Here is a 72089-nt window from a genome sequence, read left to right on the forward strand (position 1 = left end):
GCTACTGAGAGGTGGCATAGTATAAGCTCTAATGCAAGTGATCAAGAAATATTAATGAGTAAATTACTTGATATTCACAATGCATTAAAGCCATGATTACAAATTGAACAGGCATTTTCAAGTAAAAATAAAACTAAGGTTGTGAATCCAAGCACCTGTTGAATACTTTAGGTTAAAAGGGACACCTCGAAACACAACTTGCACCATGTCAAAGCCGTCTTTTCGCAAGAAATGAATAAAAGGTCCTAAAACTTTTTATTAGAGGTAACATAGACAATCACATACATTAACTCACATTGAATAAACCAGTGCACGTAAATACAATGCAGGTACAATTTATAAAACGAGGTTTTCAATCTCGACAGCCGGATATTTCCTTGGCTTGCGACAAAAGTATTCCATCGAAATGTTCTATTTTAGGCAAGAAAGTGACTAGCATGGCTGCGAGCACAACCAAAATAGGCCTATGTTCTACGAGTTTCTCTGAATGGAAACCAAATTTGGGGCAATTTGAAGTAACAGCGACCCGTTAAAAATAACATAAATGTAGTAGTAAAACGCAAAGGTACTCGAAATTAAAAGGTTTACACGTTTTTCAGGAGAACTAAATTGCGCTAAAATAACAAACATACACAAACAAACGCTCTACAGCGGAGTAAATCAACAAGTGTGTAGCACTTTGCACCCATAATATATACTGTCGAGCGTCTTAGAGCACAAGATAATCATCAAACTTCGCGAAAATGTGAGTCGCACACTTAGGAAATAATTCACTCATTGAAACAATTCGCATATAATCGTTAGATATATCCTAGCCTCTGGGGAACATGCACAAGATTATTTCACCGGTTAACGTATTGCTTATAACAGTCTTGAACGTCTGTTCAGGGTTCTATCCTTAACACATTGTTCTGTTGAGTGTTCTGATGAAGTGTTGAGTTGTGGTTGTCCTGATCAGGTTCTCAGAATAGCACCTCTCTTTCAACCTTCACAACGTCAACGTCGTCACTTCTGAATATATTGATTAGTAGATTTCAACCGGGATGCTGATAAGGGTTCTAACAACGCACATGTTAAGCGGCGGATGAGCTACAAAGGTGCAAATAGCCAGACAACGTGATATTTTGATGTTTTAGAGGAAGCAGGAGCCGGTCATTTTTGAGCTAATAGCAGTGTCACATATTATATCAATGGGTATAGCTGATGTGCACTCAGCCGTGCTAGAGTAAACATTCGAATTACTGTGTGTTTGTCCGTTTTGACACCACAAATGTCTCGACCTGTACAGCCTACGCTGAAACGAAAGATGACACTGGATATATACGCTATGCTTGTGACGTGCGATAACAGAATGGCGAAAGAATTAACGTTCTCTGAAATCACTATAACGGGTGACATAACTGCACTATTATGGTGCGAAAATAAAATGGCAAGTGCTCACAAATAACACACTAAAATAGATTTTTAACAGCAGAGTTTATACCCTACATGCCCAGTCCACACTAAATACATACTCCGAATATCGGTGTACAAGACATAATTACCTCAGAAGGCCTTTATGCACATTGACACAAAATTAAAGGCTCGTCTGAACCATCTCCACGTCGGAATCATATTAGTAAGCGTCGTCGCTCAGGATTTTTGTAAGCACGTGGCCAAACTGTAATCACGCGTTGACAAATTGTTTTCAATCTCTAATAAGTCAAGAACACACAAACAATAAGTGCAACATTGCTTAAAGTAAGCACTGAAGCGACATTGACAGGACATCAATGTCTGAACAGTTATCACAGAGTAGACGGCAGTGCCTTCACTGATCTACGACGAGTCTACGGGGACTTGTAGGAGACAAAACGTTCGGGGCACAAGACAATGACGATGGTGCAAAGTCGTATAAGACCTATTTATCGAAACAGCTTTTAGAACGGTGATCGATTCAGCTTGTTCGCATAATTTTGTTGATAATATTTATATTCAACGTCAAGCGTATCTGGAAACATGGTCGTGCACTAAATATTGCACATAACGAAACCAAACTTTTTCCGCTACACAAAATTGATATTCAACATTTTCGCTGCACGATGCAGGAGTATAAACTTTGGCATCATGATGTGAGAACCGTCGCGGTTCCAAATATTACCAGCCATGAACGGGAGTAGCAACACTAGGCACTACGCTCAAACATACCGAAAGCAAAAACAGCCCGAAACACTCCATCACATTATCTTCCAGTGTGAGGAGTATTCGGACGCGCGCAGATCACTATTCGACGCTTACAGCAAACTGGGACTCTGCACCAGCACTGTTGATGTGATTCTTTTTCCCCGTGCGCACGCATGCCTGGTGAAGCGCGCGCAAGCTGCCCTCATCACCTTCCTGGGGACTTCTGCGCTATTTGAGCGCTTGTGAGCTGAAAGAACATTAGTGCCTCCCCATCGATGTCCACTGGACTCGTATTAGTGAGTGCTATGGTTTTCCGTACAGTGTTTTCCGTACAGAGATTACGCGCTTCGGCGAGTGCTTCACGCGCTTTGTACGACGCGCCAATCAAACCGTTGTCCTCCTCTCGATGACGATACCTCTCCGGCCCTTGGGAGCCTTCCTAGTCAGCTGTGCATGGCACGTGAGGGCTTGTGAGTCCGTTGCGAAAGCAGAACGAATGACCCTCGCCTTTCTTTTTTTTCTCTCTTTTCCAATCTTTCCCTCCCTATATCTTTTATTCCCCATATCCCATTCCTGTGCTGACCTGTTGAGGTGTCCTTGTAAGGAGAGACAGTTACGGGTCGGCACCTTTCTTTTCTTTTCTTCTGTTATAACCACTTATATATAAATCTAGCAAAAGTACCCGAGACGTAAAGTAGTAACCCATAGTTCATGCTAAAATAATACAGGTAGAAAATTTGCTGAGACAAAGCATCAAACAACGAAATCAAGAATATTCAAGTACCTGTACACTCACTCGCAAATGTAGACAGAAAAACCATGTCGTGCTTTACAGGCTGAAACACGATTTTCCGCTCCGAAAACCCACATTTTCTATATGTAGATCAACAGGCACAAGTTTGTGATCCTTGGGTTTTGGCACATCAATAGCTGCCATATAATACCTTATACATACAGAACTTCAACGCACGAACAATACCAATATGTAAATGCAATATTGTTGCCTATCATAAACGGTGTTCTTTTAAGCTTCGCGACACGGAGAAACATGGAACGTGAAATTTACCATGATTTCTATCAAATTTCGCGCTCTGCAACAACAACATCGTTACTCCCAGTCGACTAGCTGAGACACACTTTTTCTTCAGTGAGAGTGTTCTCAAGCCATCAGCGAAGTCAAATCCATCACTTGGTAACCGGTGAGCGTGGGAAGGTCACACAACTGGAGTTGAGAATCTCTCGTTGTCCACGTTCGCTTTTTGCGGAACCTGTCTGTAAGATTTACGACTAGCCAAACTAAAGCGTTGAGAAACATGAGGCCACTCATGATGCGGTATAAGTTGTCATAGGATCCCTGCATGTCCCTGAAGAAACCTGCAAGAGAAAAAAAAAAGAAGATGCATCTATAGTCGAATACCCATGAAGTCCTCTAGTAAAGTGCTACAGAACGACAAAATAAATTACAATGTTAATGAAAACTCTAGGGTAAGTGTGGAACAGCCACTTTAAGGGCTAATGGTGGCGCTGATTGTTGTTAGAGTGCACTCACATACAGTACAAAGTGGACGAAGGAATGACAACTGTTGTATCTCAATGGTGCACAGTATTCGACGAAGGTCAGAGGTTCCGTCCCTGCTCGTGGCAAGTTATCTTTTTGTACACTTTTATTTTTCAACAATTACTTGTATACAGTTACTTCTAATATCATCCCATATAGCTACTTTCACATCGTTTTCTCTATGTTCTCTTTCTAATTGTGTTTAACGTTGAAAACAAGCCCATAAATTTACAGGCATTTTAATAACGTAAATGGCAGTTATGAAACCATCATAACAATATTGGAGGAGTCATAAAATGTGGGAATTCACCAGATAAGTGAGCAAAAAAGAGGACATCGCAAGAAAACTATTACGCAGTACCATTTAGCAGTTGACCTAATATATATATACATGTGAGAAGCAATGAAAATGTGTTGAAATGGACAATACACGAAGAACGTGAACAACCCTGACTAGAAGTAGCATTGAATTGGACAAATAAAATTCATGTACCACTAGCGGCGTCGTTAGAAGAAAATGCCGTCCAGTCAATTCATTCAGGCATGAAAATGCTGTTACACAGAAACATCTTGAGAACATTTCAAATCTGCGCCCCATGACTGAATCAATTAGATGATTCCAATTGTGGAACCTATGTTTCTATAAGTGTGAGTAAGTTAAAACGCTGAAAAGGGTAAATCATATCAGCTCACCCTAGGTAGTTTAGAATAAATCAATGTCACTACAATCTGAGTAAAATTTATGTACTAGTGACGCCAACAGGCTGCTGGCCCTGCTAAATGTTGTGCAAGTTACACTTTAGAATATTCGTTTAGGAATGGTAGAAAAATTCGATGGGACGCTATGAAGAGACACGCACCAACCCAATACGCCCAAAAGGAGAACTACATTACAGCACCGCTGTCGATATGCGTAATTAAAGCGAGATTTCGATGGAAACCCGTTCAGTCGGGATGTAACTAGGGTTGCTAAAGGATGGATTGATGGAAAACCATTTATCCGAACCTCCACGCGGTAAGTTATCTTTTCACCCACTTTTCTTCCTTCTAATTTACAATAAAATTTGCCTAATAACTTCCCCTATACCTTCTTTGGCATTATTGTCTGTTATATCTCATTATTATTGTGTAAAAACACGAAAAACGAGCCCTTAAGTATACACTTCTTTCCTTTTTTCATTAACGAGGGTCTCGTGCTGGCAGACTTGGTGCCTTTATGTTGTATACGGGGGACTATTGGTCAGCTGCCAGTTATTAAGTTCACGTGCTACGTGACGCCAAACAGGCTCATAAAGAGCGTGCCACACTTACCGCGATGGCTACTATTGGCGCTGACTGACACTCCCACGTTTAAATTGACATAGATACCCAATAAAGTGGCTGGGGGATAGCTGTCGCAGTAGCTTAGTGGTAGAGCATTGAACGCGTTATTCGAAAGTCGCAGGTTCGAATCCTGCCCACTGCAACTTATCTTTTCACCCAATTTTCTTTCTTCTCACTTACATCACAATTGGCCTAATAACTTCCCCTATACCTTTCTTGGCATTATTGTTTGTTTGATCTCATTAATATTGTGTAGAAACACAAAAAAACGAGCCCTTAAGTATACACTTGTTTCCCTAAATATATATATATTGTAACGACGAGAAATAAGAGACAACGCCTTTTCTGCAGGCCGGCTGTTCTTATTCTAACTTCGTCTTCCTCTCTCGCCAGCGAGTCTGTGCCAGAGAGAGTTCCAGTTTCGGTTTTCGTCATTACACTCGGCCATGACTGCTAGCATTGTCGTTGGGCCAAACGACAATGTTCTGGTAGGTAAGGCTAGCTGCAGCAGTTTACAGTGCTTCAGGTGGGCGAGGTTGGCTACATCGTCGTGGTCGGTCTCGACCATGGTGCAACGTTTCCTGACAACTCGTAGAATGCAGTTCAGGTGGACGGCCCTGACTGTTCCGGCAAGGTCGCAGAGTAACCTGGAAACGCTGGTGCTTGTCCCACCGTCGCTGGTGGACTGAACTGCAGCGGGATGCTCTGCGAGGCAGCCATGATGACGTTTGGGCCATTTCTTGAAATGAGATGGGACGCAGCTCATGGTTGGGCATAAATACCACAGCAGAACTCCCAGACGTAGTCGAGCCGGTGGCTTCTGGCGAACTGTCATGTGCGAACATCGTATACTGGGAGGAAACAGCAGGAGGGCTGGTCCTCGGCAAGTTCTCGATGGCAGTGGCCTCAGCGTAGCTAGGTATCTGGGCTTTCTCGAAGGAAACGTTCCTTGGTAGCCGAGTGTCTGCGTGGCTGAGCATGATCGTGGTCTGGTAGGGTTCAGTTGTGTCTAATACAATAGGATTGAGTGCCTCGATGTCCTCAGACGACGAGCGCGAGGGCCGTATCTCCGGACGAAGGTCTGGTGGCGGTATTTTCAGGTCGAATACCGATACAGAGTCCGGGACCTGTAGTGTAGGATTCCAGCCACTTCGGTCAGGGTTAGCAGCAGGGAACTCCTGGCAGCATTCCGTTGACGAGCTGCAACGAACGATTGCAGCCTCGAGGCGGGGCGCTGCCTGGGCTCCATCCTCGGCCTCGGGGAAGATCGAGCTGGACTTGCTGGAGTCACAGGAAATCCGTCCGAAAGCGGCAATCAGGGCTGCACTCCATTCTGCCCAGGACTGCTGCCCGACGCCTTCGTACCTGTGCCATGCTGCGGCAGCATCCCGCAGGCGATCTATGGCCATGTCCCACTTCTGCTCTTCAGTCGTTCCGAGAGCGTTGACGGTTGCCACCCATTCCTCGGCGTCGTCCTGGAAGCCGCGAAATTCCGGTAGCGCGAAGGAAATCGGCGATGGCGGGACGGCGGGCAGAACTCCGAAATGTGCCCCCGCCAAGCAGTTCACTTGCTCTGATACCTCCGCGAGAGAACGCCGGAGATTGCGACGGTTCTCGGGCGAGCTTACCTCGAAGTTTTGCGCGGCGGCCGCAGCCAACATGGCATTGAGTGCGCACAATGTTGGCAAGATGGCAGGACATAGCTTGGAGCTCGACGCTATGAGGGCGTTGGTCGTGACGCGGAGTTGCGCGATGGTATGCTGCAGCTCCGCTGCGCTGTCGTGTGATCCGCACGAAGAGCCAAGGCCCGCCTCTGCGGAGGATACAGTGACTGCGGTACTCGAGGTGGTACAATTCCTGACCAAGGACGCGTGGACGGCGTCCCTTGGAAATCCAGCTGTGGTCGGATTCGTGGACATGGGTTCCAGGGCGCTGGAAGCGTCAACGACGTTCCCAGACAAGCGGAACCCGTGTGATGAGTTGTGACCTGGTACTGTGGCGTAGATGAAGCGGTGTTGCGCCGCCGGGTAGGCCTCGACGCCGTACACGGTGGGTGCTTGAAGCGCCGACAGGTTGCCAGGTATGGAGGAGGCATGCACGCCATCCCTAGGTGAGAGAGGCCCGTGCGCATGGTTGCCGTGACGTGTCGCGCCCCTGGGCAAGTTCTCCGAAACCACAACGGAGGCCTGGACGCCATCCGTCGGTGCTGGGATCGATGCTGGCCGCGACGGACGCCTTGCGGGTTCCATCAGCGAAGAAGCGTGACGGCGTTCCTTATCGTGAACTGGTACCGGGAACGGGTGCTGGAGCCGCCGAGGAGGCCTTGACGCCGTCCTCAAGCGACGCTTACCGCGGCTACACGTCGGCGGGTATCCTGGGTGACGAAGCCGGGACGTAAGACGTCTTCATCCTGTCGGCTGCGCCATTGTAACGACGAGAAATAAGAGACAACGCCTTTTCTGCAGGCCGGCTGTTCTTATTCTAACTTCGTCTTCCTCTCTCGCCAGCGAGTCTGTGCCAGAGAGAGTTCCAGTTTCGGTTTTCGTCATTACAATATATATATATATATATATATATATCATACTATTTCCGCATAAATCGACACGTAATATTTGAAGGCGTCTTCACTCACATTGATTAATTGCGACGCATGTAACAGCGATGAACAATAACCATTACGAGCACCTATAACAAGCATATTGTTCTGGTTGGATGGCCAAAAATTAATGTAGGGGGTCTGGCGCAGGAGTTAGAACAGAACACTACCAGAAGTAAAAAAGTGTGTACAGCAGCCAGAGTTTTTTCTGGAGATGAGCCAGTTGTGAACGCTTACTTTCCCCACAGTGCGTCAACTGAAAGAGTGAAACGAACGTGATATCAAGAAAAACAGAGACTGACGATGTCAATTTGCCCTCTATGAGTTTAGACTTTGATATTTTTCAACACATTATACAACAAAGATGTTATACAGAGAAGGATAGCTCTATCACATGAAAGCATCGGATTCATATTATTGCCAGCACTTCACCTAAATCTTCATATTTTGGAGATGCAACAGTTGGGTGGTCCAGCATCAGCATAATTGCGTACAAAGCAGTCCATTTATTCGTATTAGTAGACTGCCTGCTCTTACGAATAGCAAACTGAATAATGACGAGCAGTATTCATACAGTAAGTGTAACTTTGCTGTGAATATAGTATTATGCTTTAGTGCAACTTTTTCTTACGATTGCTCCATTGTCACTCTTACGCATAATGTTTTTCGAAATTATGCTAACGTTTTTTGCACTTTTTTGTGATTCTATACTACATTTGTTAATTTATCTGCGTTGAAATTCGCTATCTGGGCAATAAACAAGTTGATATCATTAGTCTTTCGACTCTTCAATATACCCAAGTTGTTTAGCAAATCATTCTCTGTACACACCATAGCAAAAATCTATCATCATCATCATAAACTAGCATGCGCCACGAAAATTCTGTAAAATTCAGAAAACACTGAACACCACTGGTCCACTCAAAATGAAGGAGGCTACACTTAAACCAGCAAACAAGTATGTGCCGTATAGACCCTTTTCATGAAGCCCCGCCACGGTGGTCTAGTGGCTAATGTATTCGGCTGCTGACCCGCAGGTCACGGGATCAAATCCCGGCTGTGGCGGCTGCATTTCCGATGGAGGCGGAAATGTTGTAGGCCCGTGTACTCAGATTTCGGTGCACGTTAAATAACCCCAGGTGGTCAAAATTTCCGGAGCCCTCCACTACGGCGTCTCTCATAATCGAATAGTGGTTTTGGGACGTTAAATCCCACAAATCAATCGTACTTTTCATGAATACGCCACCTGACGGTAAGTTTTTCGTCAGTTTCGCTTCGCAAAGGAGCCTGGAATAGCTAGCGCCATCATGAGGGCATAGAAAACAAGCCGTCAAATGCGTTAGTGCTGTGGTGTTTGTGTTGGCGGCTAGTTCTCCGTATCATCCGCTGCAATCGCACCACTTTCTAGCTTGAACGAGCTCCTGGTACTCTCCTATAAGCTTTCTGAGCTGCTTCCGCTGCTCAATGAGCAATATTTTTACCCTTCACCTGGTTTGACGAGAAGTTTGGCTTGTTATGACTGGCAATGCATGGATCCGGCCTGCAAGAGATTCTTATCGGCGTGCCCTCCCGACGCGGTTCGCGTCCTGCAGGAACGCAAGAGGTGTCTGAGTGCGCTGCAAGAAACGCGCATCAGCGTCGCTGGGACACACAGCCTGCGTCGTATGTTGCGGTGCCCTCACAAAGGCGGCAGATTGTAGTTCACGTCCGCGGCGCTCGTGGCACCCTTTTGGATGCGGAGCATCTAATACTCGAGGCTTGTAGTGCGGCGCCGTCCGCAAGCTTCCTCCTCCTTCTTCCACCATCTGTGCATCCCTTCCTCCTCTACACACCGCGCGCGCTTCACTCCTCCACCATCTGTGCACCCTTCCTCCTATACACACCGCGTGCGCTTCTCCTCTTCACGAACATTCGCTAGCTGTATAATGTAGCGCGCATGCGCCGTCACGCTTCGAGAACATCGGCAGCTGACGCGCGCGCATGCGCCGTCGCGCTTCGAGAACATTGGCAGCTGACGCGCGCGCATGCGTCGTTGCGCTTCTCCCCCTTCTCGAACATTCGACAGCTGACAGTGCATGCGCCGTCGCGCTGTATATATACTCAAGGTCGGCGCTCGCTCGCTCAGTTGCCGCTCGTCGGTTGGTTTGTACGGCGTGTCGACGTCCAAGGTCGCGGTGAAATGAATTCCAACGAATCCACAAACACAATGATCGACGTCCCTTCGACCAGCGCCGCCCTTTCGCATACGTGTGTACGTGTTCACTCATTTAACACCCCCTCCTACAACCACGTTAACCAATTTAGCCATCGACCCAAGTAAGTCGCAATTTAACACCCCATTTCACAACCACGTTAACCAATTTAGCCATCGACCCAAGTAAGTCGCACTTTAACACCCCGTTAACCAATTATATGCTCCGCATCCTCCTCAGTGTTCCCCCGAGGGAAGCTGCGGGCAATGTTTTCGAAAAGGGTCAATATACGGCTTGGTGGCGTTAGCCAGCGCCCGATCTAACGGGTACAGCCATATCCATCCATCCATCCGTCCGTCTATGTATTGCGGCCTTCGGAAAACAACATGACTGGCTTTCAGTCGGAGCTTCGACTCAGGACGCCATGATGCTGATCAAGCGCCAGGTCATTGAATTCGTCTTTGCACCGACACCAAGGTGATTCTCGGCTTAGAATTGGAAAGGGCTTTTGAGAACGCATCACATGCATTTATTCTGAAGAGCTTGCTTGAGTTGCACGTCGGCAAGCGGGCGTACAGTTCTGTGCGCTCCTTCTTTTTTTTGGAGTCAGCAAGACCAGAGATTGGCAAGTTTTCGACTAAAAAATTGTTCTTAGGTGAAAAGGGACACCTCAGGTACTGACGATTTTCCCGATGCTCTTAAATATTTGTATGATTAACTTGTCAATGCCTTCGCACAAGGTACACAATCCTAATCACGCGATCTCTGAGGACGGTAGTCTCTTCTGGTGCTTCATGGAATGTGAAGGTCATGTAGAGAGCGCTACGCAATAAGCCATCAATGTGCCTGAGTGCTATCTCTACCTACCAGATTACCGTGCTCGCTCGCTAAGTCCGAGCTCTTACTCTTTAATAAGAGGCGCAAAGATGGCTTTCCCCATTCCTGAAAGCAAGCAACGGACATGCGCGTTAGCTTATTCGCCAGTAAAAGCTCCACAGTTCCGGGCGCGGACACTATCAAAGTCTTCGGAAGGTTCATCAAGGCCAACGAATTCAATGGAGCCGTGATGAAACGCATTTCTTCCAAAATAGACAGCGTTCTCGGGCTGATTCGAAGAATCGTTAACAGTCACGGTGGAATCAGGCAAGACAATCTGATTCGCGTTATCCATGCATTTGTTATGTGCCCCTTGACTTATACGGTGGCTATGCATAACTGGCTCGTGTCGGAGCGCAACAAGATCAAAGCCTTAATCAGAAGATATTTCAAGTCAGCCCTTCACATTATAGTTGTAACACACATGAAAAACCTCCTCAAACGGTGAATCCACAACCCATTCGAAGAAATAGTCGAGGCACAAGAGTTTTCACAGTTTCTTAGAATGTGCGGCACACCAGCGGGTAGAGCTAAACTCAGCATGCCGGGACGCTACTCCGCGGTCGAATGTCCTGATGCCGTGAAGCTGTCGAACAAATTAAGGTCCAAACTTTTCGTAAAGCAGATGCCGCACAGTGTGCATCCAACCTACAATGAAGCATGAAGGCGAGACAGGGGTAAAGCTCGCCAGTGCCCACTTGGAGAAGGAACGAGCCTGCTTAGTAGATGCTGCTTCACATGCTAAAAAAAAACCTTGTATTCAGTGGTCATTGACTGTGATTCTAATGATATCAGCTGCGCTATCATCCGCACTTTCAGCTCCGGTGTGTCTGAGCCGGTTGTGATTGTTCCAGGATTGACGGATATTGTGTACGACGCAATTTATTCAGACTCCAAAGCTGTTATCAAGGTACTTCTAATACGTATAATGGTTCCCCAGGATCTACAGGTCCTTAACAAAGCCAAATACCTCAAACCTCACTCATTGGTCTGGTTTTCTAAACATTTTTGAACCATAGAGGAAGCCTTGACCAATTCAAACGCAGAGGTGCACTCGGCTGCACAAACTTTCACTGACCGTGTGCCAGGTGATTCGACATCTCCTGGGTGAACCGAGACTCTCCACACGTGCAATGAGATATGCAAGCACCACTAGTTTTCAAGAGCAGAGCTGACCCTGCCACATTCTTTGCTGTGCAGGGCCTAAGCTGTCGCTCACAGATGGCACTGCATACAATGTACCTCAGACGGTCCTCAAGCCCGGATTGCCCTTTGTGTGGTGGTTAAGCGGACTTCGAGCATGTGCTGTGGCACTGTGCCTTTGCTGGTCTCCTTTCCACCAAGAAGAAATGAACAAGCTTGCTTAAGGCCCAGGACCTCACTTCTCTAATCCTGGCCGTCCAGAGGGCCCACGTGAGAGCTGTCAGGTTTAACCTGACCGTCCCCGAGTGGGCCTAGCCAGCTGACGTCGGGTCAAATCGCGCCTGTTGTGGAAAAAATAATGTGGACTCACTCACTGTCCGAAAGACTGTCGGAAAGCTTTCGTCATTTAAAACTAGCAGGTGGCACAGAAATTGGGCAAACCAACTTTCACTGAAAAACAAAGGCAACTGTGAGCCCAACCAATGGCTACAAAGCCAAGCCGGGAGCCGAAAGGTTGGAATATGTGCAATGAGAACACTAGAAAATGACAAAGGCAACGACTGCTGCAAAACCCAAAGCGACGAAAGGCTTAAGCCGAATAGAACGTTCTCATGTCGTGTCTGTGTTTGTATGTAGTCCCGCACCTCTCTCCGCTTACAGTCAACGTTGAAACAACATTGTATCACCTAGAATTGCCTAGCAACAATCTAGAAGCAACCAGATTAGTCTTCACAATCCCTCAATTATCTCGTTCTTGAGGTTGATGTTTGCGGGGCTAGCTCGCTGCAAGTTTCGCCTATATCAGTTTCTGTTTCCGTCGGGAGGTATTGCGTGGGTGCATTGCATATGCCTTTTAAATTCTTCTTTAGTGCACTGCATTATAATCCCGTAGCATGTAACGACATGGGAAGCAAGTCGTCTTTGTATGTCGACAGCATTCCCCCGTCCATGCTTTTGACATAGTTTCATGTCGGTCGTAGTCCTTACATTTCAGAGCACACCGTTTGAACCATTTGCGATGCTCTCGGCCTTCCATAACACTACAGCAAATGCTATAGTCTACAAAAAAATATTATATGTCTCAGTAAGATCACTTATCATGAGTCGTTGATCAAATAGTCATTCTCGGTTCGCGTTATTGAATGACATAAGCGCTATTAAATATGGGCTTAGCTCTCCGCCTATCATGGTGCATATACGCGCTGTCATTGCAGAAATACAGACGCCACTTTAAGGGCTTTCTTAGACACATTTATGTAAATCCAGTAACCAACTACGAGCTTGATGAACTTGGGCAGCAGACGACTTGCGCATGATATGTAGTCACAGTGCAATCATAGCTAACAATATTCGCGGATTCGATCTACTGCTGTGGTTTTGATATGGGAGTCGCGGGTCCACGACGTCATTTTGGGTACGTGAATACCGTCTTCGAAATAATAGCATCATGCTTTCACCGCTAGATCGAAGCACTCAGTGCGATAGCAACAAATATTATTTTCATACAAAGTAACGCTGAGAGTTATCTCTTCTAAATCTTGTCTCGCTCCACTCCTGAAAAAAAAACGCCGCGGTTGGAGTTTAACGTCGCACCGGGGAGTGAAATGGTTATTGCACCATCTCTGCTAACTCACAGCGCAGCGTAGAAAGGTATACGAGCCGTCTGCTGATGCCTACTGAGATAGCGCACACGCCATTGATCGCGACGGTGCCCTTACAATTAAATTTCCCAGTTTGTGCTCGAGCGACACATCCTCCCCCTGCTCAACGCTTCTTCGCGCGCTTCTTTCAAGGCGGGCTGGTCGTTTCGTCTTCGCTTTAGCATAAATTAACAGGAGGCCTCGCACGCGAGATGATGTTATTGCATGCGCCTTCCGTGCGAAGGAGATGGGTGTTTCACCTCCGCTTCGGCCACTTTCATCGCCCCTGCTTGCTTGTATTTAGTCGCGGGTTCAACAAGCCATGCACGGGGGGGGGGGGTGTTATTAATTTAGAATTTTTACGAAACATGACGGCGAAGGCAAAAATCAGTCGAGGGGTTCAAGTATTCCCTATCAAAATAAGTGTTTTTCGGAGGTACAAAATATATCATAACAGTGGCCCCTTTTGAAAATTGGTGAACTTTACTGCTTAATAGTTTTGCTTTGCGGTGTAGCGGGCTTATCCTTTCTCTGTATCGAAATGGTTGTAAACATAATGGTGAGAATAGTGAATTTCAGCACCGAATCTAATACGAATCGTATAGTACTGACACCGACTTAAATATCAATACGCATAAAAATTATTCGTATAGTTTTTTACTAGTAAAGTAGCCATTTTCAAAGCAGTGCTGGATCGATAATGTGGCAATTTAAAGAGGAGCCCAAGAATCGCACAGCTATTTATTTGAAAACAGAATACTGAAAAGCTCCAACAAAGGAACATTACGACTAATTTAATAGAAATAAAGTACTACAATTACTTAAACTGAACAGGAACTAGAACATTCGAAATGTTTTTTTTTTTAACAGCAGGCTGCAATATGATAGTGACTACGGTACTCGAGGCAGTATACTTTGTCAACAGCTTCTAAATAACATCATCATCATCATCAGCCTGTTTACGTCCACTGCAGGACAAAGGCCTCTCCCATGTTCCGCCAGTTAACCCGGTCCTATGCTTGCTGTTGCCAATTTATACCCGCAAACTTCTTAATCTCATCTGCCCACCTAACCTTCTGTCTCCCCCTACCCCGCTTCCCTTCTCTGGGAATCCAGTTGGTGACCCTTAATGACCAGCGGTTATCCTGTCTACGTGCTACATGCCCGGCCCATGTCCATTTCCTCTTCTTTATTGCAGCTATGATATCCTTAACTCCCGTTTGTCCCCTAATCCACTCTGCTCTCTTCTTGTCTCTTAAGGTTACACCTACCATTTTTCTTTCCATTGCTCGCTGCGTCGTCCTCAATTTAAGTTGAACCCTCTTTATGAGTCTCCAGGTTTCTGCTCCGTAACTAAGTACCGGCAAGATACAGCTGTTATATACCTTCCTCTTGAGGGACAGTGGCAATCTACTTGTCATAATTTGAGAGTGCCTGCAGAATGTGCTCCACCCCATTCTTATTCTTCTAGTTACTTCAATCTCGTGGTTAGGCTCTGCGGTTATTACCTGCCCTAAGTAGACATAGTCTTTTACAACTTCAAGTGCACTATTACCTATCACAAAGCGCTGCTACTTTCCAAGGTTGTTGTACATTACTTTCGTTTTCTGCAGATTAATTTTAAGACCCACCTTTCTGCTCTCCTTGTCTAACTCCGTAATCATGAGTTGCAATTCATCCCCTTTAATCAATTCATCCCCCTAATCTAAATAACACTGACACTTAAATACTGAATTACTAATGTGAGAGCATATTCCTGAATGTCATAGTGAAGACAGCTGATTTCTTCACCCTGCGGCTTTGGTGGCACTGATCTTTTAAGCAGATGAATATGACATCGATAGCACGATAATCATATAAGCTGCATACACGCGGGTAAATTGACGATGAAAACGGGAAAAGTTACCCTGGTTGTTTACATGTCTTATTCTTTCGAACATTTTTCGCCGTTGCAGTTTATATGGATATTACTCAGAAGATATACCGTATTTTGAATATTTCCGATTATTTACTATTCCATTTGAGTACTGAATCGAGTACAGCGTTATTCGGCTCGTTAATCTAATGTTTCCCATATTTACACACCCCTTCTGTAAATCTTTTATTGGTGTTTTTCTGTCACATGTACACGCGAGTGTACGTTCTCTAGGCTTGCCTATTTGACGAGCAAACCTAGAAACAGGTTGAATGTGGCTGTACAACACACCATTACTTCAGACTGAATCGCCGAGGCACTTTAGTTTGAACCTTCCTTCCAGAGAGGAATAAGAGGCAACTAGTTTGCGCGATATGTTGCGACAATTTATAACTTGCACCACCTTTTTTTTTTTCTAGCTGCAAGGTGTCCGTCACTATACGTCCGTGAGTCGACATGGGGTCCCCGAAGCAACCATGGCTCAATACCAGTGGAGTGGCAACTGATAGATTCCAAGACTAACCGCAATCTCTTAAGAGATAACTAGTGCGTATCTTTGCATGTTTACAACCTTGTGTATACACAAGAATAGTTATATATATTGTAATGGTTGTTCCTATCTCAATGTGTTGGTATTATCTCCTAGTGGGTATAGCAGGGGCCTCTAACACGAGGCCTGCGTACTTGTCAATAGCATAAAGGGACCCGTACATGACTGTTTCTGGTTTATATATTTTTGCATAAAATTATAATTGTGAGATAGACTTGCATGACTTGTCTCAAGTATTTCTTTTTCATGGGGCATCATATGTTGCCCCGAAATTTTAAAAGATAACTGGTCAACAAAATCGCTATGCTTCACAATCGGCGCCCAAATATTTGTCATTATGGATACCAGTACTGAATCGACCGACTGTCTCAATATCTATACAAATTCTATTTAGAAATTACACATGTAAGCATTACGGAAAAATCCGCTCTTTTTGTGGCAATTTTAGATGAAATTTTGTACGAACAAAAGCCCTCCTTCTTCCACCTTCTTCACTGTCAAGGGGTACATGAAGGGCAAAAATGTCGGAACTTCATGCGGCCCGCTTGCTGAGGCGAGTTTGTGACCTCTGGCGTATATAGGAAAAGGGTAACAAAGCGAGACTCACCAAAAAGAAGAGGCTTCGTCAAGAAGGACACTGTGGCGATGCAGGTCACTATCCTGTTGCTCGTGTCTAGTTGCCCTGCACCAACGACATCGCACATCAGGGAGTTGTGCATGGCGATTGCGTGGCCACTGAAGGCACCAAAGCCAAGACAAGTGGCCAGCATCGCAGGATACGTTCGAATGAAGGAGATCAAAATGAATCCCACGCCGATGAAAAAATAGTCCACCATCACAAGCGTCGATCTCTTCACGTGACCCTTCTCAGTAACTAAGGGCATTAAGACACGACCAACACAATCCAACACGGACACCGAAGGTGCGATGGTGATTGCAAGAATGACGGGAATGCCTTTGCTTAGAATGGTGTCAACAGATATGCTTGCAAAGAGATTTATGACGTAGAAAAAGATGAGGTGCGTCAGTGCAGTGACGTAAAATAAGGGCTTGGTAAACATCGACTCAGGTACATGTGCTCCGACGTTTTCGGAGTGGCTCAGCTTGCCGGTTCCCTGCTCGACGCTGAATATTTTCTGCACCGTTGCATTCGGGAGGACGTTGTTGTTTTCTTCTGGGTCAAGTCTGGGCCTGAAATCAATAAAGGCAATGGGATAGAAATTAGTCATTGAAGTCGTATGCAAATAATCATGAACAGGAGTATAAAACGCCGTTTACGCAGTTTGTTGAGTGCTCAGGCAACGTTGTTTATTCGTTCTCTGTATACCTAAGTCAGTTTGCAAAGCATGAAACGTTTTCCCAACATTTCAGTGTTCCAAGAGTTTATTAGTCCATTTTTCATTTACTCGCGCATGGTACGGCTTGTCGATCAATCGAAGGCATTTCGCACCCGACAATAAAACTGTGCCAGTAAGCGCCCCAGAAAAGCAATGATGTTGACGGGAGGATGTCGTGCCTTCGAAGACCGAGACATAGGCCAGTGGGACGGGGAGCGCCTGGGCTGCCTGCGCATGTTCACGGCTTAAGCCACGAGCCTCTATCCCCCGTATTGCTGAAACGCATGGTGACAGTGTATGCATCATCAGAGGCGTTGGTCACCCTAGTACTTAGGAGCGCAGGTGAAGCCTTTTCTCTTCTCGTTTGACAACCGGCTTTTAAGAAGTGCGTATCAAGTACCAGTGAATATTATGTGCTTTTTGATGTTGTCTTCATTCGCAATACACTGTGTCCAGGTTAGCTTAAAAAGTTTTTACACAACGGTTAAATCATGATCATGGGTGGTAGTCATTGTGAAACTAAGCATTGACGTGCGCGCATCCACTTTGAACAATGCTATAGCTGCCATACACCTACAAACGTTGCACGAGCTCCCATATTCACCACACAATAAGCACTTCTTCTATGAAGGCAGTTTTCCCTTTCTTGTTATAGCGATTCCTGCGTTATAGGAATTAGTCATGCTTTCTTTTTGTTTTCGACGTTCTTATGAAATATGATGAACTGGTCGCATGACCAGATCGCTTGCTCAAAAGACAGGCTGATTTCAGAAGTATAGCGGAAGGCAACACGTGAACAACAGATGTGGGAGGAGGAAGGAGGCTCAAGGTGATAAAAGGAGACAATAAAGACGACTCAAGTATGGTTTGAATGAATGGGCAAGCATTGTATAAAGGGTTATGCCATGATTTATGTTTAAAAAATATATCAATACACTGGAATTGCTATTTTGGAGCACGTACATTGAGTAAATCTACAAACCTGAAAAGCACACACTGAACAGGCACGTTGAGCATCACTCCCGAAAGAAAGAGCATCATCCAGGAAAAGCCGAATTCCTGCGCAAGGTAGAGCAGTATGCGAGGGAAGAAGGAGCCCGCAGCACAGAATGCGACCATATTCAGCTGCATCAGCAGACGGCGCTTCGTGACCGGGAATGTACGCTCGATAAACGTGCCAGTCAGCACGAACACCATGCCTGCACCAATTCCTGCGCATTTACAAGTATACATCTACAGTCAGCAGGTGTTTCGCTGTTGCAAACTAGAGCCAGCAAATGTACTCAAGTAATGCAATGAGGTGTTGTCGCATACACTTGTCCTGGGCATTTACAGACTCTCTAGTAAAACGTACCGTCAACAAGAGACATTAGATAAGGCAGCGTGAATTCGATGTTAGTACTGACGTTTATGGATAGAAAACTGTGCTACAAAAGGTCACGATACACTGACGATGAAGAAGACGTGAGGAGAAGTGCCTGTCTTTATCTTCTTTATTGTCAGTGGGTAAGGGCCATTCATTTCGCCATTTCATAACCATGAAATCTTAACAACTCGCCAAGTATCAGTGCCACCGACGTTCTTCCCGTAATCCATGTCGGGTGCATGCCATCAGTCACATTCCTTTAGTTTTCAAGAACATAACGGTAACTATATACAAGTGCTTCTATAGGATACTGTGATACTGCGGGAGGGATCCCCATAACTTGTCACCCCTTCGTGCTACTGCGAGTTAATGAGTGGCCTACACTGAAATGGCAGGCCCCAAATTCTTGCACTATAACACTTGACATTCGCAATATTTGCAATATTGTAACGTTTATACATTCTTGCTGTGTAATGATATAAAACGCAATTTAAAGGCAAACAGAAACGAAAAACTATCCAGAAAGTTTTGTTTTTCGTTGCGAGAACTGCCGTTTTTTTGCGCTATCATGAGGATTCCGAAGGCTGGTGTGAAATCGGCGGGAAAGCAGGCCCATCTGACGTCGGAGATTCCTAATAATGGCTTCCAAGGTATTACATGATGCAACTTTATAGCGCCAAGGGCTGACTGGCAACCTAGAAGTTCTCTTTTTAGCGGCATATCACATGCAATTACTTTTACGCGTTCTTGAGACTTGCTTGTTTTGAAAGCAGTTACTCCATATCTCTACGCTATCTGCGTTCGGTAGAACCCAAGTAATCATGTGAACTGAGATTTCTGACGTTCACTTCGTGCTTTTATGAGCGTCACAAAGAATAGTGCCCCAAGTACCTTCAAATTGTGAAGGCACATAAGACACTAAGTGCGCTGTGTTCTTATCTGCATTTTTCGAGAGACCAAGCCATAGGGCGCAGAAGTACGAACAGCGCGATACTCTACACCTGGAGACAAAAAAAAGACAGAAACAAGGCTGGTTAGCAATTGAATTTTTGTCTAACGCATACCACACACACACACACACACACACACACACACATATATATATATATATATATATATATATATATACTGGCAAACATACAAAAAATATAAAAATGCATGCCAACTTTTTTGACAAACAATTATTACACGTGCTGTTATCAAAAATACTTTCGTCTTTCAACAGACAGATGATATGCTGATGCAAATTGTACATTGTCGTGCAATATGGCACTTCGATAATTTCGTGAGTGCGCTAGTCCTGATGTCTGCCGATGATTGTTGTTTCTTGAAACAAGGGGGCGCAGATCCTCTGTTAAATAACACTCGGTTTCTGGTCCCCGCTTGTCTGTGTCTCTTCTTTTCTGTCCCCATGTAAAACCATGACAGTTTATACTTAAATTAATACCCTTCACGTTTTGCGCACGCCATGTGCTCGTGATCATAATCACGTGATGGTGCGCATCTGAGCTAAATGCCCACTACTGTTTAGATGTGAAGCAGCTTACGGTGTAGTTCAAGCCGGCATGCATGTGGCTTGACCACCTTCCTGCGATTGCGCGAACTATTCTCTCTCGCGTGAGCGCGAGAAGCTGGGAGGACCCCATCCCTGCGGCGCGAGGAGGTGGGGTGCAAGCCGTAGCGTAAACACTGCTTCTACTCCACTCATCGCACGGCTTGCGTCTTTTTCTTTCCTCAATCTCACCCTCACATCTCTCACGGCAGCGTCAGCGGGAAACCGCTACAAATGAAACGCGGGCTAAACATGCCCAAACGCAACGGCACCGTCGGCAACCCCCCCCCCCCCCCCCCCGTATGCAACGGCGAAGTCGAAGCCAAGCATCAGCGTTGAGCCAGTGAGTCGGCTGCGGAGAGACGATGCGTATTTAACGCCCATGGAGAACGCCTCGCTAAACTCTTTCAACGCCCAGGCTTGGACGGTGTAAACAGCAGTAAAGTTACACCATTTCCAGCTAAAGAGGACTATGTGGTGATGCGAAGCTCATTGGGTTGTGGGTCATTCCCTGCTCCATATGTATATAGCCAAGTCTAGTTAATGATTTGCTCAATACATGGCGTTGTGTGCGTGTGTCTTTTAGAGCTACTCTACACTCTAAGGCAAAATTACCCGAAAAAGGAGTAACGGAGCCCAATAGGCACACGCGATGAACAGATAGACTATTGAGGAGCAACCACAAAGGGGAGCGTGCCGCGCGAACCCACTTAGTCTCCAAACACACTCCGAAGGGATGAACCACCCGGGGATAGCAAGCAGCGCGAAAAGCGTATCCAAGGTGACCAGCCCTCATTCTCCTCTTCTGCTGACTCAATCTTTCCCTGTAGCCGGCGACGGTTCGCGTTGCGTCGCGCTCGGAGTGCTTGATCACGGCCGCCTGGATTCGGGGATCTAAGAATTACGACGTGGCGCTTGTGTATACGCTTGGATGAGCGTGGGCTGCTGCTTTTGCGTTGATTGATGATTGATTGATATGTGGGGTTTAACGTCCCAAAACCACAATATGATTATGAGAGACGCCGTAGTGGAGGGCTCCGGAAATTTAGACCACCTGGGGTTCTTTAACGTGCACCCAAATCTGAGTACACGGGCCTACAACGTTTCCGCCTCCATCGGAAATGCAGCCGCCGCAGCCGGGATTCGAACCCGCGCCCTGCGGGTCAGCAGCCGAGTACCTTAGCCACTAGACCACCGCGGCGGGGCTGCTGCTTTTGCGTTTCGCTGCACCCATGAAGTCTGAAGCAAGTCTCGACACGTCACCACGCCGCTCTGTATATCTCTGGCTTCAAGATAGTCACGACTAACACATGACAGCAACAGTTGGGAAAGCAAATATGGCGGCCGATAAGACAACAGGCCTATCGGATATATACTTCAGACCGACTCAAGGCAGAAAACAGCGCTGGATTTTAGGGCAAGTAGGTTATCATTCTTCATTGTACTCTACTTGTCGCGTGTGCGATACGAATCGCACTTACCGGCAACGGGCTCGGTCGTGTTATATATCGAACGCACGAAATGCATCGCGAAGGTCAGATTCGGCGTCTGCAGTTCACCTGTGCTTTGCGACCGCCTGGAAATTGGCCGCCATTGCCGTCGGCCTCCCGTACGCTCACTCATCGAGCGCTCGCCTATCTTCGCCGCCACGATGAGCTCCGGGCTGACGACAATGGGCTCAGGCCTCGTCGCTGTATTGGGAGTCATCGAAAACATGTTGCGGGTTCTCATGAAGAGCTGGGTTGAAGTATGTCGCACGCTGTAAGTGCACCAGCACGGGCTGGCGGGGCTTTTGCTAGCCTCGGAACTCACTGAAAATTGGTCGCCAATACAGTTGGCTTTCCCGTCAGTCCATCGCAAGCAGCTCGGCGCCGTCCGCTGGCCGCGGCAGCGGACTCGCGTTTGCGCGCTGCACTCGCTCGAGTTTGTGGGAAAGGGCTGCATCACCTTCGATTCTTCGGCGCTAGCTCAAAACCAGATCGGCGCTATTCGTGGCGGCGTCCAAGCGTACGCTCGCCCTTTTGTTCGAAGTTCGCTGGCGGCAGACACTCCGCGTGCAGCGCCGTGTTTGGTCTCGCGTTCGCTTGCTCGAGCTGAACGACATCGCTCACTTAGGAGTCGCCGATTGTTAGCGGCACGGTGGCTCGCGGAGTTATGGCTGCGGCCGCCGCTCCTAAGCTGTTGCGCTACGGGGTCAAAATGAGTCTTTGACGATGTGTGACATCACCATGAAATTATTAGTATGTCATATCTCACGAATGTTTTCAGTTCACCTTGCACGTATTTCTCATATGCATTTGTATTCATCCTCTGTCACGCGTGACTCACTATTTTACATACTTTTTGTGCAGCCGTGGGCAAACACCGTGCTGAAGACTGTTTGTGCTGGCGTTTGCGATGCCTGTCATCCATCTCTTTCGTCAGAGCAGCTTCAGAAGGACTGTGCGAGATGTGAAAGTAAAGTTATTTCTGTGTCATATTTCAACGCTTGTTTTTATATTAACGTGCACGTACTTGTATTATGCGTGCATCTTCATCTTCTGTCACATGTGTCTAACTATTACTATATTATTGTAAGTGCAGCCGTGGGAACACGACAGGAAGAAGGCTGCGTGCACTGGCGTCTGCAATGCCTGTCATCTATCGCTTCCGTCGGAGAAGCTCCCCAACGAGTGAACAAGATTTGACAACGAGACTGGACTTGTGCACTTCACCATGAATTCCCTTAAAAGAATGGAGAAACTTCCTGTGCATGTAGAAAAATAAAAGATTTCAATGTCTCACTTTTGTCGTTCGTTGTTGCCGTGACTGCGAAAGCAGTTACACATAGGTGGCTATCTACTTTTTCACGTGTTCTTTTCTGCGCAATTAGTTGCTCGCTGCGCAGAAAAACAGGCGCAAAACGTATTAGGCCTGGCTGAAAATAATAAAAAAACAATGTTTGAACTGGGGACAAAAAGTTCATCCGATTGGAGTATTTGAGGGGATGAGCCGTTCGCCTGGCAAAGTGCAACTGTGAGGACTAACAGTTGCCCAGTAAAGTGTAAATGTGGGGATTAACAGTTGCTCTATAAGGTGTAAATGTGAGGACTAAATGTTAGTCTCTTGAGCTAGTCTGTGGGGACTAACTGTCAGACCCAGTGCCGTTAGTCCTTAAAGGGATTAATGGTCGTGGCAGCCCCATGAGACCCCAAAAGGATGAACCAAACACCTTTTAACGCCCTTTTGTTTTAGAGTGTATATGCTATGTTTTGCTGCCTGAAGGTAGCATATACAATAACTCTAATGTCCTTGGGAATAATATAACTAGAAGGCGTAAGTAGCTTTTCCAACATATCCACGGAGCGAATGATGCTGAGAGGGGCAAAGCGTCTGTGCTGCGGCCACCCATCCGTTCATCTTTATGTGATTCTATCCATCCGCCCGTGCGTCGGTGATTCTATTCGTTCGTCCTTGCGGCCATTCATCTGGGTGCGCACGCGTGCATCCGTGCTTCCATCCTTCCGTCCATGTGTCCGTCCGTCCATTTGTCTATATGTTCATCCATCCGTGCGTACGAATGACGGATCCACTGAGACACGGTCACACGAATGGAAGGACAGATGTAAGTAAATACGAACAGACGGAAGCACGTACGCACGCACGCATGGATGAACGTAAGCACAGACGGACAGATGTGCGGATGGATGGCTGGATAGAAGGACTTACGCATGGACGGATGGACGAAAGCACAGACGGATAGACGCACAGAACGACAGACGGACGTACACATGGATGGACGGATAGATGGATGGATGGGCAAACGGCCGGATGGACGTACGGATGGCTGGATGGACTCCTCACGCCACTGATCATCATTCACTCCATGAATATGCTGAAAACCTCTAACGCCATCTTGTTATTTATTTCTATTTATTTATTCATTTTATTTACAGTATGCTGAGGCTAATAGACCAAGCAGAGGGGCATAATAAAAAATGTATTTTGCAGTTTACTTTAAACCAAGAAAGTTTCAAGCAACAAAAACGTGGTAAAACAGCTGAACACAGAACAAAAAATAAATGAATTAGGAAGACAGCAAGACAAATATAAATCGAAACTATAGGATGTAAATGAAGTGCATTGTGAAACAGTTGAGAGCTTGTGTTGTTCCACTCAATGATAGTCCAAAGAAAAAAAGAATCAATGAAAATATTAGTACGTGTGAAGTAAGGCTCAAGGGTGTAAGCACGTGTTTGCCTAGTTTCTCTTGAAATTCTATTTTTTGTATTGGTTTCCGTACGAATAAGAAATTTACAAAAATAAAGCGAGTGTAGGAATTTCAGCCGGGCAACTGCCCTTCGGTGTTGTAATGTAGACATGTTATTAACGGCCATGATTGTTTTTGGTGAGTCATTTCTGTGGTAAGCAATAAAGTTAAAGCAAACTGCTTTACGCTGCACCACCTCAAGTTTCCTAATATCTTTTTTTAGAAGTGGGTGCCAACAATGCTACCATCGTCCAACTTTCGTTTTTTTAAAGCATTGTAGGCCTGTAGGCCTGTAGGCCTATTCTGAAGGTGCTGTTGTTACTTTATGCCTCAGAAAACCAAGCTTTCTAGAAACAGATGAGCATGTTTTAATAATGTGACTTGACCATGTTAAGCGGTTTGTAATTGTGACACCTAAGTATTTATATTCTACTAGCTCAGTCAAGGGACAGTTGTTAAGTTGATACATATATTCAAAACGATGCTTATTATTTTTTATGTGCACGACGACTGACTTATTACAATTTATTTCATTGACCATTCTTCACACCACTTATAAATGACACACAGGTGGGATTCCAGGCATTTTTGGTCATCTTGAGTAGTAATTGTTCAAAAAGTAGGCAGTCATCTGCAAAAAGCTACATGTGTATATGCGATGTGTCTACTGATTTAACAATATCGTTTCTGTACACTAAAAAGAGAACAGGTCCCAAAACGCTGCCTGGAGGGACACCAGACGATTATGGTAGAATAGCAGACATGCAGTCATTTACTTTAACGTAATGCTTGCAATTATGATTGCAAAAACGGATTCAATCAATGAGGTTCACGTAGGCCTAGATAATGCTATTTAAAATGCGTGACAAGATCATATGCTTTACTGAAATCTAAAAAAATAGCATCAATTTGATTTCCCATATCAAGTGACGACGTGAACTCATGAATTATTGTGACAAGTTGCATTGTGGTGGACATTTTTTTACATATCCACGCTGTGATGGTAACAGAAAGCTATTTTTCTCAAGAAATGTGGTAATGTATTGTGTGACTGTGTTTCGATAGCTTACATGACGTACACGTTAAGAAAATAGGCCTGTAGTTTGCTACGTTGAGACGATCCCTTTTCCGTAAGACCAAGACTACACGTGCGTCACCAATGTTCGGGAACGAGGGAATTTTCAACAGAGAGGCAAAAAACATTTGTTGAAATGTGCGCAACAGTTTTGGCATACCTACGCAAGAATACGTTAGGAATATTATCTGGACCAGCTGCGATTTGGTTTTTAAGTACAGCAACAAAGAAAACGTGCCCTCATAAGTTATGAAGTAAAAAGACATTACCTAAGAACGTTTTCATGTGATGATTCATGCTGCGGAGTAATACGGAGCATAAGTTTCTGTTAAAGTGATGAGCGACAATTGACACATCATTTGCGATGGAACCACCAATGGTCATTTGACTGAGTGCAGCATTCGTTTGTTCTAAATATCGCCTGAATATTTCAGGACTTCCTGTCAAGAATTCAGGAAATGAATGAGTGAAATACCTAAAGTTGGCGTCGGATAATTTGGAAACAAGGCTGACTTTTAATTGATATATTAAACTAACGGGTTCTTTATGTTCTTGGCTCGTTTTAGTCTACGGTGTAGAATAATGATTTCTTTTGTCATCCATGGGCTCTTTTTGTTAGTGCGAACATAATTGGAAGGGGCAAACCTTTCAATGCAATAATAAATAGCGTTTTTCAGAGCATCTCAGAAGGTCAAAGCACTGCCTGCCATGTTATCACACAGTTCCCCCAATCGGTCAAATATAGCATGGTGATCAGCTTCCCTGAAATTCTTGATTAATTTTTTTGTTGTTTTTGTGCTGCTTTGTGTCACCAAGCGGAAAGAAAAGGGACACCGCCATATGGTTCGAAACACCATCATTTACATCTACAGAGTATGTGAAACTGTCATTTGTAATAAAAATTAAATCTATTACTGAGTGGGCACTTCCTGCTTCTCTGGTGTGGACGGTAACCCTTTGGTTTAGATCATACATGATCATGTTATGAATAAAACGGTATATTTGTATACCTATATAGGAAACAGGGTTACGCCAATCAATGCAAAGAATTTCAATATCACCGGTGAATGTCACCCTATTCCCATACAAATAGTGTCATGAATTTTCAACCTATCATGTACAAGAGATATGTGCTTCTTATTGGCTCAATCATCTCTGGAGCTATCCTAAAGAAGCTTACGCACGCACAGTGTTTCATTACTGTAATTGTTTTGATTATGGATGTTAGTTCCTTTCAGTTTTTTCATATTGCGATTGACAGCCTGCTTTTCATAGTAATTTTTGAAAATAGGCTATTAGTGGGCGTTGGCCGGTACGGCGGCCAAGGCGATGAATACGGGTTATAGATTCGCATCTGACTCCGAGTTTTTTTAGGAAATATTGGCAACAACATCTTTTTTTGAAGAAGCCTCATTTTCCCTACTGTTTTCTATAATAACATAAACTATTACGTTTGATCTTCGACTGCAGTCTTCAAGGTGAACAAGTTTTTTGCTTTGCAAGGCAACTGAATTATAAATGGACAACGACGACAATTGAAGCGATGTAATTAAAGGAGAACTTTGCTTTGGTCCCTTCATAAGTTGCTCCAGTGGTTTTAAATGTAAGTCAAGGTCACGAATAAGCTGTACATACTCGCTAAACTTGTTTTTTATCTCCGTAAGGTGAGCGTAAATATCACCATTATTCAGAAGGACATATACACACCACGGCATCAATTGAGCGAGTCATAAACTACAGATTCGCCCCTAAAAGTCTAACACCCAATGACGATTGCTGCTCAATTATCTAGACATTTCAGTCCCCAAATAGGCGCCAAAGCGCAGGAATTCAGCTATATGCACCGACGTATGCGGGGTGCTGCATTAAACTTCTGAGAAAAGGCCCTTCATTTTATTCAGTCAGCGAAATCTAGAATACACCTGACTACCCGAAACACCGAGTGTACCACGCAGAGAAAAATACCAAAACGTTTCATTTTACAGAGTAGGGAACAATTGACGAGTTTGCAAGCTACGCGCATGACCGATGCGGCAACTACAACTACTGATCTCGCATGGATTGTATCCCAGCTTCGCCTAAACTACTTCACGGGGCGGCGACAGGTGGCGACACAGTAATACGGTGGGTTTTGGCAGCATTTATCGTAATTGGCCATAGTTTTTACGTCCCTAACTACGATATGGTAATGAGGGGTTCGGTAGTATACAGTGCTCCTGAAAGTGTTATTTTGCGGTGTCTTTAACGTGCACTAACATCTTACAGTACATGGACCTCTACTGATTCGCCTCCATCAAAATACGACTTGGCGCGGCCGAGAGTGAGCCCACGACCTTCGGTTCAGCAGCCGAACACCATAGTTACTGTTGCATCGAGGCGGACTCATCGTAGTAGGGGCACGTTTTCTGATCACGACGGCACACTGTCTCATTCCTATGCACCATAGTATTATGTGTCTGCATGTATCTCGACTCAAGGGGTGTTTTTCAATACTCACCATAGACCGTTAAATACAGAGCTAATTGGATAGCAGCCATCTTAAGTTGGATTCCAATTTCCTAAATAGACAGCTCCCAGAAGACGGCATCGAAAATCATAGAGGAAGGAAATACATGTCATAGACAAATACGTTGCAGGCTACTTTGCTGTCCAAACAAGATGATGGCTCATCGAAGTGCTAGGACTCAAGCAGACACTTCTCCAGACGATCAATTTGAGTAATGTTTCTTTTTTCTCTGGCTTTAACTCGAAATAAGTTAAAGAAGTAACGGTGATGTTTGTTTAGCTTGTCTTCTTTTCTCGACCCGAGGTGGTGCCTCCTCGCGTAAAAGGCATCTAGGCGTGTTCCATTTATTTATTATTATTTATTTATTTAAGACATACTGCAGTCCGAAGACCAAGCAGGTGGGCAGGGATTAGAAAGCACAATTTTGAAAACAGTCCAACAAGTGTGAAGAAAGAAAAAAAGAAAAAAAAGATAGCAGTACACAAAAAACATAGCGGTACAGTAAATGTTTAAAATATTGCAGAACGTACACGCTTTTCAAAATCCGACACATCACGCGCCGAAAACACATCAACCGGCAATCTATTCCACTGCTCGATTGTGCGGGGAAAGAAGGAGTGCTTAAAAAGATTAGTGCGTGCAAAAATTGGAGTTAGATTGTGCTCATGGGTACTTCGAGTTGAACGAGATAAGCGGGGCTGAATATAAAGTCCTGGATTAATATTGAATTGTTGGGAATTAAGCAAAAACAGAAATCTTAGACGCGCAACCTGCCTCCTGTGTTCCACGGTCATTATATTGTTGTTTTCCATGAGAAGCGATGGAGAAGCTCGGCTATGATAGCTGTTAAAGATGAACCGGACTGCCTTCCTTTGCACCATTTCTAATTTGTGAATGTCTTTTTTAAGGAATGGGTCCCATGCTGCGCTTGCGTACTCAAGTTGCGGCCTAACAACGGAATTATAAGCTAGCAATTTAACATGTGGAGGAGCGGCTTTTAGTTTGTGTCTGAGGAACCCTAGTTTTCTGGAGGCCGATGTGCAAATTTTGTTAATGTGACTGGACCAAGTTAGTTGGCTTGTTATAGTAACTCCTAAATATTTATATTCGTCTACTTGTTTCAGCGTGTGGTTATTGAGCCTGTAGGAGGACGTGAATGCATTTTTTTTGTTAGTTACCTGGAGCAATACAGATTTGTCACAGTTCAGTTCCATGGACCATTTTTCACACCATTCAGAGACAGCATCAAGGTTACATTGCAGGTTACTTTGGTCACTTGAGGATGAAATTCGTTTAAAGAGTACACAGTCGTCCGCAAACAACTTTAAACCAATCGACGATGCGTCGATAACGTCAGACATATCATTGATATAAATTAAAAAGAGTACGGGTCCCAGCACGCTGCCCTGAGGAACACCAGAAGTTACAGGGAGAGTATCGGAAAAACAGCTACTGATTTTAACAAACTGCTTGCGGTTAGACAGATAGCACTGGATCCATTTTATGAGTGTTATTGGTAAGCCAATTTTTTGAAGCTTTAGGATTAGTTTACTGTGAGGAACGCGGTCGAATGCTTTGCTGAAATCTAAAAAAATGACGTCGATTTGTTCAGCCTTATCGAGTGAAGACGCAAGTTCATGAATAGTGGTTACTAACTGGGTAAGCGTAGATAAGCGTCTTCTGAGCCCGTGCTGACAAGGCGTTAGAATATTGTTGGCATCTAAAAACGAGACAATAAAATCTGATACTACATGTTCGAAGAGTTTACAGATGCTAGAAGTCAGGGAGATAGGGCGGTAATTGATTGCAAAGAGGCGGTCCCCTTTTTTGAAGATTGGTACGACACAGGCCATGCGCCAGTCGTCAGGAATTTCGGTACAGTCAAATGATAACCTAAAAAGGTGAGTAAGAATATGCCCTAGCGGCTCAGCGTATCGGTGCAAGAAGGCATTGGGTATGTTGTCGGGGCCAACGGAAGATCTAATATTTAGGTTGAGTAACATGTTAATAACACCCTCAACGATTTCTCAGACGACCCGGGCTCGATGCTCTCCTCTAAGCTGTATGCGTATACTGTCTACGATGCTGTCTTCGAAATGAAACGCAGCCAAAGGAAGGCGTAGAGACCAGACGCGTGTTTGAGATGGCCGGGCTCTACGCGAACGATACAAATCCAAGCCAAATTCACATATGCCAGGATTCCTGTGCATCCCACAAATCAGAGCGTCAAGTTTCCCTGTGTAAGTGTAGAATCTCTAAGGCGTGGAGAAAGAGAATAACCGAGAAGAAGGCTGTCGACCTCCCCATGTACTCGGGGCTTGGCACCATTAGAGCGAAGATGCTGTATTTTTTTCAAATTACTAATAATTCTTCTGCTTAGGCAATCGCACAAAACTTACCAACTCAATCGCCAGGTATGCACAATTTGTGCATTTGTAATTTCAATTTTCTTGGGTTTTTTTTAAAGAGTGATTACCTACAACCCTCTGTTTTCCCAGAGATAGATGTAACTACTGCGAAGTCAGTTTTATTGTTCATGTTCATCCCGGGATTTCACACAGCTTCGTATTGGACGAAGAAAATAGAATAGGCGAAATTAAAAGATGGAAATAAAAAAAAACTCCAGGCCTTCGCGGAACGCGCAGCACAGTCACAGCTAGAAGTCAAAGCACAGTCAAAGCTAGAAAAGCGGCCTTTCAAGGCGTTTTTTAAACGCTTTTGGCGAGGTACCTACTACGCCCAAAATATTCATAATTTTTCGTGGTAGGCCAGCGTTCGCTACTGCGTCATTTTAAGGGCGAAGCTCCTAATAGCGGTACCTGTTCATGCCTCGTAGCCGTTGTATTAGTGTGTAACAAGTATAACATTTTGACTTCCAAGGTGGTGCCGGTGAGAGATTTCTTCTTTGTGTTGTTGAACAATAAAAGATAGTGCTAAATTCACATGCCAGTGGCTGCTAAGGGGGAATAAGAGACAGGAGAATTTGGCTTTTAGTTAACACGCACGATGCGAATATTTTATTGTTCAACAACGCACAGAAGACAAGAAAGGGTTGCTACGTTATACTCGCTGGGCGTAACCTCCTAGGTTTTAGAAAGGTTGGGCGAGCGTTGGGCCGCAGTGCCATGAATACAGTGAACTAGTATATACCATGAACTCGAGGTGGTTAAAGGTGGGAAGTAGACACGAAGCGCAAGCCGTAAAAAAGTGTGCGTGTGCCTTCTCTCGTTCAGTCCTTGGAATGTCCGCGGGATGGCGGTGCTTCTATATGAGGAATATATGATGAAAAGATGCGAGATGGTGGTACTTGGAGTGTTGAGGTGGACGAACGGACACATTGACAGATCCATGGGCGAAAGCACGGATCGCTGCACGGACGGATGGACGCATGGACGGACGCAGGAGCGGATGCATGGACGAAAGGAGGGACGGACGCACAGATGAACGTGCGGACGCACGGACGGCCGGATGGACGCACGAGTGGCCACAAAGACGCACGCATGGATGGACGGAAGCAAAAACGAATGAACGGATGAATGCTTCGCCCCACTATCCATCATTCACTTTGTGGATATGCTGCCATTTTTTTAATAACCGTGGTATCCGCTGCATGCTAGCTAGGAATTTTGTGCACTGTTCTATGCAGTGACTGACGACAATGAGGAATTATGCCTCAAGTGAGTATGCACCACAGATGATAGGTGATCAAGAACGAGTTTTCTAATCGCTTGAAGCATTGGACGACCCACTTGTTGCGCAATTGACATAGTGTGACACCTGGGTGCTCCTGATTGATTGATTGATTAATTCATTTGTGGGGTTTAACGTCCCAAAACCACCATATGATTATGAGAGACGCCGTAGTGGAGGGCTCCGGAAATTTTGACCACCTGGGGTTCTTTAACGTGCACCCAAATCTGAGTACACGGGCCTACAACATTTCCGCCTCCATCGGAAATGCAGCCGCCGCAGCCGGGAATCGAACCCGCGACCTGCGGGTCAGCAGCCGAGTACCTTAGCCACTAGACCACCGCGGCGGGGCCACCTGGGTGCTCCTTAGAAGTTCTAAAATGCTTTATTAGTTGTAATAACACGATTCCTTTTCCGACATCAAGACTGCCTGAGGTCAGTTTATCGCTGATTTTCAAGCACCGGTGTGGCTCAGTGGTATAATACTGGGCTGGCGCGCAGCGTTCAAATCCCATTGTCTCCGTCGTATTTCTTGCGATAGTGGTTACGAACACCGGCGGCGGCGATGGCGGAAAACTACGACGCCACGCGTGATCCGTGTTTTCATCTGCTGTTACGGGTACGAGTGACGATTGACACCGGGTCGTTTTCGTGGCACGCAAGTGTTCTACCACACAACAACGCGTCTGCTTTGGAATGCAGTGACAATAAGTTCATTCGCTTGGAAATGCAGCAAAAATAACTTTCATCCTTTGCAAACACAAGCATCCTACATGCATCCATCACAATACAACAGCTAATATCACAGTAATACTGCTTGGTACAAGCATAGATTGCCCTCAGGTATTAGAACTTGTTATTATCATAACGACTTCATTGTCTACAGTCGGCGACCCACTCCAAAAGGCACGGACGTTATAGCAACTATTCCTTTCAGCTACGTAGTGGCTGCATTTCAAGTTCGAAAAAAAAATTAACGTGCAAAATTGCCTTTAATTTAAAGCATGCTACCCTTTACACGGAATGCAGCCACATGCGCAAGCTTCACTGGCACAAGCCACTTTCACACCCTTATATATTACATTGTAGTAATCCATAACTTGAACTTCTCGAGTAACATCATACAATAAAAAGTATGCACTTAGTGCCTAAAGCACCAATTAGGAACACGATATCACTATCGCGTTCAACTCTCAAAGGCAAATCTCAAGGATTCCCCAATTGAGCGCAATTAACGAAACAAAATCACGCTCATTTCATACAGTACGCTGCTTGGCAATAAACCTGGCATTCAAATCACGCTAGCTCTTAATAAGAGGGCTCATTTTACATTAGGCAGTTTTACAACAACGTTTGCGTTGCTCGGATGGGTGCACCACGTGCACCCAAGGTGTCAGCGTATCAGGCATGTTTAGTGGCAACCATCGCTCCCACACGGATCTGCGGACCCTATTTTAAAACTGTCACTTGCGAATTGGCAGCTGCAACAGCATTCTGGTGTAGTAAATCCCGCGCAAACAGTGTCCATAAACTCACCGTGTAACAAGCCGAAGGTCAATGCCAGAATGGTGACATTTGTGGCACAGTACGCGCCGAACATTCCCGCCACTTGGCACGCAGAGCCGACCACTATCAATGGCCAAGGTGCTGACCACCGCAGCAGGAATTTGCACAGAACACCTGAATACAGACAAAAAGAATAAATAGGTACCGAAAAAAAGTTCCTTCTTCATTGCACTCTGTGAAAGAAGGACACTGTCAGGCATGTTTATTTTTGTTTTAATTACATACACGGATACACAAGGACGCAGAGGAAAGAGGGAGAGAGCAAACTGGCAACTGCGACCAGGCATTACCACCGCAAATAAAGCAATGCAAGTACCACAGCTTCTCATATACTTCTAATTGGTTTGGAATAACCGAACATAGGCTGTTGGTCACTACGCCTGGCTGCAATGTTTTACGCCAGGGGTCGGGAACCTGCGGCCCCCGGCACGGCTTCAGAATGTTTCCCCAACTTTTCTCACTACCCACTTGGAGGCCAATATGGCGCATGCCACGGCTGCTTTGGATGGTTTCTATGCACATACGCGTGTTTGCTGCGCCGGGGCATGTGACGCGCCACCTCGTTCAGAGATGAGTCACCGTTTTACGTAGGATTGGTGGCTAGGCTGCTGTCCGGAAGGTCGTGGCTTGGATCCCAGCCGAAGCGGTCGAATTTTGATGGAGGTGGAATGGATAGAGGCCCGTGTACTATGTGGTGTCAGCGCGCGTTAAAGAACACAGACGCTCGACATTTCCAACGCCGTCCACTACCGTGTTCCACATAACATAAATATGTTGTTTTGTGGCGTGAAACCCCAAATATTATTACTGTTAGGAGATAGCATTTTAGTATTCCAAGTTATTAGTAATATTAGAGGCGTCAACACGTATATGGCCTTTTCATCGGCTGTCATTTCAGCGCAATCTGGAAGCTTACTATCGCTTTGATTCTCTAGCAATAATGATGCCCGTTTTTCTTGACTATGATAACTTTTAAGTGAGCCCAACGCCGTTCAATGGTAAAAATAAACAGTGTAACAGCTCAGTTGTACTCAGATGCTAACATATCCGAGAAGATGCTGAATTGTACAAATATGCGAATTGCAATACGGCAAATACTAGCCGTGCAAACGCAGGATAACATATATCTTATGCAGAGAATATTACAAAGACCATGCTGGTAGGTCATAATTATGCTCCAACAGTGCGATATGCAAGAGCACGTGTTCCTTTTCGCCTGTTCGTACTTCTTACGCTATTTGTACAATTATTAAGACATAGTCACTATAGATATAATAGACATGAACTTTTATTTGTGTTATAGATCTTCATGCTCATAGGAATAATTGACAAACTGAATACAAGAAAAAGAACAGTAAGCAGGGAATGCTTGGCACCTACTTGAAAATTCTAGAGGACAGCGTTGCGTAGAGGTAGCCCAGAAGGCATCCACGAGCGTAGCGCAGTGATGAACTATTCTGCTAAAGTGTTGTTGCGAAACTGCTGGTATTATAAATAACTATCGCATAAGGTAAGAACTTGCACAATAAACAAATGTATGCTTCTGATACCGGCTGCAGTATACGCTGCGGCAAAGCAGCAGGAACATGACAGATTAGATTGATTGTTCTAATAAACCATCCTTATAAGTGAACGTAGCTAACAACCAGTAAGCAGCAAAAAAAGACGATGGGGGGGGCAAGAGAGAAAAGAAGGAAGTGTTGCAAACGCGCTGCTCTTGCTTACACCAATTTAACAGATATTTTAAAAAAAAGCAGTCTTGCACGACTTGTAAATACATTAGTTTCAAAGGTGAAGTACAGTGGAACGCCATTTACGGTGCAGAAAATTCTAGTTATAATGCTATCGCCTCTATTACCCAGAAAATATGTTATAATCCTACATCGGTTGACAGCAATGAAGTGCTTTTAGCTGGTACATATAGTTCTTTATGTTATTGGGTTACCGGATACCGAAGGGAAAGTGCGCTTCGTGGGCCTTTATGGAACGTAAACTCTCAAATCTCCAAATCTACTTTCATTCGCTTGTGTTGCTGTCACGAAACAGATGGAGTGTCCGCAAACGATACTAGTTTTGGGGACACTCCTGTGGACGTGTCAAAATGAAGAGCACCATTTATCACCACATTCTTCCAATGGGACTATTAATGCAAGAGTGACCTCTAATAGCAAAGCCGTGAACGTGAGAGACCTATGACCTCTGGACGGCTCGATAAATTGCGCCATCTAGTGAAGTTCATCTGGACGAGGCAAGCACAACGTGTTATTGTGGTAATATCAAGTGCCCTACTTCTGGTGTAAACGTCTTCCTGTGACAGAATCATGAGCGATATGTGTGTTTATGCAAGGACTATGAAGCGGCCAAAGAGCGACAGTACTTGATATTGAATGGGAGGAATGGGGATGTTAACTGGCTCTATAGGGGCCTGAAATTACTCGCGCATAATGGCAGGTAAAACATCTTAGTGTGGGATGCCGGGCCGACGAAGTACGGATCTCAACATGAAGATATAGCTGTCTATTCAATATATTGGAAAAGCATAGGATTGAGCATACTGACGCTACGCTCGTCCGAGGTATCCGAGTAAGGTTGAAACCAAAGTCAATCTGAATAGGTCAAGAAAGTGGGAACGAAAAGTTGCCCGATACCTTTTTCCCAACACATCTACGACAACGTGACCATTGAAGCGTGACTAGGTGAGTAAGCGAGAATTACACCAAAAAATTTCTTAAACATTTATTTTCAATAGCTATTATTAGTTACAAAAACTAGAAGCTTACTTTAATAAAGCTTTATTTTTTGTATGTGGTTGAGTGAAAAAATTTTTTCGTTTGGTTTTAAAAACAGCGGGCACATTCAGGCAGTCTGTTAACATGCACCAATGGTTTTGGGGGCGTATCAACAATTTGTTAGCAGAGCTTGTGTTTAGTTCGACGCGTTCTTCGGTTTGGCGCTTTGTCACGTAAACAGGGCATCACTCACCTTTTCGTGGTGGTTTCGCGCGTACGTACCTTCAGCAGTTTATTTATTTTTTATGTGCTAATTGCTGGTGGGATATTTCGGAGCTGAACTAGCTCAAAGATTGTGTAGATAGCCGCTCCTGTGATTACCGACTGCTTTCGCTAGCGCACGGCCAGCGTGCCCTCGCCATTCGTGACTGTGAACGTGACAGGCAAAGCAACGAGACACGGTACTCTATGGCTGCCAAAGCTATATTTTGAAAGCTGCCGTCTCGCTACGGTGGTTTTCGACGGTGGGGCAACGCGAGTTTACGAAATAATGTGCTATTGTGCTCGTGAGCAATGGTCTTACAATTGCCTCTGCGAAGTTTTTTGTGCATATTGCAAGTACGTCATTCGGCTAATCCAACAAGTTTTCTATCTCTTGCTTTCTGTGTCTTTTCTTTACCGCATGCAATTAGCGAGACACAAGGCGCTGCGAAATTCCGTAATAATAAAGGCGCGTAACAAGTCAGCAATTAAAAAATTTCAATTTCGAGCCATGTAGGGCAAATGCGCGACGTAAGGTTGAATTCGGGTGGCACATAACTGCTGCCTTGAAATGCCGGTGGAAACGCTCGATAATTCCGTTGGCAATGCGGAGGTAACAGGTGGCCCTCAAGTGTTCAAAACCGATTGTTAGTATGATGGGCCTGAATTGGCGCGACTCGTACTGTCGTCCTTAGTCGGTGGTTACACGGAGGGGGGCGCCGAAACGAGCAATTAAGCCACTGAAGAAGGGTGACGTGACGTCTTCCCCGGTGATTCTTTTCGATGGGCCATGCCTCGGGCCATCAAGTGTACCGGTAAAAGGCAGTTGTGGTAGGGCCCAGCCGAGGTAAACAGTCATATGATGTCGAAGTGGAAGTGCTCGAACTGACCAGAGGGCAGAGGAAATGTTTCCGATGGGGCGTGACGTGCCTGGTTACTTGAGCGCGTTGTCGTTTAATGCAAGAGCACGCCCCCGTGCGACAATCCCGCCTCATGGAGGGCCAGACTTAGCGGTCAGCCACGAAGCTTGTAGAGACGCGTATACCGGGATGGCTGAGGTTGTGGAGCAGGTTGAAAAGACCATGGCGATGGGACAGGGACACAGAGGGCCTGCTTCGTCCTGTCGACGTATCGCAACAGATTGTGGTTGCCGACCTTGGAATGGGGAGTTCATGTAGCTGTAGTAAGGACATATACTTGATAAGTTTCTGCCATTCGGTGTCTACGGTCTGAGCCTCGGTGAGAACGTCCGCTGTTATCTGCAAGGAGCTGATGGTGGCTACACGTGAACGCGCATCGGCAACCACGTTCTTTCCCGCTGGCATGCTGGATGTCGATGAACTGTGTATTGAACGAGAGTTGGTTCAGCTGAAAAGGTGGGAGATTTTCGCAACGTTGATGGAAGTTGCAGGTAAGAGGCTTGTGATAGGTGTATATGGTGCAGTTCTGTGCTTCGAGAATATGGTGAAAGTGTTGCACTGTTTCGTGTATCACCAGAAGTTACCTGCAGTAAACTGGCGAATTCGTAGCGACAGCGGTTGTGCTTTTGGCGGTCGACTTAGCCTTTGAAGGGGTCGCCTTACGAGCTGAGAGTTTCCTGGAGAAGAATACCAAGGGTTGCCAGGTGTTCTCCACGTGTCATCAGGGCGGTACTGACGGCGAAGCTAGAGGCGTCCGAAAAGAGTCCCAAAGCAGTTTCAGGCACGTCAAGCACGGGATGGGGGATTAGCGTGGTGGTGCAGAGCCTTGCGTTCCTCAAAACTTTGCACCAAAATAAGTGTCAACGTGACGGGCTAGTTTCCTCGAGGACCAAAAAAAGGCCTCATGAAGAGGCACCTGGTAGTCGGAGGCGTGTGCTAAGAAACGTCTGTAAACGTTTCCCATGCCGAAGAAACTGCAAAGGTCATTAGCGGTGGAGGGTTGAGGGTACTTTTGCAAGTCAGCGATGAGTTCAGAAGAAAGTCAAGTTCCCTTTGACGAAACTTCGTTGCCGTGTAAATGAACGGTGGAAGCACCGAGCGTGTTCTTCTGGGGGTTGACGAGCAGACCGTGGTCAAGGCGTTGAAGAATTCTTTGTTTGGAGGTAAGGAAAACACAAATCCTCGGCCCGCATCATAAGCATGTAACAGGCAAAGGCGTTGGAGCAACAGACGAACTTGCCCGTGGTGTTGTTCCTCGGCGTTACGTGAAAAGACCAATATGTCGTCAAGATAGACGAAGCATAAGTTGTGACCGAGGACGACTTCGATGATGAAGCACTGAAATCTGTGCCCGCTGTTTCTTAGGCCGAATCTCACCAAGGAAAACTCTAACAAGTCAAACGGGTGATTATTGGTATTTTCGGGTCGTCCTCCTAATTAAGGGGTCCCTCAAGCATGTAAGCCTTCACAAAGTCCATCACGGAGAAGGCAGGGCAGTCTTGAATGCGATGGACGAAGTCGCGTATGTGGTGAACGGGGTATCTGTCCTACATGGTGCGCGCGTTGAGGGCGCGGTAGCCCCTCTATGCTCGCCAACCATCGGTCTTCTTCGGGACGGCGTCAGGTGGCGAGGCTCATCGGCTGTCGGGGCAATGGGCGATACCTTCTTGGATCATAGCTTTGAACTATGCCTTGGCTATGCCCATGTGGTGAGCGGCAAGGCGACGAGGGCGGCAAAAACCGGGGAGCCTGGATTGGTCCGGATGTAGTGAACGGTGATGTGCTACACTTTGCGTTGCAGCCCCCTGGGACGCGTTAAACCTGGAAGTTCGGTGAGAAGGGCACGGTACAGCGAATTATTGTCATCACTGAGCACTTTGCTGTTTATTAGGAGGGTGGTCCTTCACTAGCGTGGTGAAAAATGTCTCGTTGACGCATCGACGAGACAATCCTGGCTGCAAATGGGAAGGAGGTTATAATGTGCCAAAAACTTCGAGTCGATTATTAGTTCCATGACGTCGGCGGCGGCAAAAGTCCAATGAAGGTCGCAGCATAGCCTCCCGAAATGGATGTGCAAGCGCAGCGAGTCGTACGTCTTGTGGAGCCGTTCTTCGCACCGTCCTCGAAAGATTCCGACGGGCGAGAGCCTTAAAGATTGGCTCGTGGGTAGCAGCGAATGTCGCCACCGCTGTCGACCAGGAAACGCTGTTCAGTGATTCGATTGGTGACGAAGGTGCGACGGCCTCTAGGTTGGCAGCTTGCGGCTGTTTTCACCAGCTGCCGTTGATATTTCTCGTTGGAGGAGCCGGGTTGTCGACATTGTCGGGCTCTGTCACCGAAACTTTGATGGTTGTAACACAGGCTGTTTTTAGCAGGCTGCCACGATCACATAGTGTTACGGCCATAGCTTTTCAACTGTTATGTTTGGCGTGTTGCTTAATGCAGCTGAATTGTCGATTGATATCGTCCATATGGCGTGTGAGCTCCGCGTTGTTTAGCGTAAAAGCGACCGCCTGGATGGTGGGCGATTTATGCTGCAGAAATACGATGATGCGATCAGCGATCTCGGCAAGTTCATCGAGAGGCATACTAAGTTGAGTCTGCACAATTAGCTGAAGGTGTGGTAAAAGTCGAAGCCAGGGTTCTCGCACGACAGAATCCTGGGGTTCCATGCTGCACGTGAGAGCGTGCGTGTGAAGAAGGAGCTGCGAAAGTTTGCGCTTAGCAAGCTCTGCGGTCACAAGTATTCACACGTTTTCTTCATCCGAAGATGACAGGCGACGTATGTGTTTCGTCTTCAGGCAGTCGTAAAGATTAGCCACTTGTGGGTTGATGAGGACATCCCAGGCCTCATTGACGTAACGGTGTGCAGGTTGGCAACGACGTATTCGTAGCGGGTACAATCGTGAGTGATGCCTCTTAAGAAGAATTTGGCATTAACTTGGGTGAACCATACCACGGCTCAGTTCGGCTGAAACAGCAAAAACTTGACAGGGGCACGCCAAGCGTCGTGTAGAGCAACTTGTGACCTGTCATCTGCAAGGACTCTGACGCCTTCGTTGGAGTTGTCGCGCACCTAGTGCCTACTTTGTGCAGGTGTGCCGCTATATGCTGCTATCGCTGGCTCTGCAGTTGCTTTTGAAGTTGATGCACTTACTGGCTAAGAGTGGCATCGGCTTCGGGGTTGGTCATGGCAGTGCAGTTTGCTTGCTTTCCGGGTCACCAGATGTGGAATGCCGGTACGACAAAGGACGAATTCAAACATGAAAACATAACTGCTTATTCTATTTATATAAAAAGCATCAGATCGAGCATATTGACGCAGCGCTCGTCAGATGTATTGATTGATATGTGGGGTTTCCCGAAACCACTATATGATTATGAGAGATGCAGTAGAAGAGGGATCCGAAAATTTCGACCACCTGGGGTTCTTTACCGTGCACCCAGATCTGAGCACACGGGCCTGCAGCATTTCCGCCTCCATCAGAAATGCAGCCGCCACAGTCGGGATTCGATCCCGCGGCCGAGTACCATAGCCACTAGACCACCATGGCGGGGCGCTCGTGAGAGATAATGAAGCAATGATGAAATATAGCTTCACAGCTTTGGTTTTATAGCCGCCAGTGGTGACGTGAGCCTCCGGTGAAACTGCTTTGGCGTCGTATCTTACCGGAAGCGTGTGGCAGCAAGTGGCCGTGTCACGCTGGCCTAACCAGTGACAAGGTGACGCTGCGCAGGTTCGTACGCAGTGGTTGCCACTTTAGTACTAAAAACATGAGAATAACGTGGTGTCTGTGAATTGGAGATTATTAATGACAATTGATTGACAGATATGTGACGTTTAACGTACCTAATCTATATAATAATGAGAGACGCTGTAGTCGAGGGCTCCATTAATTTTGACCACGTGGTATTTTTCAACATGCACCGAAATCTGAGCACACGGGCCTACAGCAACTTCGCCTCCAATGTATATGCAGCCACCCCAGCCGGGATTCGAAATCGCGATCTGCGAGTCAGCAGCCGAGCACCTTAGCCATTATACCAACGCGTCGGGGCAAGATTAATAACAAGTGGCTGCGCTAATACAATTATAGAGCGACGGCAAGAGCACGGATGTCTCGTGAACATTCTCTCAGAATTATAATTGAGTTGCGTTTGTGATCAGATTGTAGGGAAAACAGTTGTTGGGGCTTCACTTCTTAAAATCACGATGATATTATGAGAGACACCGTAGTGGAGGGCTTCGGAAATTTCGACCCCGTAGGGTTCTTAAACGTGCCCCTAATTTTAAGCACGCTGTTGTCAGACATTTCCGCCTCTATAGAAAATGCCGATTCCACGGGCGGGATGCGATCCTAGGGCCTGCTGGTCAGAAGCCGAGTGCCTTATCCACTATACCACCCCGGCGGGTTTGTGATAATAATATCAAGGGTATACAAACCCTCACGTGGTTGAAGACCTACTTCAATCTTGTGGTACTCGAAACAACTTTACGACTTCTTGGCATTCTGAGACTACCAGACTTACCGAACGCTGAAACCGCACACTAACGGACATGCTTCCCATGTACTTTTCTTACGACCACACCGATTGGGACACCACCCTCCTGTTCATCACCTTCACCTACAACTCGTCGCATTATGTAACTGAGGGCTACTCACTATTTGATGTTCTTTATAGCCGTGATACTTTACTATATTTTGACACCGTTCTTCCGACTGACCTTCCACCCAGCATTTCATACGGTCAAATTGCCGTCACCCATGCTCTCATGGCACGTACAATAATTAGCCCGTACTCGGTTCTCATCGTCACCGACCACACAAAGGGCACTTTATAAAAGCCGATACAAGATGCCGATTTTCCTCTGGGCTATTTTGTGCTTCAATGGCTCTTGCTCAGTCGTGTTGGTTTCTGCGAGAAGCTTTTATAGTGATACGTTAGGCCCTACTGAGTTGTGCGGCAGATGACACATGTCACCTATGAGATTCCCCAACAATGAACTGATCGATGGTTGTCAATGTGAAAACTGACATTGCGAATTTTTGTCGGCTGAAGCCCTACAACAAAAACACGCCCTTCTAACCATAATGGACGCTGGGGTGATGCTCTCTGACAAGGGTAACGTCAATAATATTGAAAGATACCTCTGGCATGAGCACTGAAAGGACACTGAATGAATGAAGACGACGACGTCGCTGTGGGGTGGAGTTCAAGCTGGCCTGCTGTGCTGCATTCGTGTGCGCTGTGTGTAGTGTTAACCCAACCAGTGTAAGATTACGAAATACTTCCCGTACCAATGTTTCCATCACTACATGACAACAAACGTGTCCATGAACACAGTAGCACGAAGTGTCATAGGATGATAATCTTCTTGCCTGGTAACTCGATATTCCCTCATCCCTTGGCGTACACCGGGATAATGCACACTCTGAAAACCTCTCTTATGCCTTTAACGCAGCGGTGATTAAATCTCACGTATAGGGAGCTAATACTTTGCTACACGCGTTCCGTCAGTACGAGAAAGTTAAAGATTAGACGTAGAAAATAAAAACCTCCACTAAAGCAGTGGGGCCACCATTTTTGTGGCTTGCGCGTTCTTCGCTGCAAGCGTTTCTTGTAGCTACAGGAACTATGATGCACGCACCAAGATTCAATTATTTTGGTTGAATAAATTGTTGTCGCCTTTAATGAAGACAGTTTTCGGTTTTGACTTCTTGGTGCCGAACTGGGCTGTGACGTAGATCTATGCTTGGTCAGCTGACCACACATGGTTGTGACGCACCTCGTGCTGATTGTCATCTGCCCTGGCTGGCGTTCTCACACACACGTGCCGCACATGCACTTGCATAACAAACGGTAGCAGCCGCGATGCTTTGCTGGACCAGGTACATACGCGGTGGATGTCTCAAAATGTCACCCACATCACTACAATAGGCGTGCGCTCAGAAGGGGGGTAAGGGGCCAATTACTTCCTTAGGCACCTACGAGGGTGGGAGGCAGACACAGCCCGAGGGTGGGAGGTAGACACAGCCCGATACATTGACATAATAGGGAGGGGGCGCTGTGATGTAGTGAGAAGGCGCGAAGTTAGACAAATGCATTGATATAATAAGAAGGGGATACGCTGCGACGAACCTTTGTTGTCCGTGGAGGGGAAACCTGCACACGCCTGCGCATACTACAGATCTCGCGTCACGTAACTGCAACTTTCATCGCCATTCCTACAGAAATACGACAGTTCTGGGCGTGCTTGCGATGGGCTTCAGTCGGAAGAATGACCACTAAGGTACACTTCGGAGGTGAATCAAAATATGTTCTCAACAAGAGCTTAATTTGGTTGAGTTGCATGTAACGTCTATACTTCAGTATGCTTGTGTTATCTTAGACCCGACTCGAAAGTATCTTGCAGAAGCAATAGCAAAAATTCAAAAACCAGGCACCCCGCTGAGTCGGCAAAAATTAAGACCCATTTGCTAGTATATCAGATATAAAGGTCACATTGGGCTGGGAAATTCTACAATCTAGAAGATGGGAACTTCTACTAAAACTTCTGCATAGTATATACTATATAACCTAAAAGCAATTGAGAAGTCAGTATACACACCAGCACCAACATATCGTTATACAAGAGGTCAACACACACATAAAATACGAGAATACGCATTCAAAAGTACAACTTTCGCCAACACATTTTTTTTAAAAACAATTAGAGACTAGAATGAACTTCCCCAAGGTATCGTAAACTTGAGTGACAACAGTGCTTTGTTTTTTCATCGTTGTGACATTGTGACATGCCTATTCACTTTAATACCTGTTTGACATGTGTCATATTGTATAAAATGTTTTTTGATGGCCTGCTGTAATTATTGTATGTTGTTTTATTTTCCAGAATGTTTAAAGCATAACTAACACAAAAATGTTAGTAAACATATTTACCTTTGTATACCGCTCTGCAGTAATGCTACTATGGCGCTGCAGGAGCTCTGTAAACAAATTAAAAAATGCACAAGTTGGAACACAACTACCTTCTAAACGCTTGCTGTGCCCGACTGTTCGTTGTGTAGTGTCCTAGCATACAGGGGAAAGCCACAAGAGGCTTGTATTAGTCTCGAATTTTGGTGGTACCACCCTTCTCTTGTAGGTTCATCCTTGGAGCACCCAGTGATGCTGAAGCTGTAGGTAGGTGCAGGCGCTAATGCCGCTCAGTTTGGAATCATTAGTGCCTACCTGAGAACGCTACACCCGCCGAGGTGAAGCTGACGGACCACGCCGTCTGCTGCCTGCTGGCCTCAAACTTTGCCAAGAAGTTGACGAACAGGAAACCTATGGTGCGTAGGGTCGCGCCCGTCATGAACGTCGTGGCCAAGCACGCAGCACCTGTGACCCATTGATCCAGGTTGCTCGTCCAAGACAATGCCTGTTTGCGGCCGCAAGCCACACCGGCTTGAACAATCACGGCAGGGCGGCAAAGCTTCCACGTGGGCAGTTTTGAGCTTGCTTCAGCTGCGTAATGAATAAAAACAGCAGATTCAATGTAATACTTTCCGCCTTTCAATAATAATAATAATAATAATAATAATAATAATAATAATAATAATAATAATGATAAGGTACGGTTTAACGTCGCGAAACCAGAGACGCCGTAGTTGAGCGCTTGCAATATTATCACCATTTGTTGTTCCAGAAATGAAGTCGCCGCACTAGAATCAATCGGAAAGGAGGCGTCGGCTATTAAATCGGGTAGAAAATCAGCTAAGAAAAGTCACTAAATTAAAAAAGAAATAAATAAAGTGTAAGGACGTGTTTTAGAACTTTATTTACATCAATAAATAAATTGTAGAACCTTGCAATAAGCTATAGAGCAAGGCTTGAAACAGCAAAATTGCATGAATATGAAGAATAATGTGGTTGTTTTTAGGACGTTTCTAAGCCTTAGCCAGGTGACGCTAGGTTGTTTCTACGTTGATTCTCAGCACAGAGAGGTGAGAACTAAAACGCAGTTATGAACACTACACGGATACGTCGTCATTGGTGTAGGGCTCCCGCCGCTTCGCTGTCTTCCTTGAAACGATTCTCGCAACCGCAGTTTTCTTTCCCGTTCACTATTGCTTTCATTACACGTATTCAGGGTCTTCGGCTCAACGCCTTTGCTTTGCAGCCATTTATTTGGCTGGTTATGGCCAGCTTCCCAGAGTGGAAGTTGTAAGTAGCAAGGCTGCACTAATCGTGGCGCATACTTGTTTATAATTATGATAATTTTTGACAGGCCGCAAAACTTTATGTAGAACATAATCAGTTTGGTTGGCTAGCGGTCACCTGTAACATGTTTTGAAGGCTAGTAATCAGTAATCAAACTACCCTGATTGTCGTGGCCCATAAGTGTTCATGGTGTAAAGGGTGTTTATTGAAGTAACTGAGCAAGCGGGTGGTAGTTCGAAAGGAACGCAGGTTGACCCAGATGACGGAGCTCAATCGCTGATCTCGTGCCTTTTTCTTGTGTTGATGATAGTTGAGCTGATGGAATCAACGTCTTTCTTATTCACTATCTTTACCTCCGGCGAAAAAGTTGAAGCCATCCTGGCAATCTAACACGTGGGGACAAGCGCGTCCAAGTAGGGCTTGAGATTGTGTACGTGAACAATATCACGTCCACGCCGACGACGGTCGCTCGGTGGCGTGAGGGGTTCCATGGCGTAGTTCGCGTGTGAGGTACGTTCGACCACACGGTAGGGACCGTGGTAATTCTTAGCTTGGGTGATGTACCCGGGGCGCAGGGTGGTGCATGCAGCCATATAAGTGCTCCAAGAACGAACGCTGGTGCAGAACGATGGTCGTAGTCACGGGTCTCCTTCTGGCGCTTTTGGTCGGCTGTAGTAAGCCGCTTGGCTAGCTTGCGGCACTCTTCTGCGTAACGAGCGGCTTCCGATACAGGCGTGCATTCGGAGGGATCTGGCGAGTATGGCCGTAAAGTGTCCATGGTGTGCGATGGTTGGCAACTGTACAGGAGAAAAATGGGGAGAACCCGGTAGTGACTTGCGTAGCGGTATTATACGCGTATATCAAAATAGGAAGAACGAGCTCCCAGTTTGTTTGATCAGAAGCGACATGCTTGGCGAGCATGTTCTCTAGAATACAATTAAACCGCTCATTCAAACTGTTTGTCTGTGGGTGGTAGGCTATACTCTTCCGGTGTACAATATGGCACTGTTGAACAATTGCTTGGATTACATCGGAAAGGAGAACACGCCCTTGGTCACTGAGGAGTTCGCGAGGAGGACTATGACGAAGCACAAAACGATTGAGTATGAAAGTTGCGACGTCTTGTGCTGCAGCTGTGGGGAGAGCAGCAGTTTCAGCGTACCGTGTAAGATGATCCACAGCCACGATAGCCCATCGGTTGCCTGCCGTTTTCAATGGTAGTGGCCCGTAGAGGTCAATTCCTACACAGTCGAATGGGTGGTCTGGGCATGTAAGTCACTGCAATGAACCTGTTGCAGGATGTAGCGGGTTTTTCCGCCGTTGACATTCGTGGCAGCCGCGAATGAACTGGCGGACGAAGGTAAACATTCTACGCCAGTAATACCTTTTTCGTGAGCGCTCGTAGGTCTTGAAAACACCGGCGTGAGCACATTGCGAATCGGAATAAAACGACGCGCAGATAGTAGAGCGCAGCGTTCTGGGAATGACTAGTAGCCATTTCCTACCATCTGCTGAATAGTTGCGCTGGTACAAAAGGCCATCCCGAATACTGTAGTGCGGAGCCTGGCGGCGCAGGGCTCGAGTGGTTGAAAGTGTCGGTGCCTCGGATAACGCGTCAAGAAGTGAAGTGATTCATGGGTCATTGAGTTGTGCAGAAGAGATGATGTCCTCGTCAAGAGCTGACAACGTGCTGGCCGAGGAAACAGATAGAATTTCCGGGGATAGGGGATATCGCGATAGTTCATCAGCATCGGTATGCTTGTGGCCAGAACGATATACAACGCGGATGTCATATTCTTGAAGCCGAAGAGCCCAACGGGCAAGACGACCCGATGGATTCTTGAGCGAAGACAACCAGCTTAATCCGTGGTGGTCCGTTACTACATCAAAAGTACGGCCATATTGGTGTGGGCGGAACTTGACAAGTGCCCAAACGATCACCAAGCATTGCTTCTCGGTGACGCTGTAGTTCAATTCAGCCTTGGTAAGAGTTCTGCTGGCTTAAGCGACGACATACTCGGCGGATCCAGGCTTGCGTTGCGCGAGAACCGCACCGAAGCCGACACCACTGGCATCAGTGTGAACCTCAGTTGCCGCCGTGGGATCGTAGTGACGCAGTATTAATGGTGAAGTGAGGAGACAACGAAGCGTACAGGAGGCTCGGTCCCACTCAGAAGACCATGACGAAAGATCAGTGGCCCTACCTAGAAGTTCGGTCAAAGGCGCAATAATACATGCGAAGTTGCGCACCAACCGGCAAAAGTGCATATATAGCTGCACGAAACTCCGTAAATGCTTATTGGTCATTGGTTTGGGGAAGTCGGTGACAGCACGTAATTTAGCCGGGTCTGGGAGTATACCGTTCTTTGATACGACGTGCCCGACAATTGTAAGTTGCCGAGCAGCAAAGTGGCACTTTTTGAGGTTGAGTTGGAGCTGAGCATCCTTTAGGCACGTGAGGACGTGTTTCAGGTGCTCGAGATGTGTCGCAAAGTTTGGCGCAAAGACGACAATACCGTCGAGATAGCAGAGACATATTTGCCACTTCAAACCCCGAAGAACCGAGTCCATCATGCGCTCGAAGGTGGCAGGCGCATTGCAGAGGCCATGACACTAAACTCATATAGGGCATGACACTAAACTCATATAGACCGTCGGGTGTCACGAAGGCCGTTTTTGGTCGATCGGCATCTGCAAGGGGGACCTGCCAGTACCCTGAGCTCAAATCTAATGATGAAATAAACTCGGCATATTGGAAAGTATCAAGGGCATCGTCAACCCCGGGTAAAGGATATAAGTCTTTTCGAGTGATCTCATTCAGACGCCGGTAATCCACGCAAAAGCGAACAGAACCATTCTTTGTTTTTAACGAGCACGACAGGTGAGGCCCACGGACTTTGTGAAGGTTGAATGACGCCGCGTTGCAGCATATTCATTTTGAATTGAGAGAGCCCCGCCACGGTGATCTAGTGGCTAAGGTACTCGGCTGCTGACCCGCAGGTCGCGCGTTCGAATCCCGGCTGTGGCGACTGCATTTCCGATGGAGGCGGAAATGTTGTAGGCCCCTCTGCTCAGATTTGGGTGCACGTTAAAGAACCACAGGTGGTCGAAATTTCCGATGCCCTCCACTACGGCGTCTCTCATAATCAAATGGTGGTTTTGGGACGCTAAACCCCGCATATAATTTTAATTGAATTGAGAGAGCTGAATAAGGGAGCAGAAGTGGTTTACAACTTAGAAAGGGGCTTGATGGATAAAAAAATGCTACTTCATCACGCATGCCGTCGGAGACCACAGGGAGCAAAACAGCTGTTGTCAGTGGAATGTCAGTATCTTCTTTGACAACTAGCTTGTGCGCGGTTCGATTCGTGTGGTCGTAGGGCTCAGTTCAAGTTCAGAACAGGCAGAATCTATAACGGCGTGATTATGCGATAGGAAATCCCAGCCAAGTATTATGTCATGCGAGCAGGAGGAAAGGACGATAAACTCAACAATGTAGTGGTCCTCCGCAATTGTGAGTCAAGCAGTGCAGGTGGCTAAGTCGAACAGGTTCTCCATTTACTGCCCTAAACACATCATATGAAGCGGCGTGGTCACCTTTCGGAGCTTTCGGCAAAGTTTGGCGTCTATAACAGACACAGTGGCACCAGTATCTACAAGAGTGAATGCATGGGCGCCGTGTACAAAAACTTCGACGATATTTGACGTCAAAGTGCGAGGATTTGAACGTTTCGATAGCGCAGCTCTTGCCTCCTGAACTGCGATGGCTAGTTTCCCTCATTTTGATGGGGTAGTCGTGGATGCATGGGTGACAAGGACCGACGATTGGGTGAAGGTGAAAGACGAGACGAAGTTGCCGGATAGTCACGAGAAGACGTGCTTGACTGATGATGCGAACTTTCATAACCAAAAGGGTGTCGTTCCATGTAGTTGCTCCGTGATCGGGTGTCTGTGTAGCCGGGCACGGGACGACGGCAGTATCGGGAGATTTCACCAAGGCCGCCGCAGGCAAAACAGATCGGCCGGTTATCATGCGTTCGCCGGGCATTTGCAGAGAGGGGCGCCGCTTACGCGACATGCGGCTGAGTCGTGGCTGGCGTAGTGATGGGAGGGGCCCATGCGACGGAAGACTGAGTAGGAGCGGTGACATGTGGCAGTCTATTGAACGGCGAGGGCTGGTGTGACTGCTGCCTCTTTACTGCGTCAGCACAAATAAGAGGCGCGGTGACAACTTGCTGCAGAAAGCGCACTTTGTTATTCCCTAAAGTGATAATGATAGTTTCTTTAACGGGGTGAACAAAGAGTGATTTGTGAAAAGACGCGCGGTTTATATTTAAACCAACTGTATAATTTCCTGTTTCATCTATTTGTATTGAACATCATATTTTGATACAGGTGAGACCCCAGAAACTCCCTCAAGAAATAATGATATCCTGGGTTTTACGTCCCGAAACCATGACATGATTATGACGGGCGCTGTTCTGAAGGTCTGAGTGAACTCAGACCATCTGGTGTTGTTTACTACAATTCAATCTCAAGTTTCGTCAAGACAACTTAATCAAGAAGTCTTGATTAAGGAAGGAATGGTTTGCGGATGGAACAGTTTGCTCGTTACTGAAAACATGGAACAAGAACAGCGTCATCTTGAGTATATATGCAATTGGCCACTAAACATGTAGCTGTTAACTTCAGACACATTGCGCCTGCTCTTAAATCTACTCTTCTTTATATATATTTTTTCATTCACCTTTACCCGTAGGTAGGGTAGCGAATCAAATGTCATAATTTTAGTTGATCTTCTAGTACTTCCTTCTTTTCTTAGACATATCTTTTCTTAGACATATCACTCGCTCAAGCATATTTTCGGTACAGATGGACCCTGGTAAAAAAATCAGAAAACAGGAAAGCATATAAACACCCAAACCACATTTGGTTAGCCTCTCCCCTATCAACTGCTATTAGTAGTATTTTTTGTCCCGCTCTAAAAATCAACTACGAATGTCATAAAGTGCACTGTCAGTGTTTTTTCATGCACTCGATGTATCGTCCCATTGCATTGTCACTCACTTCAAAGTCTCGTATAGATGACTAGAGGTGGCCATAAATACTTGACCTAAGGAGGCGTAAAATCACGCTAATTTATGCAATGCAATTGAAAGCTTGAGACTTACCAAGTGCCATATACGGCGAATGCTCATTCTATCATTTGTTTTGTGCAGTATAGGGTGGTATAAATTAAAAGCAAAAATCGTGTTTGCTCAATAGGAGATCAACCAAAGTTGTCACTTTGAAATTGTTGCGGTCAGACAAGTAAAACAAGTAAAATTTTGTATTTTGAGATGTCCACTAAAAAAAGACCATTAGCTTGCCCTCCTCTTTGTTCCAGCTCAGTGACAAAGAAGATTTTACAGGGTAAGTAATGCAAGCCATTCAGCACAGATTGAACGTCACTGCTATTTGAGCGTGAGGTGGACCATTAAAGCCTCAAGATTTTAAAAATGTTGCAGCTTGCGTATATATACCTTAATTTTTTTTCCTGGCAGCTTTTAAATGAACATAGGAAGCACACACTGGCTGTTTTTAGCTGCCGTTGCCGTGATGTTTCTAATAAATTTGAGCTTTATAGCATAGTCCCACGTGTCGTACTTTCTACGGTCGAGTGAAATCATAAGCGTCTGGCCGACGACCCTCGCTTAAATCGGAATGGATAGGGCCAGCCGTGTTTTACTGTACTTAAGGCCCATTGGGGGCGTTGCTTAGAGAGGAGTGTGGGAAGGCATTTCTTCAGCAGAAAATGAGTTCTGTTATCTGCGAAATGTGTTATACCTGTGTCACACGGGCACGCAAAAAGTCTTTTAAGTAAGCGTTCTTTTACGAAGTTGAAAGACTTTTAACAAACGGCGCAGACACACGGCAGCAACGATCTCCTTTTAGTGTTTTCGTTCGAAGACGCTAGCGAAAGCGTGGCGCTAGCAGTTAAAAGAAAAGCAATGCAAATTAAACGATGTATCACAATGTACAAATTAAAGACTTGTTGCACTGCTCGTTTCTTCAAATAAATTTAAGAATAAGAGATGAAGAAACACCAATGTGAAAGTTTGTTGCACTAGTTAAGGAAGCATTCCCATAACTAGCGACGCGCACAAGTCCGTCTTGCACCACTGGGCTTTTCTTTACCGTATTTGTTTTTCGCTGCTCTCGACTGCTCTCGACGCGTTATGGGAGACCGTACGGAAGAAAAAGCGAGGATCGCAAGCCTCACGGCCTGCCTTCTCGCTCTGGAAAGCGAGGCAGACGCTGCAAAAGCCGCCAAGGAGAGGATCAAGCAGACGCTGCTGTTCAGCAATTCCTTGCTGTGCACACTGGAGCTGTCGGAGAAGGCCTGTGATCGATCGATCTGGGCCTTCAGACGAAACCAGGTGTGGTTAGAGGGAACTGTACCTCACCTCGGTGAGCAGAACTTCAAGCGATATTTTCGAGTGTACCCGTCTACCTTTCGTTTCATTGTGGAGAGCTTGCGCAGTGAGCTCGAAAGACAGTGCACCAGCATGCGTGAAACCATCACTCCTGAAAAGCGAGTCGGCATTGCCCTATACAAGCTTGAACACTTGAGTGACGGGCAAACACACGACTGCCACGCTTTCCTCGCTTGTGCAAAATGGCGCGGCGTGAGACCGAGCACCACCACGTGATATTGCCGACGCGTTGTAGCTGCTTACGAGAGTAGAAAAGGAAATAACCATTAAAAGAGTTCATTACACCTTCTGCAGGATATGAAATTTGTTTTTACAAAGAATTTTGGTGACAGAAAAATAAGCATTCGCTCTTTTTTTCCACCTCTTGAAAATTGCTGGCGCCCACTGGTTTCGAGGCTACTCATTCGGAGCCGTAAAAGAGATCGACGAAATCCGTTTACGAAAAAGACCGCTTCTAAAAAGGAGTTCGCTCTGTGCCGTGTGTCTGCTGCCAGGAACTCCTTTTCAGAAAAAGACCGCGTACTTAAAAGACTATTAAGTGCCCGTGTGACAGGGGTGTAAGCCTGCATTAGCAAAAAGTTTTTATTTGAGTGCATACCTTATGGTGACCAGTCAGTTTGCGCTGAACCAATAGACAGCCCGACGGTCGCTTCGCTCGAGACAATGGCCGCATTTCTTAATTACGCCTGTGTTTTGTTCAGCTACACGCAATCAGATGCTACACGAGTTCGCTGCTAGCCTTCATTGCTTCTCACCGCATAAAACTACAATTAGTTCGATCTTTTGTTTGCCCTTTGTCGCCAAACTGCGATTTTCTTTGTTAGTTTTTTTAACAGAAAAAGATTTTTGGGCCAGTGACAGTACGGCCTTATTTTTCGAGCTGGTAGAGGTTTATACACATGCTACAAATGCTAAGAAGAGCGACTCATTGCGCTGACTAGACGCAATCCCAATGCTGCAGCTGAGCCTAACCTGGCGCCTGTTTTTTATGACGCTTGGTGGCAATTAAAAAATGTATTTCGTATACAGTTCCCTTGATAATCTGCTGCGCGATGGCTCACAGCTGCTACGATGCGTTCGCTCATCTCTTCTCCTAGGTTGTACATTGCACACTTCCACCTTTATTCGCCCAGCTTACTCTAACGACGCCACGTCTCTCTTCTGCATTATAACACACAACAGAGTAAAAAAAAATTGAGCAACATGAGTAAAAAGAGGGCGATAAAGTACTGGGCCACCCCAATGAAAGTGATTGGAATAACTTTGGTGTTGATCTGCTACAAGGAAGACATATATAGCGTATCAGCGGGAAGACTATAGGCACCCTGAATATGGTGTTGATCTTGAATAAAATGGTGAAATTCGACGCATGACGTTTGCGATAGTTGTCGCCAAGGTGTATAATCAATTTCAGAATAAAAAGCGCGAAGCACACATAAATGTTTCCCTCTGTGAACGGTCTTTAGTAACCAAGTCCTTCACTAGTGCAATGTTTTTTTTTTACTTTTTGTTTTATGTTCCACGCTTGATAGCTACTCGCTAGTACAAATGAATGCGAAGTCATTGTTCATTAGCTCTATAATCACCCTGCGTGTGCAATATGATTCAACTGAAGAGCGCAGCTGCCGTTATTGCAGCGTGACTTGCAACATTTTTACTTTGGCGTAAATGCGATATAATGTAAGCACAAAGTCTCAATTTATTGCAAAGAACTAAGGACGTTTTCTAATACTTACTTTCCACTACCTATTGTTAATATTTTTCAAATCAGCTCGTTACGAGCATGAGAACCGTAGGTATGTTTTATGGATGACATTTTTTCAAGAACACGTCCAAAATAGGTGATGAGCGTACGCTACAGACGCCGAGAACCCAACACACTAGACATTGTCTTCCTATGATTGCAAATATATAGCCACGCAGCCAATATTGCGTGAAGAGAGTTTTATGATTACAGAAACAATTAACGTGTCCTCAATAAGCAGATTTCAAGTTGCGAAGGCATGCGAGAAAGATATGTTAGTCGCGCCGATTGGTTCCGATAATGTAAAAACTAACACTATTAACAGCATTTTGCTGGTGCTTGTGGCTAACTTTTTCAGAAAGTAAAAAAAATGCAGTGTGAGCAGATTTACGCATGCACACAAAAGCCGTTTTATGCAAGCGGTGGTGGAGGTGGTGGTTGTGATGTTGCAACACGTCGGATTAGCCTGGCCTGCATGGCCAGAAATCGATCCTGAGCACCTCCTAAATTTATGCAAGCGCACTGACTTCAGATTGCACTATTGGATTTTACAATGTTATGCATCAAAAGTTCCAACTTTTCAACGTCTGCCAGTGATGTTCATGCTCGTTAATGCAATCCTAAGTTCTTTTAATAGTTTTTGGAACAATGTTATGAAAATATAAGGCACTGCAATAAATTGGATGCTATTTGGATTTTGAACATTTGACCCACGAGTCTGAAGCGTTACCTAGTCTCCATTCTACCGCTGTTACTACCACCTATAATGTTACCCTTGGACAACATTTCACTGTCCCTGCTTTTTACTATACGCTCACGCTGCAAACTGACAATAACCGCGTTGTTCTTACTATCCCTAATTTGGGCATGAAGTTAACACACACACACACACACACACACACACACAAACACACACACACACACACACATCTTTGAATCTTCCCGTTAGACAAAATAGTACAAAACAACTCAATGCAGCATTCTCCTGTTGTTTAACACCATTCTATGACAGATATGGCACGCGTATGAACAATCAGCTAATTAACTTTCACTTGTCAGCTGTGACGTATATAAATACACTGAAAAAAACGCAACGACGAAACCTGTAGGTACGTTAACAGAAAAAGACACTTGTCTGGTTCGCTTCGTCAGTGAACACAGCATGAACACGTGGCACAAGAATGAGAACGAGACACACGAGCGTTATGAAACGGGGACCTAAACAAAAGGCTCATGATAGGCACTCAACTTTAACTATACGCACTTGAAATTTGAGCGTTGAAAGTTGAAAGTTGAGCGCGTGCCGTGGGTGCCTCTTGACTGCGTCCCGAATTCCCAGCGACCTTTTTTTTGCATCAAGTATGCACCAACTTTCGCAAACACGTGTTTTGCTGTGAGAAAGATGAAATCTGTAGCCTCTACTGTTACTGCATGTTGTCCTCAGCCTCCCTCATTTTCATGTGGAGGCTTTTTGATTTAGACCACAAACATTATTAGGCTCTCCTCGGATGAGGGCAAGCTATAAATTTCTGGGAAAGAAGCAGGTACTTCACTTCACTTGTTTAAAAAATTAAAGTTCACAAGCGAACTTATATTCTTCTCGGGTGTGCTCAGCTGTTTCATATAAATAGGGCATCCACCATTTTTTTTATGAGCCCAGGAAAAGAGTTTCCCAGGATGGACGCCTATTCTACATAAATTTAGGATATATTAAAGGAGAAGTGACAATGTTCTTGCATCTTTTACGATCATGACGGTAGTATGTTTTGTTTTGTATTGTTTTTTTTTCGATGTGCATTCGCTGACCTGACTAAACGCGCTTAAACTATATACGCGCCTTAAAATCACTCAAAAGGTTGTAAGCGCGAATACCTTATTAAATGACAATGAGCAGTATTTTTTGGAAATAACACTACTACAAAAAACAGCCTGGATCGTCCATCAGATCTAGAAGTATATTAACTTTGTTTTAGTTTATGTGTCGCTCGTCACGATACAATCGAAACCGCCGAATTCGGTGTCTTGCTGTGTTTTAGGTTGTTTGGCGGCGAGCTGCCGTTTTCATAAAATTTCTGATATCAACAACAATATCCGGGTTTTTACGTCCCAAAACCGCGACATGATTAAAGAGAGACGCCGTAGTGGAGGGCTCAAAAAATTTCGACCGTGGGGGGGTTTTTTAACGTGCACTAACATCGCAAATCACACGGGCCTCTATACCATTTTGCCTCCACCATAAGGCGTGACCGCCACAGCCGCGATCGAACATGCGACCTTCTAGTCAGCAGCCGAGCACCCTAGCCATTGTTCCACCGAGGCGAGCGATGGAGTTTCTGTGGACACGCTTCGTACTCTTGCACATTACGCAATCAGCTTATTGAGAGAGATAGAAATGATTATTTTAATGAAAAGCTGGAGAGGTTTGCCTGGTTTTTACCTGACAGGCTACTCCAGGTGCCGAGTGATGACAATGATACATACATTGATAAGCACACAACACATACAGTTGCATACACGCATAACAGTCACAATAATTAAAACGTTTCGTTCAGCGCTGTCGCCCGTAAGAATATCAGGAGCGTTTGGTGGAGTCTAATGCACTCGAGCTGTTCTGCCATGGGCTTAAAATATTTTGCGACTTCCAGTTTGTCTCCTGTTGAATCTTTGAGGCCGTCTTCAGGGACTGTCTTTTTGATGCGTAGATCGTACACTCACGAAGACATCCACAATTTGGATGGGAGCCGACAGATGGAAACAACGTAGTGGGTTAATCAAGATTGACAACGGATGTGCCTTGGCTGGCCGACGTTTCTGTAGGAGGACCTATCTTTTTCGAAGGCACCGTGTCATCCTTGGCGTTAGTTTAAAAAAAAATGGCCTTCCCCGTTAAACAAGTGCTCTTCAAACCCCACTCAGTATCACTTACCTTCGACATCTTGGCGTTCAAAAGTACCCGCCTGCTTCTGCCCCTGTTTGTATCTGCTTTCTTCTTGTGCGTGTCATTCATAGGTGTTCGAGAACAGACGTACGCCGCTAACCCTTTGTGGTAGCTGGACACTGCGACCGTCTTCGGCTCCGAAGCTTTAAGCTCTTTCGCTTATTCGTGTCTGACGCGGCCACCACTGTTGCAGCACACCGCTCCAACTTTGCGTTTTTTTTTCTATACTCTTCTTCCTTTTCGTTTTCCACCCTCCGGGAACAATTTTGAATAATAACCACTTTACTTGAAGGGAAGCCAGTACAGCGCTCCTCTGCTTTATAGTTTTTTTTGCTTTTCAGACAGTGATTATTGACCGGGACACGCGCCACCACCAGGAGATCACGTCACCACTAACCCCTTTGAAACTAACACGCCAAGGATGACCCGGCGCCTTTGAAAACGATACGTCCTTCTATCGAAACGTTAGCCAGCCAGTCTGAGGCACTTCCACTTTTAACTCTGATTATTCCACTCACAGAAGACTTGATTCATGTCTTGTGCAACGTTATAATGTACACAAAACGGTGAGCCTGACAGTCTGATTTTGTTCCTTAAGTAATTCGTATATGCAAGGTTTCATCGGATGTGGTGTAAACATGTTTCATATTACCTCCTGAGGTTTCGCGGCAAACTGAAGTCACTCGATGGATCGATCTTGTACAGAGGTCGATACTCAGTTGGCTAGTCTCTCCAGAAGTATTGCTGGAGGTGCCAAGCGTGTACCAACACTAGCAGTGCAGCGTCTTGCCTCGAGAAAGGTATCTCGACGATTTCTGCCAATGCGTCACCTTAGTTTGTTGGTTAGAGCAGTGAAGGCTGAGAGAGAGAGAGAGAGAGAGGAAGAATAAAGAGAAGACCGGGAGGTTCATCAGGCCTTAGCCCTGTTAGGCTACCCTGAACTGGAGAAAGTAAAGACTAGAAGGAAAAACAAATTACTCGGCCGACGCGTACCTGCTTCACGTTTCACATTACAAACGATAAAACAGACGATGAAACGATGAAACGGTTCTTGAGGAAACGCTTCAGTGCTTTTGTTGCCTTGAGGTACGAGCATCTAAAGAACCACAGGCGGTCAAAATTTCCGGAGCCCTCCACTACGGTGTATTTTATAATCATATGGTGGTTTTCGGACCTTAAACCCCACAAATCAATCAATCAAGGAACGAGCATCCATTCAGGAATTGATATAAGAGCTAAGCACAGTGATAAATCGTGTGGACTTGCTATATTAGCCTGTCTCGCTAATGTAATGCTAGTAGAATGCTTCCCGCAATATTGCATTTTATTTTACGGGTGCACAAACTTCTTATTTAAGGCAAAAGCCTCACGAGAGCCATCACTGGTGTTAAGCCTCCCTGAGATACAAAAAAAACACAGAGATCACAGAAAGGCCAATCTAAATGAAGGTATTTTTGTGTTAGCTCCGGAGATCCTAAAAGGATTGGACGGAAAAGTAGCGCAAAGAATGTTTTAAAGCGTCAAGTTTCGTACATCATTGTTGGCCCAGCTAATACGCAAAAAGTCACATAGATACTGCCGTGCGCCAACATGATGATATGAAATGTCCCATTCATTTATGAAGAAGATGGCCTAACGTTGAGAAGCTTCTTTTCGAAAATAAGAAATTAACAGAGCAGTGAAGTACAACGCCACCACATGCAATTTATGAACCCGGCTGCGGCAGCTGCATTTCCGATGGAGGCGGAAATGTAGGCCCGTGTGCTCAGATTTGGGTGCACGTTAAAGAACCCCAGGTGGTCGAAATTTCCGGAGCCCTCCACTACGGCGTCTCTCCTAATCATATGGTGGTTTCGGGACGTCAAACCCCACATATCAATCAAAATGCAAATGGTGGTGGATCTAAAGAAAATTTCATGCACAGTACTTCCGAAAAAAAAAGTCAACAAAATATTGGTTATCAGAACAACTATCAGACAGATAGATACCCAGAGTGATATTAGAGGTAGGCTTTTAAACGCAACACCTCTATCACGGGAAATACTGCATGTCTTCAGAAACAAAAAAGATGTAGCGTCGACACCATTCCCCAGATGCACTGTTTCTTTAGTAATTCCTGCTGCGCTGACTTTGCCTCACTCTGGCCTTTCGAGGGCGACCATATAACTTGTCGTCAACGCTTCTCTCTTCGCCTTATTTGTGGCATGAATTAAACAAAACCGTATTGAATACCCTGAACGCCTCGAAATGGCAAATTAATATTTGAATATTCTGAATATGCCTGCACATTTTGGTTGCGAATTTAGTGTTTCAATGATAATGCAAAGCACATTGCTACATGAGTGAACATGAAGTGCCACATGATGTCATTGGTAATAAAAGCTGGATGTCTACGAATGTTTCTACGAATAACCTTAGTTTTGCAGCACAAATTTGTCTGGCTTCAATATGTCCACTCCATGCATGGTGAAACAAGCATTACCACTGTTTAAATTTACGCCACATACATCGTGCATTCCACTGTCACATTCGCAGAACTTCTGGCAGCTGTGTTTCTGCTAAGTACAGAGCAAGTTCGTTGTATCGGCAGACTGGAAGTGCTTCCTGTACATTTCATCACAGATAAGAAGTGGCTCTGCCACCAGATTTACTTCTCGGAGCAGCTTTTTCCACTCCGCTGAAAGCGGTCGATTCAGTCGGAAGTCTTCGCGCGCGTGCGCAGAGCGTGGCATGTCACGTGACTTACAGAACGTGCTGCCAGAGCTTGCTCGTTGTCTCTGCGCTTGCCCGTGAAGACGAATACGGTACTTAACGCAAGCAAATCTGGGCATGCACTTCTATCGCGGATGTGCGCTAGCCCAATGCCACCTAGGAAAATAATTAAGGCCTGCTCACTGTACCGGGAATGGCCTCTGACATCACTCAGTTTTGACACTCGTCTCCTGCCGAGTAGGCGATCGCATGCATTCTCCCGCCGTTCGAGATCACAGGATTGTTAAGCCTGGCAAAGCCTGTTATAGAGTCTTCCGGCGACTGCATGAATATGCGTCTGTGAAGTGCTGCGAGGTTATGTGAAGTGCGTCGTTCACTGAATGTTCGCGTAGCGTACGTCTGCATGCGCTCGCAAAGGGGCAGGGCCCAGCTGCCACCGATATTGACAATGTGCCGAAGTTTCCTGTCTTTTCATTAGCGTTCTCTCCGTGATTCGAAGGTATGTGTTTGTCCATACTACTTGATTTTGAGTTGTTTTTTTTTAAAGGCACCACCTTTAACAAGTTCGGTTCTTTCTGTAAAGTGATGTGGTGCACGCTTTTGAACTGTCAGCGAAAGCCTTGACATTGAACAGTTTTAGATGAGCGGCGCTAGCGTTCACACCGGTGATAACGTATCGTCCCGAGATAGGGCTGGGAACGGCATAGATTTCATGCTTTTGACCAGTGCATTTGCTGAGACACGGTCTGCTTGGCTTAAATAACGGCGCAATGAAGTAGACGCAGCTTCACGCTCTGCTGAACTAGCCACGTTCTAGGTTCCGCTGCTCGCACCGCAAACACGTCAAAATAAAACAATAATCGCCGCGAGGCTATGTGTACTCGAAACAAGCTTTATCCCGTGACGGTAGATAAACATTTCGCTATTTTTTGCGCATAACAGCTCAGGCTTATTGTAATACCTGCAGTTCCTTTGTTTAGATGAGGGAAGAAGGGCTATAGTACGCGGTGTCACGCATCTGTTCTGTATGCTATGTATATATTTCTTACAGCCGCTCCGATCATTTCCTGGTAATGTCATAAATATGCACCTTGTGTCTCTAGTACCTTCTCCTAATTTATTGTCCTTGAAATATGTGCTGCTGCTCTTCAACTGAATTGGGATCCTTATGCATACCTCACTGATTTTTCTGTTTTGTAGCTTCTAAGTAGGGCCATGTGGAGCAGAATACGTGTCATAAATCGCTTTGTAAAATATTTTTTGAGTGTGAGCTTCATTTCAAGCCTGAATACTTTAGGACGACTACCACGTACACCAATTCGCACACATGCACAAGAGAACAAACGCACTCATTCAGCAGAGAAAACTGCACAAGCCTAGCAATTGATAGGAACACTTTGTGTGTATCTTCTGAACTTCGTGTGTTAAAATCATTCAATAAGGTTTACCTCACTCATTTGTCTTTGTTGGGTCACCAAATTTTACTCTTATAAACAGGTTTCGTATTCGATAACGCATCATATTTTCTTACGTCCACATGGAATAATAAATGCTTAAAATAAATCACCAAAGGATTTAAAGCGCAATGTAACCGTTAAAGCAGTACCAATCCAAGCTGTATACACATAAAACTCGCCGCGAATGTTTTATCTTTTCATGGAAGACGATGTTGGCACTAGCTTCCAGCATCCCATGGCGCTCACTCAGTCAAGGTGCCTGACGTCACGGCGGCTGTGAGCAGGCCTGATATCTACGTGGCATTGGCTATAACTCCCCCCCCCCCCCTTTCTCCGTGCCATTTGCTCTGGCGGCCGCGTATGTGTTCCAGTGGCAGATTGCCGACGGTTGCCCTCCAACGGAGCGGAGTGCGGCGGCGCAGAATTTGCCTTCCACTCCTAATCTTTGATTGAAGTTCACGAAGGCACATCGTCACCTCACATTGTTTAAACATAAAAGGGAAATCCCCTACGCAAACTTTCTGAAGCTGTATTCGAAGTTTATGATGACACCACTTGTCGTTTCAATGGTAGGCTGCACGAATGAAATTTAGACTATCCTTTGACAAAGTAGCCCCTGCACGTACCAAACAGCTTCGAACACGAATCGTGTTTCATTTCCAGCAGTCCGGTATAGTCAATGAAACATATCCTTTTACATTAGGACATTCATTCTCTAAAACATATTGTACAAATGGTTTGACTAAACATCACGAAGTATATTCTACTAGGAGCTCTGAGGTGTATTAGGATGCTGATAAAAAACACAAAGCGGGGTCGATCAGTGTGAACGTTTTCAGGTACAAAATAAAAAACAAACTATGCATGAACGCATAGCATATATAAGCGTGCGTAAGTAAAAACAAACTATGCATGAACGCAGCATATGTAAGCGTGCGTAAGTGGAGAACTCTGGTGGGAAATAAATAGCTCTTTAGAAGGCAAGACCACAATGATCAATAAAGTCATGCCACACGTGTGGTAGTTGTGCTTGCTTTGCTGATTATTATGTTTTATATTGCCAGAACGGCATAAGAATGCGCTGCAGCTTTTCAGCTAGAATATGTCGTAATTGTAGTTCATTCGTTTTTCTAATGTATCTTCCTATAAAATTTCTCAATGATCAGTCGTTCTGTCAGAAGCCTTCGCATGCCATTATTTAGTAGTCAACTAGCTTTTGTAGACGTATGAAAGCAGTAATCAGCGCAAATACAGAATAGTAGTTTTCCTTTCAACGAATTATACTGTCTAGTATGAACGGTTTCTCAGTTTCATCTGTTGAATGAAGTCAAAGTAATCAACTGCAGGAAATGAATTTGATTAAACATTACCGTAGATATACGACATACAATAACGTAAATCTTAATATTGCTGTAAGTATACCACTTACAGTTACATTAAATTTACTCTATTGTACGATTTACAGCAACAATAAGTTTCATTGTTACTGTAAGTCACAAATTTACAGTAGATAAGCTGACCTTGATGCTCTTATCTATTAGTTTACTTGAAGAAGTACAATTCGACACTGGATACTTTTGTTTGCTTTCTACTCATGGTTATTCCTTGACATTAAGATTCAGCCAACATCACAAAATTACTTAAATAGTATGAATCATGTAACACTCAATGTAGAATTTACTATAGGGAGTATGCACTGAAACTCAGACGCAGTGTGTCGCAGTGGTGCGCGAAGCTGGGTACCATTTTTGAGGTTTCACGCAGCAGACGACCCATGTTTCCCGCTGTGTTTGTTGTGTTTGTGTAAGGGGTGTTGTCAGATGCTGTCTAGCCCTTCATATTTTCATCTACAATGCTGTGGCGTTGGAAGCCTCCTCTACTACTGCGTGCTGTATGCACATTTATGATTGATCGGGCAGCAACAGCTTGTCGCTACATGCTGACAATGAAACGAATGCAACCTAGCCTATCACTATGCCGTGTTACTGCAGTGAGTGATGCACCTCAGTGACTCGGCAAACTCGCTCTCTGATCCTGCGCGCAACAGGTACATCATCATCATCATCAGTAGCAAAATGTGGTGGCTAGACCTATTAGCGCTATCTGACGACTGCATCGGGACGTGGCAGCAACAGGACAGCTTCGCACAACCTGACGACTACACCGGGACGCGGCAGCAATAAGACTTACACATGCTCATAATTTATTACGTCACGAGGAGTCCCATGCAGCAACCACGGTAGATGTTCTTGATTGATTTGTGGGGTTTAACGTCCCAAAACCACCATATGATTATGAGAGACGCCGTAGTGGAGGGCTCCGGAAATTTTGACCACTTGGGGTTCTTTAACGTGCACCCAAATCTGAGCACACAGGCCTACGACATTTCCGCCTCCATCGGAAATGCAGCCGCCACAGCCGGGATTTGAACCCGCAACCTGCGGGTAAGCAGCCTAGTACCTTAGCCACTAGACCACCGCGGCGGGGCCTGGTAGACGTTCTTCGTTGTCGTCATTTAAAGGTAGGCTGTATACATTTTAGGATCTACATCTACGTCTACAATGCAGTGCGTGTAAGCGACTGAGCGGTTTTTCAAATGTGAAGCAGCTTATAGGGTCGAGATCTATCCGGTGTGTGGTGTGACAACCCTTACTGCGCAACCCCTCTGCTTCTCTTTCCTCTCCTACTCTTTCCCCTCTTTAACTTCGCAACGCCGATGCAGGAAGCGTCCGTTAGCTAGTTTCTTGACTGAAAAAACCATCTGCTTGCGCTTCACAACCGTTCACTGGCCACCCCGTATATATAGGCACAAGATCTTGACCTCCAAAGTGGTGCTGGTGTGAGATTTATCCTGCGTGTTGTTGAACAGTAAAAAATCGCAGCGTGCGCGTTAACTAATAAAAGCGCACTGCGGGTCTCTGTGTAAATATGAGTCTACTGTATCTCGCCATATGTCTCTATGAAACAACAGTACATCACTGTGTGCTTTACGCCTCCCCTGATTTCTCTCCTGTGAAATGCCGCGATGAGCGCCAGCGTCAACGTCGCCGCTAGTGTAGGCGTTAACACCTGCTGCTTCGCATCACAAATGTATACATAGCAGGGAATGGTGTACTTTTTATAGCTATCCATAAAGTCAGCGATAGGACAAGTTATCAATCGTGGTTGTGCCGCCCAGCCCATAGTGCTTCCTTGCCTCTGTTCACTAGATCGGCAACCAAGTTACCGATATGTTCTTCGTGCTTTTCACGCCTGAGGTCGCGCTCGCAGTAGCTGCTTGCGTAAGCTAAAGAGCGATTTATCTCTGCGTCACTGTACTGGTCCGACACTCGTAAGCATTAAAGGAAAACCCGCGGCTACCATAGCGACTGATGAAGGCTCACAAAGAATTTCTTGAATGTAAACGTTCGCCAGATGTCTGTCTGATTGGGTATGAAAACTGGGAAATGATTCAAACTCCAACCAAAATGGCCCTCCACGGCAAAACCAGAAAGAGAAAGGGAGAGGAGAGGGTCATCAACCACCCCACGGGTGCTTTGAAGCTCCGATGCTACGTAGCCACAGTCCCCCCTGAGAAAGGAACAAAGTCGATTCCGAAACGTCGCGGTTCTTCATGTACCTTTAGTAGAAGTTTAAATCATTTTCTAGAGAAGTGCGCGCGTGCTTCACAAGCATATCTCGTTGATGCGTGCTCACACGCTAAAGCAGCGCGGCCCGCAAACTCGGTAACCTGACACCTATTCGTTTAGGTCATCGTTATGAATTCTGCTCATTAAGAGCTCTGTACGTAAACGACAGCTGAGCTTTGTTGGCGCACTGTCCTAGTTTAACCATTGGGTGCACCGCCAAGAAGCCGCATTGCGAAATTCCGTTGCAACATTCGTCATTGGGCGTATCGTGTGGAGGGAGCAACTGCAAACTGCACTGTTGAAAATACAGTGGATTTCTCGAGCAAATGCAACGAGGTGCATTTGCCTGGGCATTTTAACAAGTGCGTACAGCACGCAGTAGTTGAAGACACTTCCAACGCCCCGCTGTTGTAAATGCAACAAGCGAGAAAACAAAAAGCCAGGAGCAACACACACCACCCATGCAGCAAACACGAAGGTTAACTTGGTTCGTCCGCTGCGTTAAAATCTCAAAACTTGCGCTGGGCCTGACACACCGCAGCGCCAACTTGTTGGCGAGTTTCACTACTCCCTATAATGCTTGCTATCTATCACTTGAATTCAAGCATTTTAGCATGACATCGCACCTTATCTCATCTCTCAAATTAGTGTTGTTGCTAACATTCAAGTTCGCCAAACTTCATAACATTAACGCCGAACCCTCCTTTCCTTAAACTACATACAAGCCTTGTCTCTATAATTTGAGAAACTCACCTCGTTTCTTCATTTTAGCGCACCCAGGCGGGCCAACTTGTAATGGCGAACGCCGAGGTCCTAAATAGTCAGCGGACATCGGAAGACACTGGCTCGGTACAGCCAGATCCGAGTTGTCGGCTCCCATTGTATGGACAGTGGTTTGATTTGGAACGGGTTAGAGAGTTTGATTATTGCTTGAAAACCACGGAAAAGTAGGGCAGCAGGAATTAAAAAGGTTCTCCCTTCTTTTGTTTCACGACTGGCAGGGGCTTTCTCTATAGCAGCTGCTGGGTCCGTCGACGCAGGCAATGTCGCAATACCGGCACAAACCAGGCAGCTCCAGAGCACCGCGCCAGCACCTGTGGGGCGACATGAGATGAACTGCCTGTTGCAGGTGTGTCGCGTTACATGCACTGAGCTTCGCAACGACGCAAAGAGATGACAGCCAGGAAAGCAACAAAGAGCCGAGAATAAAAAAGATAAGCGCTCCTCCACATTTTACGTGAAGCTAATCATGTGATACTGCCTGCGTTTGCGTAGATTGCTCTCGAGTTCTCTGTGACACGAAACGGAGTCTTGCACTCTGTGGACGCAGTCTCGCTTAGAGATAGTGCGAGATTAGGCACGCAGTCAAATCATCTATATCACCGAGGCGTATGACCTTGATATACGGACCGACCATTTTATTGACGTAAACGCAGAGTACTAAAGTTGTAATAACTTCTGGCAGGCAGTCATACTGAAGTATGACTTCAGAACACAGCCGAGAGATCGTAATAAATTGAAATCCTTCAGAATACAGAGGCTGTTTAACGAATAAATAAGGTGGATAGTCATTGTGGCGATATAAGCAAAATGGAGCAAGAGCGCTGAATTAGCACGCCTTCGTTAGTATAGTAACCTTCGAAGTGTAATGAGGTGTATGGCGTGAGGCTACATAGCGTAAATTATAAGTCGTTTCCTAGTAACTTCACTTTTGAACCAGACGCTTCCCAAAGCATGTTTGCAAGCTTGTGCAAGCATGCTTCATGTCGTATAATTCTTGTATATTTTGCCGTCACGCAGTATATTAGCGCAAACATAGATAAAGCGCATTCTACAAATGCAAACTCCCCTTTTCGAATGTTTCTTTGGGTGTACCGCACATTGGCGAGAACGATAGACTGTTTCGGAGAGAAAAAGTGTGACGGTTTTAGTACGCTTCTTGATCTCGCGAAAAAAAAACGACAAAACTGTGGTCAGTCGCGAGTGTAGCTTGGATGTTGGCAGCAAATAAAAAGGTAAAATTTAGTTGAAGTATTCTTTTTGGGACCCATTTTTGCATAGCGTATTTGAGTTCCAGAAAGGAAAGAGAGGCACGCCAAAAATGAGAGCACCTGGAAAACCATAGCGCCGTTTTTTAACAACTCCTCTCTCTCAAGTTGTAAACAACAACGAAAAAAAGACGGACGCGGATTGCCTCCTCGTTTAACCTGCTCCCAAATCATCAGCTCCAACTGTATCTTCTGTATTACAGATGATGCATTGCGACACTTTATGTAATGTATTTGATCTTCCCAAATATAACTTTTGCTGCGGGAAATAAGCCATACCTAAATCATGAATGCAATCTCATTTGGACATAAACTCTTATGTAGCATCAATATTTACTTTCACCCTATCTGTTCGTCACATGAAACAACACTACCTCAGTGACTATGGCTGCTATATAGGTATCCACCACTTCGTTTGTCAGCTGATTGCTCAAAAAAGACTGTGGAGCTTTTTTATAGTCAATATCAGAACCCTCTGCCAGGTTACTGGGCTCTGCGGATTCTAATAACATCATTAGGGCTATGTTGTATTTCCTTTCGTTGAAGTGAACGGAAGGAAATACGACATAGCCCCAATAATGTGATTAGAATCCGCAGAGCTATGGAGAGTTCACCGCAAGTGAACGGAAGGAAATACGACATAGCCCCAATATTGTGACTAGAATCTGCAGAGCCCAGTAACCGGGTAGAGGGTTCTGATATTGAATATAAAAAAGCTCCACAGTCTTTTCTGAGCAATCAGGTGACAAACAAAGTGATGGATACCTATCAAGCCATTCTCACTCATCAGATCTGATCGCCTGTTCCACCGCGTTTCGGCCGAGTGGGAGATGATGTGATGGTTACCATACTTCAGTAATGCCTACAGCTGCCTTTGCATAGAAATGGCTACCATATAACAATAGGAAAGGGAGCTTGAGCCGGATCATTTTTAGCCACCGGTGGTTCTTTAACGTGCACTTAGGTCCAGGCACACACGTCGCGTGATTTAGTCCCAGGTGTAGGGGCTTTATTTGAATACAGGCGAAATGGTGGACGTTTGTGTACATAGACATAAGTGTAAAGAACACCTCATGATACAAATTTCCTCGAGTCTTCCACTACAGCGTTTCACATAATTATAACGTAAAATTTCCTCGAAAACCCCGACCATTATTTTTGCATTAGGTCTAAGCAAATGGCTTCCTAGCATAGTGCCTTAATAGAAATACTGTCGCAACAACCAGATTCAATTTCGCGACCTTATTTAGGTCAGCAAACGCGCTTCTTCATTTTTTTTGTTTTGTGTTTGTCGCAGTTACGCAGAGTACTGCACTTATTAACCAGATATCAAATTTTGGATAGTGTTTGTGGAATCTTTTACTGACTTTTTCTTCATTAGAGAGTTTACAAGTTTGCACGACCCGTCAGGAAATAGGTCAATTACCAACAAAACGTCTCTTGAAAGGAAATTCTACTATCCACGTAAACGGACGTGGTGCCGCCATCAAAATACCATATGCTTAACTAACAGACCTTTTTTTCATGATGTGTCGCGCTTTAGGATTGGCTGAATTTTACTCTTGTATATAATTATAGCATCAGAGCATTTTGTAAATATGGGCATTGATGCTGCTCACTTGCAAATATTATTTCGTAAGTGTTGCGTATTTTCGCCACTATTGTAGCGAAAGCACTTATGGGAACACAACACGGGTCGCGTGCGCCGTTGTTGCCCGCTGCCGCTGCGCCGGTGTCCGTAACCGCTGGCTTGCAAATGAATAGGTGGATGAAAAACTTTATTGGGGTCCTGAAGAATTGCGCCCTCGTTGTATAGGGGTGAGATTGCGGGCCGCTCCCACGTAGCAATGGGGAGGCCGAGCCTCACCGACGCATCGTGGGCCTTCTGGACAGCCTTGAGTTGTTGTATGAGAACGGGACTCGTGAGCATTAACCGAAAAAAAATTTAGGAAAATTATTCATTTTTCCTTTGTGAAGAGGGGCACCTCCAGAGCATGTGCTTAAAATCACTGCGATTGTGCCAGCCCGGACAAAGTTCTGAAATACTGGAGTAATGGCTCTTGGTTAAGAGGCTAGGGTATGTTCCCGTCTAAAGAATGCGAAGACAGATTGCTTGTGGGATAGACAACTTCTCGTGTTGCAATGGAAAGGACCTACGGCCTACTTGATGGTGCTTTGTGGTCGCTTGAGAGTAGTCAAAATGTCTCTGAAATGAAGGTTTGGGGCTGATTCTTCTGTCTGAGAAGCACAAGTGCCGGCGTGGTAAGTGAAGCCTTGTGCCTTGGAGTGGGCTAGCTCTTTAACATTGCGAAGGCCCCGACCTTCAAGCCAAGGTGAGCAGGGAACCAAGTAATAGTGTTGTGGGTGATTTCCTTGTCAGTGAGCCTGCTAAAAACTTCCTTCCACACGCAACCAGAAGCGAAGGCCCTAGCAGCGGATTTAGAGTCCGTATAAATATCAGTTCTTTGTGAATCAAGGAGAGCTAGTGCAATGGCCATCTGTACTGCTTTGTAAAAAGAAGTGGTTCTAACTGACGCTGGGGATAAAATCTGACCCTTGGTATCTACGCATACTACTGCAAAGTAAGCGGAAACGCCGTACTGATCAGCATCAACAAAGCATGAAACAGACGAGTGGGTATGAGCTTGAGCTAAAAGAGAAGAGGCTTGAGCGACACGCCTGCCCTTGTTTCACTGTGTATGCATATTTCGTGGAAGAGGACATATTTTGATGCGAGAGCGTATATGATCATCAAGTGGCGTATTTCGCACTTCGAGCGTCACAGGGGTGACTCAGTGTCAAACAGGATCTTTCTCCCCGCTGGTGCGATCGAAAGCCTGGCAACCTGTGCCGTTTGTTGAGCCTTGATAATTTTTTCAAGCGTGTTGTGAACTCCAAGTTTCATAAGGTTCTCAGTGCTTGTGCGCATAGGAATGCCAAGAATTTTCTTGATGCTTTTCTTTATGAGGATGTACAATTTATTTCTCTCATGAAGTTGCCACCTGTGCACAGATGCGACAAGGCTTACGGGGCTCATCAAAAATGCACGTAAAATTTTTAGGAGGTTGTCCTCTCGAAGACCACCGTGACTGTTGGAAATACGGGAAATTAGTCAGATGACCCCTTCCGCCTCGGAAGTCAGACGGTCGATCGTGCCACCGTTTTGTTCATGGACCTCAATAATCGTACCCAGAATGCCTATGAAGTCCACCCTTGGAATATGCTGCCCCGATGCTGTGTGCAGCCTAATGTCGATGTCGCCCTGTAGTTGCCAGTTTTTGGGTTCATGGGTTGATATAACATAAGTTTGGACTTAGACGGCGAGGGCTTGAGGCCGATTTCCTTTGTGTAGACTTCAGCACATAGTTGATGGCCTGTTGAAGAGAGATCTCCACAGAGCCTTCCGAGCCACTGACACTTTATATGAAGATGTCGTCCACGCAGATGGTGAACTTGATGCCTTCTTGGTTAGAGAGCTTGGCTGCAAAGCCGCACACTGCAATGGTAAAAAGCTGTGGGGAGACGACTAAGCTCTGCGGGGTGCCGAAGAAACAGTGTGATCATGAGGCTTAGGCTTGAGATTCCCTAGGTGTATAGTGGCTTCTCTATTCCTGACGAACGAGCTGGTGAACTTGTAAAAGTTGGCTCCTAAGTTGAGACAAGAGATGGAGGCAAGTATGTGGGAGTGCGATACATTGTCAAAGGCCTTTTCAAGATGGAGTCTGAGAGTGACTCTAACGTCTTTCGTCATTTGATCTGATGTGACGCTTCAGCATTCTCATGACGTCCTGAGTAGATAGGTGAGGTCTAGAACATATAATGTTTTACGGGAACAAGTTAGTCTTCTCCATATGCTTCGATATCCGATGGTTGATATCAAGCAAGTTGGCTCGGCCAACTTGCCTAGACAGTTGCTAAGACTGAGATTCCGGCCAGGAGCTGGTATGAGAATAATCGACGCCATTTTCCAATGCTCAAAGAAAGTCCCCGTCTTGCAAATGTGATTGATTTCTTTAGCGCATGGGGTGACATATTCATCAGATGAGTTGCGTAGTGTCTTTTTTTGTAATGCTATCCGGGCCCGGGGCGGAGTTCCCATTAAGATTGTCTAAAGCGGTCCGGACCTCTGCTTCCTGGAAAGGGTTGTCCAATTTGAAGGATTGTGATCCCGTGTATTGCACGTAGCCAGAAGAAGGTTGGGTTGTATCCAAAGGAAGGTAGCTCTGTGCCAGACGCTCCGTTATTTCCGTGCCCGATTTGACCTTTCTTTTTGAGTGCAGTATTTGGTATATCAAGCGCGTCTCGTTGGATTTAGATATGCTCTCCTACTGCAGGTGTTTCAGGAGGTTTTATTTCCTCCCAACTCTCGTCTGACCATCTACTGCATTGCACATCTCGTCCCAATGCTGTTTTTCCAGCGCATGATAGTGAGCGATTATTTCCTGGTGAAAGTCGTGATGCGTTTTCGCAGTATTCGATGCAGACGATGTGCTTTCCACCTGACAAGGAGGGCGCTTTTAGCCCAAAGAAGATTGGCAAGCGTGCTATTCATTTAATTGACCGGAAGATAAGTTTTTATCGCTTTCGTGGCCGACTGGACGTCTTCGACCATCTAAGACAGCCACTTGTCGAAATTTGGTGGGTCATTATAACCTCTGCGCTCTCCGCTTTTTTATTACAGAAGAAGTCCCAATCTGTGAATTTGAAAGCTTTAGGGGGCTTAGCCTGAGTTCGTAATGCCGTACTCACAATACAATGGTAACTCCCCAAGTTCTCATCCAAGTTTAACCATGATACCTCCCCCATGGTTGCGACAAAGGTGAAGTCCAGGGTAGTACCCATAGAGCCAGAATTCCCAGTGGCGATAGTAAACCGGGGGTCAGTGACCAAAGTCACATTCAGATCTGATACCGCTTGTCAGAGCTCGGCTTCCTTGGCAGTGGTGCGAGGGTAGCCCAACGCATGATGGGTTGCGTTTAAATCTCCCGCTATCACTATGGGTGCGTCCACTTTTCTAGCGATCGTAATGGCTTTTGATAACAATGAGAGAGAGCGATGGTGCTTGCCTCTTGAAGAGCTATATATGTGAAATATGAAAATGGAATTTTTAAGTTTGCTCCCGGGTATAACTTTTAAAATAGAGTGTTCAATCTTGTTATGTGCCAAGTGCAAATTGTGCTCAGTGGTCTTCTTGTACACAAACGTGCAGATACTGCAGCTATCTGGATGCTTCGTGACGTGATGGGTATAGCCTAACAATATCACTGTTTCCGTAAGCACCTTCTGTAGCATAATAACATGTAGTCGAATTGGCTGTGGTTTATTACACTGCTGTAGGGCTGCCTTCTTAGATTGGAAGTCCCGGCGGTTCCACTGCTAAATTACGAAATTGTGAAGCTGTCCCGCCATTGCTGGCCTCTCAAAAGCTCTCTCCTTGGAGCCGCTACGGGTTGCCACCTTCATCGCGATCCTGACGTTAAGTATTACTTGGGCCTGAGTAGCCTCGGCTGATTGTAAAATTTTAACTTGGTCAGCCTCGATCTTTGTGACTCTGCTGTCCAATACCGCAGTCGACGCGACCACCGCCCTGAGAGCATTTTTTATCTCTTTCAAGGTATCATCGCTTTGTGTTTTGAAATCTGTATCATTGTTCTTGGCCAGTTGTTCTAGCAC

At 45.5% G+C, this 72089-nt stretch overlaps 1 protein-coding gene across 1 annotated transcript; it reads right to left on the reverse strand.

The window, feature by feature from the left end:
* Positions 1–236: 236 nt before the first annotated feature.
* Positions 237–17185, reverse strand: LOC142786997 (uncharacterized). Its single transcript, XM_075884614.1, has 2 exons — positions 16564–17185; positions 237–3537 (listed from the first exon to the last, which is right to left on the reverse strand). Exons 1-2 carry the CDS (start codon positions 17183–17185, stop codon positions 3323–3325), a joined length of 837 nt encoding a protein of 278 aa, XP_075740729.1. The 3' UTR covers positions 237–3322.
* Positions 17186–72089: the final 54904 nt, after the last annotated feature.

This window comes from Rhipicephalus microplus, unplaced genomic scaffold, assembly GCF_043290135.1.
Source record: "Rhipicephalus microplus isolate Deutch F79 unplaced genomic scaffold, USDA_Rmic scaffold_41, whole genome shotgun sequence".
In the NCBI taxonomy this organism is placed as follows: domain Eukaryota; kingdom Metazoa; phylum Arthropoda; class Arachnida; order Ixodida; family Ixodidae; genus Rhipicephalus; species Rhipicephalus microplus.

What these genes read in the sequence shown, in the direction of transcription:
- LOC142786997 (XM_075884614.1), bottom strand. Translation starts at nt 17,185, where the DNA reads ATGACTAATTTCTATCCCATTGCCTTTATTGATTTCAGGCCCAGACTT. An exon ending in GACGAAGCCTCTTCTTTTTG is followed by an intron (nt 3,538 to 16,563) that starts GTGAGTCTCGCT and finishes TTTCTCTTGCAG; the next exon opens with GTTTCTTCAGGGACATGCAG.